Consider the following 72,089-nt stretch of genomic DNA (forward strand, 5'->3'; position numbering starts at 1 on the left):
ACTCATTGGCATAACTTCACAGACACATGTATTTTTTGAATGGGAGCTGAACAAAAAAAGTGTGGTATTGAAGTTAACTCCCACAGGAAAGCAGCTGCAAATGTGACACTGTGCTGGCTGATAGACTGCATGGGGACCTACTTACTACTGTAGCTGGGGTCTGCCTTCCTGCTTTCTTGTAGCTCCCATACTCAGTGGCATAACTTAACAGACAAAATGTATTTTTTCAATGGGAGCTGAGGGGAAAAAGTGTGGTATTGAAGATAGCTCCCACAGGAAAGCAGCTGCAAATGTGACACCGTGCTGGCTGATAGACTGCATGGGGACCTACTTACTACTGTAGCTGGGGTCTGCCTTCCTGCTTTCTTGTAGCTCCCATACTCAGTGGCATAACTTAACAGACACATGTATTTTTTCAATGGGAGATGAACAGAAAAAGTGTGGTATTGAAGATAGCTCCCACAGGAAAGCAGCTGCAAATGTGACACCGTGCTGGCTGATAGACTGCATGGGGACCTACTTACTACTGTAGCTGGGGTCTGCCTTCCTGCTTTCTTGTAGCTCCCATACTCTGCGGTATACCTTAACAGACACATGTATTTTTTCAATGGGAGCTGAGGAGAAAAACTGTGGTATTGAAGATAGCACCCACAGGAAAGGAGCTGCAAATGTGACACCGTGCTGGCTGATAGACTGCATGGGGACCTACTTACTACTGTAGCTGGGGTCTGCCTTCCTGCTTTCTTGTAGCTCCCATACTCAGTGGCATAATTTAATAGACACATGTATTTTTTCAAAGGGAGCTGAACAGAAAAAGTGTGGTATTGAAGATAGCTCCCACAGGAAAGCAGCTGCAAATGTGGCACCGTGCTGGCTGATAGACTGCATGGGGACCTACTTACTACTGTAACTGGGGTCTGCCTTCCTGCTTTCTTGTAGCTCCCATACTCACTGGCATAACTTCAGAGACACATGTATTTTTTGAATGGGAGCTGAACAAAAAAAGTGTGGTATTACAGATAACTCCCACAGGAAAGCAGCTGCAAATGTGACACCGTGCTGGCTGATAGACTGCATGGGGACCTACTTACTACTGTAGCTGGGGTCTACCTTCCTGCTTTCTTGTAGCTCCCATACTCAGTGGCATAACTTAACAGACACATGTATTTTTTCAATGGGAGATGAACAGAAAAACTGTGGTATTGAAGATAGCTCCCACAGGAAAGCAGCTGCAAATGTGACACCGTGCTGGCTGATAGACTGCATGGGGACCTACTGACTACTGTAGCTGGGGTCTGCCTTCCTGCTTTCTTGTAGCTCCCATACTCTGCGGTATACCTTAACAGACACATGTATATTTTCAATGGGAGCTGAACAGAAAAAGTGTGGTATTGAAGATAGCACCCACAGGAAAGGAGCTGCAAATGTGACACCGTGCTGGCTGATAGACTGCATGGGGACCTACTTACTACTGTAGCTGGGGTCTGCCTTCCTGCTTTCTTGTAGCTCCCATACTCAGTGGCATAATTTAACAGACACATGTATTTTTTCAAAGGGAGCTGAACAGAAAAAGTGTGGTATTGAAGATAGCTCCCACAGGAAAGCAGCTGCAAATGTGACACCGTGCTGGCTGATAGACTGCATGGGGACCTACTTACTACTGTAGCTGGGGTCTGCCTTCCTGCTTTCTTGTAGCTCCCATATTCAGTGGTATACCTTAAGAGACACATGTATTTTTTCAATGGGAGCTGAGGAGAAAAAGTGTGGTATTGAAGATAGCTCCCACAGGAAAGCAGCTGCAAATGTGACACCGTGCTGGCTGATAGACTGCATGGGGACCTAGTTAATACTGTAGCTGGGGTCTACCTTCCTGCTTTCTTGTACCTCCCATACTCAGTGGCATAACTTAACAGACACATGTATTTTTTCAATGGGAGATGAACAGAAAAAGTGTGGTATTGAAGATAGCTCCCACAGGAAAGCAGCTGCAAATGTGACACCGTGCTGGCTGCTAGACTGCATGGGGACCTACTTACTACTGTAGCTGGGGTCTGCCTTCCTGCTTTCTTGTAGCTCCCATACTCTGCGGTATACCTTAACAGACACATGTATTTTTTCAATGGGAGCTGAGGAGAAAAACTGTGGTATTGAAGATAGCACCCACAGGAAAGGAGCTGCAAATGTGACACCGTGCTGGCTGATAGACTGCATGGGGACCTACTTACTACTGTAGCTGGGGTCTGCCTTCCTGCTTTCTTGTAGCTCCCATACTCAGTGGTATACCTAAACAGACACATGTATTTTTTCAAAAGGAGCTGAACAGAAAAAGTGTGGTATTGAAGATAGCTCCCACAGGAAAGCAGCTGCAAATGTGACACCGTGCTGGCTGATAGACTGCATGGGGACCTACTTACTACTGTAGCTGGGGTCTGCCTTCCTGCTTTCTTGTAGCTCCCATACTCACTGGCATAACTTCACAGACACATGTATTTTTTGAACGGGAGCTGAACAAAAAAAGTGTGGTATTACAGATAACTCGCACAGGAAAGCAGCTGCAAATGTGACACCGTGCTGGCTGATAGACTGCATGGGGACCTACTTACTACTGTAGCTGGGGTCTGCCTTCCTGCTTTCTTGTAGCTCCCATACTCAGTGGCATAACTTCACAGACACATGTATTTTTTCAATGGGAGCTGAACAGAAAAAGTGTGGTATTGAAGATAGCTCCCACAGGAAAGCAGCTGCAAATGTGACACCGTGCTGGCTGATAGACTGCATGGGGACCTACTGACTACTGTAGCTGGGGTCTGCCTTCCTGCTTTCTTGTAGCTCCCATACTCTGCGGTATACCTTAACAGACACATGTATTTTTTCAATGGGAGCTGAGGAGAAAAACTGTGGTATTGAAGATAGCACCCACAGGAAAGGAGCTGCAAATGTGACACCGTGCTGGCTGATAGACTGCATGGGGACCTACTTACTACTGTAGCTGGGGTCTGCCTTCCTGCTTTCTTGTAGCTCCCATACTCAGTGGCATAATTTAACAGACACATGTATTTTTTCAAAAGGAGCTGAACAGAAAAAGTGTGGTATTGAAGATAGCTCCCACAGGAAAGCAGCTGCAAATGTGACACCGTGCTGGCTGATAGACTGCATGGGGACCTACTGACTACTGTAGCTGGGGTCTGCCTTCCTGCTTTCTTGTAGCTCCCATATTCAGTGGTATACCTTAACAGACACATGTATTTTTTCAATGGGAGCTGATGAGAAAAAGTGTGGTATTGAAGATAGCTCCCACAGGAAAGCAGCTGCAAATGTGACACCGTGCTGGCTGATAGACTGCATGGGGACCTACTTACTACTGTAGCTGGGGTCTGCCTTCCTGCTTTCTTGTAGCTCCCATACTCAGCGGTATACCTTAACAGACACATGTATTTTTTCAATGGGAGCTGAACAGAAAAAGTGTGGTATTGAAGATAGCTACCACATGAAAGGAGCTGCAAATGTGACACCGTGCTGGCTGATAGAGTGCATGGAGACCTACTTACTACTGTAGCTGGGGTCTGCCTTCCTGCTTTCTTGTAGCTCCCATACTCAGTGGCATAACTTAACAGACAAAATGTATTTTATTCAATGGGAGCTGAGGGGAAAAAGTGTGGTATTGAAGATAGCTCCCACAGGAAAGCAGCTGCAAATGTGACACCGTGCTGGCTGATAGACTGCATGGAGACCTACTTACTACTGTAGCTGGGGTCTGCCTTCCTGCTTTCTTGTAGCTCCCATACTCAGTGGCATAACTTAACAGACAAAATGTATTTTATTCAATGGGAGCTGAACAGAAAAAGTGTGGTATTGAAGATAGCTCCCACAGGAAAGCAGCTGCAAATGTGACACCGTGCTGGCTGATAGACTGCATGGGGACCTACTTACTACTGTAGCTGGGGTCTGCCTTCCTGCTTTCTTGTAGCTCCCATACTCAGTGGCATAACTTAACAGACACATGTATTTTTACATTGGGAGCTGAACAAAAAAAGTGTGGTATTGAAGATAACTCCCACAGGAAAGCAGCTGCAAATGTGACACCGTGCTGGCTGATAGACTGCATGGGGACCTACTTACTACTGTAGCTGGGGTCTGCATTCCTGCTTTCTTGTAGCTCCCATACTCAGTGGCATAACTTAACAGACAAAATGTATTTTTTTCAATGGGAGCTGAGGGGAAAAAGTGTGGTATTGAAGATAGCTCCCACAGGAAAGCAGCTGCAAATGTGACACCGTGCTGGCTGATAGACTGCATGGGGACCTACTTACTACTGTAGCTGGGGTCTGCCTTCCTGCTTTCTTGTAGCTCCCATACTCAGTGGCATAACTTAACAGACAAAATGTATTTTTTCAAAGGGAGCTGAACAGAAAAAGTGTGGTATTGAAGATAGCTCCCACAGGAAAGCAGCTGCAAATGTGACACCGTGCTGGCTGATAGACTGCATGGGGACCTACTTACTACTGTAGCTGGGGTCTGCCTTCCTGCTTTCTTGTAGCTCCCATACTCAGTGGTATACCTTAACAGACACATGTATTTTTTCAAAGGGAGCTGAACAGAAAAAGTGTGGTATTGAAGATAGCTCCCACAGGAAAGCAGCTGCAAATGTGACACCGTGCTGGCTGATAGACTGCATGGGGACCTACTTACTACTGTAGCTGGGGTCTGCCTTCCTGCTTTCTTGTAGCTCCCATATTCAGTGGTATACCTTAACAGACAAAATGTATTTTATTCAATGGGAGCTGAGGAGAAAAAGTGTGGTATTGAAGATAGCTCCCACAGGAAAGCAGCTGCAAATGTGACACCGTGCTTGCTGATAGACTGCATGGGGACCTACTTACTACTGTAGCTGGGCTCTGCCTTCCTGCTTTCTTGTAGCTCCCATACTCAGTGGCATAACTTCACAGACACATGTATTTTTTCAATGGGAGCTGAACAGAAAAAGTGTGGTATTGAAGACAACTCCCACAGGAAAGCAGCTGCAAATGTGACACCGTGCTGACTGATAGACTGCATGGGGACCTACTTACTACTGTAGCTGGGGTCTGCCGTCCTGTTTTCTTGTAGCTCGCATACTCAGTGGCATAACTTAACAGACAAAATATATTTTTTCAATGGGAGCTGAGGGGAAAAAGCGTGGTATTGAAGATAGCTCCCACAGGAAAGCAGCTGCAAATGTGACACTGTGCTGGCTGATAGACTGCATGGGGACCTACTTACTACTGTAGCTGGGGTCTGCCTTCCTGCTTTCTTGTAGCTCCCATACTCAGTGGCATAACTTAACAGACAAAATGTATTTTATTCAATGGGAGCTGAACAGAAAAAGTGTGGTATTGAAGATAGCTCCCACAGGAAAGCAGCTGCAAATGTGACACCGTGCTGGCTGATAGACTGCATGGAGACCTACTTACTACTGTAGCTGGGGTCTGCCTTCCTGCTTTCTTGTAGCTCCGATACTCAGCGGTATAACTTAAGAGACAAAATCTATTTTTTTCAATGGGAGCTGAGGAGAACAAGTGTGGTATTGAAGATAGCTCCCACAGGAAAGCAGCTGCAAATGTGACACCGTGCTGGCTGATAGACTGCATGGGGACCTAGTTAATACTGTAGCTGGGGTCTGCCTTCCTGCTTTCTTGTAGCTCCCATACTCAGTGGCATAACTTAACAGACAAAATGTATTTTTTTCAAAGGGAGCTGAGGAGAAAAAGTGTGGTACTGAAGATAGCTCCCACAGGAAAGCAGCTGCAAATGTGACACCGTGCTGGCTGATAGACTGCATGGGGACCTACTTACTACTGTAGCTGGGGTCTGCCTTCCTGCTTTCTTGTAGCTCCCATACTCAGTGGTATACCTTAACAGACATATGTATTTTTTCAATGGGAGCTGAACAGAAAAAGTGTGGTATTGAAGATAACTCCCACAGGAAAGCAGCTGCAAATGTGACACCGTGCTGGCTGATAGACTGCATGGGGACCTACTTACTACTGTAGCTGGGGTCTGCCTTCCTGCTTTCTTGTAGCTCCCATACTCAGTGGCATAACTTAATAGACAAAATGTATTTTATTCAATGGGAGCTGAACAGAAAAAGTGTGGTATTGAAGATAGCTCGCACAGGAAAGCAGCTCCAAATGTGACACCGTGCTGGCTGATAGACTGCATGGGGACCTACTTACTACTGTAGCTGGGGTCTGCCTTCCTGCTTTCTTGTAGCTCCCATACTCAGTGGTATACCTTAACAGACATATGTATTTTTTCAATGGGAGCTGAACAGAAAAAGTGTGGTATTGAAGATAACTCCCACAGGAAAGCAGCTGCAAATGTGACACCGTGCTGGCTGATAGACTGCATGGGGACCTACTTACTACTGTAGCTGGGGTCTGCCTTCCTGCTTTCTTGTAGCTCCCATACTCAGTGGCATAACTTAACAGACAAAATGTATTTTATTCAATGGGAGCTGAACAGAAAAAGTGTGGTATTGAAGATAGCTCCCACAGGAAAGCAGCTGCAAATGTGACACCGTGCTGGCTGATAGACTGCATGGGGACCTACTTACTACTGTAGCTGGGGTCTGCCTTCCTGCTTTCTTGTAGCTCCCATACTCAGTGGCATAACTTAACAGACACATGTATTTTTTCAATGGGAGCTGAGGAGAAAAACTGTGGTATTGAAGATAGCTCCCACAGGAAAGCAGCTGCAAATGTGACACCGTGCTGGCTGATAGACTGCATGGGGACCTACTTACTACTGTAGCTGGGGTCTGCCTTCCTGCTTTCTTGTAGCTCCCATACTCAGTGGCATAACTTAACAGACACATGTATTTTTTCAATGGGAGCTGAACAGAAAAAGTGTGGTATTGAAGATAGCTCCCACATGAAAGGAGCTGCAAATGTGACACCGTGCTGGCTGATAGACTGCATGGGGACCTACTTACTACTGTAGCTGGGGTCTGCCTTCCTGCTTTCTTGTAGCTCCCATACTCAGTGGCATAACTTAACAGACACATGTATTTTTACATTGGGAGGTGAACAAAAAAAGTGTGATATTGAAGATAACTCCCACAGGAAAGCAGCTGCAAATGTGACACCGTGCTGGCTGATAGACTGCATGGGGACCTACTTACTACTGTAGCTGGGTTCTGCCTTCCTGCTTTCTTGTAGCTCCCATACTCAGCGGTATACCTTAACAGACACATGTATGTTTTCAAAGGAAGCTGAACAGAAAAAGTGTGGTATTGAAGATAGCTCCCACAGGAAAGCAGCTGCAAATGTGACACCGTGCTGGCTGATAGACTGCATGGGGACCTACTTACTACTGTAGCTGGGGTCTGCCTTCCTGCTTTCTTGTAGCTCCCATACTCAGTGGCATAACTTAACAGACACATGTATTTTTTCAATGGGAGCTGAACAGAAAAAGTGTGGTATTGAAGACAACTCCCACAGGAAAGCAGCTGCAAATGTGACACCGTGCTGACTGATAGACTGCATGGGGACCTACTTACTACTGTAGCTGGGGTCTGCTGTCCTGTTTTCTTGTAGCTCCCATACTCAGTGGCATAACTTAACAGACAAAATATATTTTTTCAATGGGAGCTGAGGGGAAAAAGCGTGGTATTGAAGATAGCTCCCACAGGAAAGCAGCTGCAAATGTGACACTGTGCTGGCTGATAGACTGCATGGGGACCTACTTACTACTGTAGCTGGGGTCTGCCTTCCTGCTTTCTTGTAGCTCCCATACTCAGTGGCATAACTTAACAGACAAAATGTATTTTATTCAATGGGAGCTGAACAGAAAAAGTGTGGTATTGAAGATAGCTCCCACAGGAAAGCAGCTGCAAATGTGACACCGTGCTGGCTGATAGACTGCATGGAGACCTACTTACTACTGTAGCTGGGGTCTGCCTTCCTGCTTTCTTGTAGCTCCGATACTCAGCGGTATAACTTAAGAGACAAAATCTATTTTTTTCAATGGGAGCTGAGGAGAACAAGTGTGGTATTGAAGATAGCTCCCACAGGAAAGCAGCTGCAAATGTGACACCGTGCTGGCTGATAGACTGCATGGGGACCTAGTTAATACTGTAGCTGGGGTCTGCCTTCCTGCTTTCTTGTAGCTCCCATACTCAGTGGCATAACTTAACAGACAAAATGTATTTTTTTCAAAGGGAGCTGAGGAGAAAAAGTGTGGTACTGAAGATAGCTCCCACAGGAAAGCAGCTGCAAATGTGACACCGTGCTGGCTGATAGACTGCATGGGGACCTACTTACTACTGTAGCTGGGGTCTGCCTTCCTGCTTTCTTGTAGCTCCCATACTCAGTGGTATACCTTAACAGACATATGTATTTTTTCAATGGGAGCTGAACAGAAAAAGTGTGGTATTGAAGATAACTCCCACAGGAAAGCAGCTGCAAATGTGACACCGTGCTGGCTGATAGACTGCATGGGGACCTACTTACTACTGTAGCTGGGGTCTGCCTTCCTGCTTTCTTGTAGCTCCCATACTCAGTGGCATAACTTAATAGACAAAATGTATTTTATTCAATGGGAGCTGAACAGAAAAAGTGTGGTATTGAAGATAGCTCGCACAGGAAAGCAGCTCCAAATGTGACACCGTGCTGGCTGATAGACTGCATGGGGACCTACTTACTACTGTAGCTGGGGTCTGCCTTCCTGCTTTCTTGTAGCTCCCATACTCAGTGGTATACCTTAACAGACATATGTATTTTTTCAATGGGAGCTGAACAGAAAAAGTGTGGTATTGAAGATAACTCCCACAGGAAAGCAGCTGCAAATGTGACACCGTGCTGGCTGATAGACTGCATGGGGACCTACTTACTACTGTAGCTGGGGTCTGCCTTCCTGCTTTCTTGTAGCTCCCATACTCAGTGGCATAACTTAACAGACACATGTATTTTTACATTGGGAGGTGAACAAAAAAAGTGTGATATTGAAGATAACTCCCACAGGAAAGCAGCTGCAAATGTGACACCGTGCTGGCTGATAGACTGCATGGGGACCTAGTTAATACTGTAGCTGGGGTCTGCCTTCCTGCTTTCTTGTAGCTCCCATACTCAGTGGCATAACTTAACAGACAAAATGTATTTTTTCAATGGGAGCTGAGGGGAAAAAGTGTGGTATTGAAGATAGTTCACACAGGAAAGTAGCTGCAAATGTGACACCGTGCTGGTTGATAGTCTGCATGGGGACCTACTTACTACTGTAGCTGGGGTCTGCCTTCCTGCTTTCTTGTAGCTCCCATACTCAGTGGCATAACTTAACAGACAAAATGTATTTTTTTCAATGGTAGCTGAGAAGAACAAGGTGTGGTATTGAAGATAGCTCCCACAGGAAAGCAGCTGCAAATGTGACACCGTGCTGACTGATAGACTGCATGGGGACCTACTTACTACTGTAGCTGGGTTCTGCCTTCCTGCTTTCTTGTAGCTCCCATACTCAGCGGTATACCTTAACAGACACATGTATTTTTTCAATGGGAGCTGAGGAGAAAAAGTGTGGTATTGAAGATAGCTCCCACAGGAAAGCAGCTGCAAATGTGACACCGTGCTGGCTGATAGACTGCATGGGGACCTACTTACTACTGTAGCTGGGGTCTGCCTTCCTGCTTTCTTGTAGCTCCCATACTCAGTGGCATAACTTAACAGACAAAATGTATTTTTTCAATGGGAGCTGAGGGGAAAAAGTGTGGTATTGAAGATAGCTCCCACAGGAAAGGAGCTGCAAATGTAATACCGTGCTGGCTGATAGACTGCATGGGGACCTACTTACTACTGTAGCTGGGGTCTGCCTTCCTGCTTTCTTGTAGCTCCGATACTCAGCGGTATAACTTAAGAGACAAAATGTATTTTTTTCAAAGGGAGCTGAGGAGAACAAGTGTGGTATTGAAGATAGCTCCCACAGGAAAGCAGCTGCAAATGTGACACCGTGCTGGCTGATAGACTGCATGGGGACCTACTTACTACTGTAGCTGGGGTCTGCCTTCCTGCTTTCTTGTAGCTCCCATACTCAGTGGCATAACTTAACAGACAAAATGTATTTTTTCAATGGGAGCTGAGGGGAAAAAGTGTGGTATTGAAGATAGCTCCCACAGGAAAGGAGCTGCAAATGTAATACCGTGCTGGCTGATAGACTGCATGGGGACCTACTTACTACTGTAGCTGGGGTCTGCCTTCCTGCTTTCTTGTAGCTCCGATACTCAGCGGTATAACTTAAGAGACAAAATGTATTTTTTTCAAAGGGAGCTGAGGAGAACAAGTGTGGTATTGAAGATAGCTCCCACAGGAAAGCAGCTGCAAATGTGACACCGTGCTGGCTGATAGACTGCATGGGGACCTACTTACTACTGTAGCTGGGGTCTGCCTTCCTGCTTTCTTGTAGCTCCCATATTCAGTGGTATACCTTAACAGACAAAATGTATTTTATTCAATGGGAGCTGAACAGAAAAAGTGTGGTATTGAAGATAGCTCTCACAGGAAAGCAGCTGCAAATGTGACACCGTGCTGGCTGATAGACTGCATGGGGACCTACTTACTACTGTAGCTGGGGTCTGCCTTCCTGCTTTCTTGTAGCTCCCATACTCAGTGGCATAATTTAACAGACAAAATGTGTTTTTTCAATGGGAGCTGAGGGGAAAACGTGTGGTATTGAAGATAGCTCCCACAGGAAAGCAGCTGCAAATGTGACACCGTGCTGGCTGATAGACTGCATGGGGACCTACTTACTACTGTAGCTAGGGTCTGCCTTCCTGCTTTCTTGTAGCTCCCATACTCAGTGGTATAACTTAACAGACACATGTATTTTTTCAATGTGAGCTGAGGAGAAAAACTGTGGTATTGAAGATAGCTCCCACAGGAAAGCAGCTGCAAATGTGACACCGTGCTGGCTGATAGACTGCATGGAGACCTACTTACTACTGTAGCTGGGGTCTGCCTTCCTGCTTTCTTGTAGCTCCCATACTCAGTGGCATAACTTAACAGACAAAATGTATTTTATTCAATGGGAGCTGAACAGAAAAAGTGTGGTATTGAAGATAGCTCCCACAGGAAAGCAGCTGCAAATGTGACACCGTGCTGGCTGATAGACTGCATGGGGACCTACTTACTACTGTAGCTGGGGTCTGCCTTCCTGCTTTCTTGTAGCTCCCATACTCAGTGGCATAACTTAACAGACACATGTATTTTTACATTGGGAGCTGAACAAAAAAAGTGTGGTATTGAAGATAACTCCCACAGGAAAGCAGCTGCAAATGTGACACCGTGCTGGCTGATAGACTGCATGGGGACCTACTTACTACTGTAGCTGGGGTCTGCATTCCTGCTTTCTTGTAGCTCCCATACTCAGTGGCATAACTTAACAGACAAAATGTATTTTTTTCAATGGGAGCTGAGGGGAAAAAGTGTGCTATTGAAGATAGCTCCCACAGGAAAGCAGCTGCAAATGTGACACCGTGCTGGCTGATAGACTGCATGGGGACCTACTTACTACTGTAGCTGGGGTCTGCCTTCCTGCTTTCTTGTAGCTCCCATACTCAGTGGCATAACTTAACAGACAAAATGTATTTTTTAAAAGGGAGCTGAACAGAAAAAGTGTGGTATTGAAGATATCTCCCACAGGAAAGCAGCTGCAAATGTGACACCGTGCTGGCTGATAGACTGCATGGGGACCTACTTACTACTGTAGCTGGGGTCTGCCTTCCTGCTTTCTTGTAGCTCCCATACTCAGTGGTATACCTTAACAGACACATGTATTTTTTCAATGGGAGCTGAGGAGAAAAAGTGTGGTATTGAAGATAGCTCCCACAGGAAAGCAGCTGCAAATGTGACACCGTGCTGGCTGATAGACTGCATGGGGACCTACTTACTACTGTAGCTGGGGTCTGCCTTCCTGCTTTCTTGTAGCTCCCATATTCAGTGGTATACCTTAACAGACAAAATGTATTTTATTCAATGGGAGCTGAGGAGAAAAAGTGTGGTATTGAAGATAGCTCCCACAGGAAAGCAGCTGCAAATGTGACACCGTGCTGGCTGATAGACTGCATGGGGACCTACTTACTACTGTAGCTGGGCTCTGCCTTCCTGCTTTCTTGTAGCTCCCATACTCAGTGGCATAACTTCACAGACACATGTATTTTTTCAATGGGAGCTGAACAGAAAAAGTGTGGTATTGAAGACAACTCCCACAGGAAAGCAGCTGCGAATGTGACACCGTGCTGGCTGATAGACTGCATGGGGACCTACTTACTACTGTAGCTGGGGTCTGCCGTCCTGTTTTCTTGTAGCTCCCATACTCAGTGGCATAACTTAACAGACAAAATATATTTTTTCAATGGGAGCTGAGGGGAAAAAGCGTGGTATTGAAGATAGCTCCCACAGGAAAGCAGCTGCAAATGTGACACTGTGCTGGCTGATAGACTGCATGGGGACCTACTTACTACTGTAGCTGGGGTCTGCCTTCCTGCTTTCTTGTAGCTCCCATACTCAGTGGCATAACTTAACAGACAAAATGTATTTTATTCAATGGGAGCTGAACAGAAAAAGTGTGGTATTGAAGATAGCTCTCACAGGAAAGCAGCTGCAAATGTGACACCGTGCTGGCTGATAGACTGCATGGGGACCTACTTACTACTGTAGCTGGGGTCTGCCTTCCTGCTTTCTTGTAGCTCCCATACTCAGTGGCATAATTTAACAGACAAAATGTGTTTTTTCAATGGGAGCTGAGGGGAAAACGTGTGGTATTGAAGATAGCTCCCACAGGAAAGCAGCTGCAAATGTGACACCGTGCTGGCTGATAGACTGCATGGGGACCTACTTACTACTGTAGCTAGGGTCTGCCTTCCTGCTTTCTTGTAGCTCCCATACTCAGTGGTATAACTTAACAGACACATGTATTTTTTCAATGTGAGCTGAGGAGAAAAACTGTGGTATTGAAGATAGCTCCCACAGGAAAGCAGCTGCAAATGTGACACCGTGCTGGCTGATAGACTGCATGGAGACCTACTTACTACTGTAGCTGGGGTCTGCCTTCCTGCTTTCTTGTAGCTCCCATACTCAGTGGCATAACTTAACAGACAAAATGTATTTTATTCAATGGGAGCTGAACAGAAAAAGTGTGGTATTGAAGATAGCTCCCACAGGAAAGCAGCTGCAAATGTGACACCGTGCTGGCTGATAGACTGCATGGGGACCTACTTACTACTGTAGCTGGGGTCTGCCTTCCTGCTTTCTTGTAGCTCCCATACTCAGTGGCATAACTTAACAGACACATGTATTTTTACATTGGGAGCTGAACAAAAAAAGTGTGGTATTGAAGATAACTCCCACAGGAAAGCAGCTGCAAATGTGACACCGTGCTGGCTGATAGACTGCATGGGGACCTACTTACTACTGTAGCTGGGGTCTGCATTCCTGCTTTCTTGTAGCTCCCATACTCAGTGGCATAACTTAACAGACAAAATGTATTTTTTTCAATGGGAGCTGAGGGGAAAAAGTGTGCTATTGAAGATAGCTCCCACAGGAAAGCAGCTGCAAATGTGACACCGTGCTGGCTGATAGACTGCATGGGGACCTACTTACTACTGTAGCTGGGGTCTGCCTTCCTGCTTTCTTGTAGCTCCCATACTCAGTGGCATAACTTAACAGACAAAATGTATTTTTTAAAAGGGAGCTGAACAGAAAAAGTGTGGTATTGAAGATATCTCCCACAGGAAAGCAGCTGCAAATGTGACACCGTGCTGGCTGATAGACTGCATGGGGACCTACTTACTACTGTAGCTGGGGTCTGCCTTCCTGCTTTCTTGTAGCTCCCATACTCAGTGGTATACCTTAACAGACACATGTATTTTTTCAATGGGAGCTGAGGAGAAAAAGTGTGGTATTGAAGATAGCTCCCACAGGAAAGCAGCTGCAAATGTGACACCGTGCTGGCTGATAGACTGCATGGGGACCTACTTACTACTGTAGCTGGGGTCTGCCTTCCTGCTTTCTTGTAGCTCCCATATTCAGTGGTATACCTTAACAGACAAAATGTATTTTATTCAATGGGAGCTGAGGAGAAAAAGTGTGGTATTGAAGATAGCTCCCACAGGAAAGCAGCTGCAAATGTGACACCGTGCTGGCTGATAGACTGCATGGGGACCTACTTACTACTGTAGCTGGGCTCTGCCTTCCTGCTTTCTTGTAGCTCCCATACTCAGTGGCATAACTTCACAGACACATGTATTTTTTCAATGGGAGCTGAACAGAAAAAGTGTGGTATTGAAGACAACTCCCACAGGAAAGCAGCTGCGAATGTGACACCGTGCTGGCTGATAGACTGCATGGGGACCTACTTACTACTGTAGCTGGGGTCTGCCGTCCTGTTTTCTTGTAGCTCCCATACTCAGTGGCATAACTTAACAGACAAAATATATTTTTTCAATGGGAGCTGAGGGGAAAAAGCGTGGTATTGAAGATAGCTCCCACAGGAAAGCAGCTGCAAATGTGACACTGTGCTGGCTGATAGACTGCATGGGGACCTACTTACTACTGTAGCTGGGGTCTGCCTTCCTGCTTTCTTGTAGCTCCCATACTCAGTGGCATAACTTAACAGACAAAATGTATTTTATTCAATGGGAGCTGAACAGAAAAAGTGTGGTATTGAAGATAGCTCTCACAGGAAAGCAGCTGCAAATGTGACACCGTGCTGGCTGATAGACTGCATGGGGACCTACTTACTACTGTAGCTGGGGTCTGCCTTCCTGCTTTCTTGTAGCTCCCATACTCAGTGGCATAACTTAACAGACAAAATGTGTTTTTTCAATGGGAGCTGAGGGGAAAACGTGTGGTATTGAAGATAGCTCCCACAGGAAAGCAGCTGCCAATGTGACACCGTGCTGGCTGATAGACTGCATGGGGACCTACTTACTACTGTAGCTAGGGTCTGCCTTCCTGCTTTCTTGTAGCTCCCATACTCAGTGGCATAACTTAACAGACACATGTATTTTTTCAATGTGAGCTGAGGAGAAAAACTGTGGTATTGAAGATAGCTCCCACAGGAAAGCAGCTGCAAATGTGACACCGTGCTGGCTGATAGACTGCATGGAGACCTACTTACTACTGTAGCTGGGGTCTGCCTTCCTGCTTTCTTGTAGCTCCCATACTCAGTGGCATAACTTAACAGACAAAATGTATTTTATTCAATGGGAGCTGAACAGAAAAAGTGTGGTATTGAAGATAGCTCCCACAGGAAAGCAGCTGCAAATGTGACACCGTGCTGGCTGATAGACTGCATGGGGACCTACTTACTACTGTAGCTGGGGTCTGCCTTCCTGCTTTCTTGTAGCTCCCATACTCAGTGGCATAACTTAACAGACACATGTATTTTTACATTGGGAGCTGAACAAAAAAAGTGTGGTATTGAAGATAACTCCCACAGGAAAGCAGCTGCAAATGTGACACCGTGCTGGCTGATAGACTGCATGGGGACCTACTTACTACTGTAGCTGGGGTCTGCATTCCTGCTTTCTTGTAGCTCCCATACTCAGTGGCATAACTTAACAGACAAAATGTATTTTTTTCAATGGGAGCTGAGGGGAAAAAGTGTGGTATTGAAGATAGCTCCCACAGGAAAGCAGCTGCAAATGTGACACCGTGCTGGCTGATAGACTGCATGGGGACCTACTTACTACTGTAGCTGGGGTCTGCCTTCCTGCTTTCTTGTAGCTCCCATACTCAGTGGCATAACTTAACAGACAAAATGTATTTTTTCAAAGGGAGCTGAACAGAAAAAGTGTGGTATTGAAGATAGCTCCCACAGGAAAGCAGCTGCAAATGTGACACCGTGCTGGCTGATAGACTGCATGGGGACCTACTTACTACTGTAGCTGGGGTCTGCCTTCCTGCTTTCTTGTAGCTCCCATACTCAGTGGTATACCTTAACAGACACATGTATTTTTTCAAAGGGAGCTGAACAGAAAAAGTGTGGTATTGAAGATAGCTCCCACAGGAAAGCAGCTGCAAATGTGACACCGTGCTGGCTGATAGACTGCATGGGGACCTACTTACTACTGTAGCTGGGGTCTGCCTTCCTGCTTTCTTGTAGCTCCCATATTCAGTGGTATACCTTAACAGACAAAATGTATTTTATTCAATGGGAGCTGAGGAGAAAAAGTGTGGTATTGAAGATAGCTCCCACAGGAAAGCAGCTGCAAATGTGACACCGTGCTGGCTGATAGACTGCATGGGGACCTACTTACTACTGTAGCTGGGCTCTGCCTTCCTGCTTTCTTGTAGCTCCCATACTCAGTGGCATAACTTCACAGACACATGTATTTTTTCAATGGGAGCTGAACAGAAAAAGTGTGGTATTGAAGAGAACTCCCACAGGAAAGCAGCTGCAAATGTGACACCGTGCTGGCTGATAGACTGCATGGGGACCTACTTACTACTGTAGCTGGGGTCTGCCGTCCTGTTTTCTTGTAGCTCCCATACTCAGTGGCATAACTTAACAGACAAAATATATTTTTTCAATGGGAGCTGAGGGGAAAAAGCGTGGTATTGAAGATAGCTCCCACAGGAAAGCAGCTGCAAATGTGACACTGTGCTGACTGATAGACTGCATGGGGACCTACTTACTACTGTAGCTGGGGTCTGCCTTCCTGCTTTCTTGTAGCTCCCATACTCAGTGGCATAACTTAACAGACAAAATGTATTTTATTCAATGGGAGCTGAACAGAAAAAGTGTGGTATTGAAGATAGCTCCCACAGGAAAGCAGCTGCAAATGTGACACCGTGCTGGCTGATAGACTGCATGGAGACCTACTTACTACTGTAGCTGGGGTCTGCCTTCCTGCTTTCTTGTAGCTCCCATACTCAGTGGCATAACTTAACAGACAAAATGTATTTTTTTCAAAGGGAGCTGAGGAGAAAAAGTGTGGTACTGAAGATAGCTCCCACAGGAAAGCAGCTGCAAATGTGACACCGTGCTGGCTGATAGACTGCATGGGGACCTACTTACTACTGTGGCTGGGGTCTGCCTTCCTGCTTTCTTGTAGCTCTCATACTCAGTGGTATACCTTAACAGACATATGTATTTTTTCAATGGGAGCTGAACAGAAAAAGTGTGGTATTGAAGATAACTCCCACAGGAAAGCAGCTGCAAATGTGACACCGTGCTGGCTGATAGACTGCATGGGGACCTACTTACTACTGTAGCTGGGGTCTGCCTTCCTGCTTTCTTGTAGCTCCCATACTCAGTGGCATAACTTAATAGACAAAATGTATTTTATTCAATGGGAGCTGAACAGAAAAAGTGTGGTATTGAAGATAGCTCGCACAGGAAAGCAGCTCCAAATGTGACACCGTGCTGGCTGATAGACTGCATGGGGACCTACTTACTACTGTAGCTGGGGTCTGCCTTCCTGCTTTCTTGTAGCTCCCATACTCAGTGGTATACCTTAACAGACATATGTATTTTTTCAATGGGAGCTGAACAGAAAAAGTGTGGTATTGAAGATAGCTCCCACAGGAAAGCAGCTGCAAATGTGACACTGTGCTGGCTGATAGACTGCATGGGGACCTACTTACTACTGTAGCTGGGGTCTGCCTTCCTGCTTTCTTGTAGCTCCCATACTCAGTGGCATAACTTAACAGACAAAATGTATTTTATTCAATGGGAGCTGAACAGAAAAAGTGTGGTATTGAAGATAGCTCTCACAGGAAAGCAGCTGCAAATGTGACACCGTGCTGGCTGATAGACTGCATGGGGACCTACTTACTACTGTAGCTGGGGTCTGCCTTCCTGCTTTCTTGTAGCTCCCATACTCAGTGGCATAACTTAACAGACAAAATGTGTTTTTTCAATGGGAGCTGAGGGGAAAACGTGTGGTATTGAAGATAGCTCCCACAGGAAAGCAGCTGCCAATGTGACACCGTGCTGGCTGATAGACTGCATGGGGACCTACTTACTACTGTAGCTAGGGTCTGCCTTCCTGCTTTCTTGTAGCTCCCATACTCAGTGGCATAACTTAACAGACACATGTATTTTTTCAATGTGAGCTGAGGAGAAAAACTGTGGTATTGAAGATAGCTCCCACAGGAAAGCAGCTGCAAATGTGACACCGTGCTGGCTGATAGACTGCATGGAGACCTACTTACTACTGTAGCTGGGGTCTGCCTTCCTGCTTTCTTGTAGCTCCCATACTCAGTGGCATAACTTAACAGACAAAATGTATTTTATTCAATGGGAGCTGAACAGAAAAAGTGTGGTATTGAAGATAGCTCCCACAGGAAAGCAGCTGCAAATGTGACACCGTGCTGGCTGATAGACTGCATGGGGACCTACTTACTACTGTAGCTGGGGTCTGCCTTCCTGCTTTCTTGTAGCTCCCATACTCAGTGGCATAACTTAACAGACACATGTATTTTTACATTGGGAGCTGAACAAAAAAAGTGTGGTATTGAAGATAACTCCCACAGGAAAGCAGCTGCAAATGTGACACCGTGCTGGCTGATAGACTGCATGGGGACCTACTTACTACTGTAGCTGGGGTCTGCATTCCTGCTTTCTTGTAGCTCCCATACTCAGTGGCATAACTTAACAGACAAAATGTATTTTTTTCAATGGGAGCTGAGGGGAAAAAGTGTGGTATTGAAGATAGCTCCCACAGGAAAGCAGCTGCAAATGTGACACCGTGCTGGCTGATAGACTGCATGGGGACCTACTTACTACTGTAGCTGGGGTCTGCCTTCCTGCTTTCTTGTAGCTCCCATACTCAGTGGCATAACTTAACAGACAAAATGTATTTTTTCAAAGGGAGCTGAACAGAAAAAGTGTGGTATTGAAGATAGCTCCCACAGGAAAGCAGCTGCAAATGTGACACCGTGCTGGCTGATAGACTGCATGGGGACCTACTTACTACTGTAGCTGGGGTCTGCCTTCCTGCTTTCTTGTAGCTCCCATATTCAGTGGTATACCTTAACAGACAAAATGTATTTTATTCAATGGGAGCTGAGGAGAAAAAGTGTGGTATTGAAGATAGCTCCCACAGGAAAGCAGCTGCAAATGTGACACCGTGCTGGCTGATAGACTGCATGGGGACCTACTTACTACTGTAGCTGGGCTCTGCCTTCCTGCTTTCTTGTAGCTCCCATACTCAGTGGCATAACTTCACAGACACATGTATTTTTTCAATGGGAGCTGAACAGAAAAAGTGTGGTATTGAAGAGAACTCCCACAGGAAAGCAGCTGCAAATGTGACACCGTGCTGGCTGATAGACTGCATGGGGACCTACTTACTACTGTAGCTGGGGTCTGCCGTCCTGTTTTCTTGTAGCTCCCATACTCAGTGGCATAACTTAACAGACAAAATATATTTTTTCAATGGGAGCTGAGGGGAAAAAGCGTGGTATTGAAGATAGCTCCCACAGGAAAGCAGCTGCAAATGTGACACTGTGCTGACTGATAGACTGCATGGGGACCTACTTACTACTGTAGCTGGGGTCTGCCTTCCTGCTTTCTCGTAGCTCCCATACTCAGTGGCATAACTTAACAGACAAAATGTATTTTATTCAATGGGAGCTGAACAGAAAAAGTGTGGTATTGAAGATAGCTCCCACAGGAAAGCAGCTGCAAATGTGACACCGTGCTGGCTGATAGACTGCATGGAGACCTACTTACTACTGTAGCTGGGGTCTGCCTTCCTGCTTTCTTGTAGCTCCCATACTCAGTGGCATAACTTAACAGACAAAATGTATTTTTTTCAAAGGGAGCTGAGGAGAAAAAGTGTGGTACTGAAGATAGCTCCCACAGGAAAGCAGCTGCAAATGTGACACCGTGCTGGCTGATAGACTGCATGGGGACCTACTTACTACTGTGGCTGGGGTCTGCCTTCCTGCTTTCTTGTAGCTCTCATACTCAGTGGTATACCTTAACAGACATATGTATTTTTTCAATGGGAGCTGAACAGAAAAAGTGTGGTATTGAAGATAACTCCCACAGGAAAGCAGCTGCAAATGTGACACCGTGCTGGCTGATAGACTGCATGGGGACCTACTTACTACTGTAGCTGGGGTCTGCCTTCCTGCTTTCTTGTAGCTCCCATACTCAGTGGCATAACTTAATAGACAAAATGTATTTTATTCAATGGGAGCTGAACAGAAAAAGTGTGGTATTGAAGATAGCTCGCACAGGAAAGCAGCTCCAAATGTGACACCGTGCTGGCTGATAGACTGCATGGGGACCTACTTACTACTGTAGCTGGGGTCTGCCTTCCTGCTTTCTTGTAGCTCCCATACTCAGTGGTATACCTTAACAGACATATGTATTTTTTCAATGGGAGCTGAACAGAAAAAGTGTGGTATTGAAGATAGCTCCCACAGGAAAGCAGCTGCAAATGTGACACTGTGCTGGCTGATAGACTGCATGGGGACCTACTTACTACTGTAGCTGGGGTCTGCCTTCCTGCTTTCTTGTAGCTCCCATACTCAGTGGCATAACTTAACAGACAAAATGTATTTTATTCAATGGGAGCTGAACAGAAAAAGTGTGGTATTGAAGATAGCTCTCACAGGAAAGCAGCTGCAAATGTGACACCGTGCTGGCTGATAGACTGCATGGGGACCTACTTACTACTGTAGCTGGGGTCTGCCTTCCTGCTTTCTTGTAGCTCCCATACTCAGTGGCATAACTTAACAGACAAAATGTGTTTTTTCAATGGGAGCTGAGGGGAAAACGTGTGGTATTGAAGATAGCTCCCACAGGAAAGCAGCTGCCAATGTGACACCGTGCTGGCTGATAGACTGCATGGGGACCTACTTACTACTGTAGCTAGGGTCTGCCTTCCTGCTTTCTTGTAGCTCCCATACTCAGTGGCATAACTTAACAGACACATGTATTTTTTCAATGTGAGCTGAGGAGAAAAACTGTGGTATTGAAGATAGCTCCCACAGGAAAGCAGCTGCAAATGTGACACCGTGCTGGCTGATAGACTGCATGGAGACCTACTTACTACTGTAGCTGGGGTCTGCCTTCCTGCTTTCTTGTAGCTCCCATACTCAGTGGCATAACTTAACAGACAAAATGTATTTTATTCAATGGGAGCTGAACAGAAAAAGTGTGGTATTGAAGATAGCTCCCACAGGAAAGCAGCTGCAAATGTGACACCGTGCTGGCTGATAGACTGCATGGGGACCTACTTACTACTGTAGCTGGGGTCTGCCTTCCTGCTTTCTTGTAGCTCCCATACTCAGTGGCATAACTTAACAGACACATGTATTTTTACATTGGGAGCTGAACAAAAAAAGTGTGGTATTGAAGATAACTCCCACAGGAAAGCAGCTGCAAATGTGACACCGTGCTGGCTGATAGACTGCATGGGGACCTACTTACTACTGTAGCTGGGGTCTGCATTCCTGCTTTCTTGTAGCTCCCATACTCAGTGGCATAACTTAACAGACAAAATGTATTTTTTTCAATGGGAGCTGAGGGGAAAAAGTGTGGTATTGAAGATAGCTCCCACAGGAAAGCAGCTGCAAATGTGACACCGTGCTGGCTGATAGACTGCATGGGGACCTACTTACTACTGTAGCTGGGGTCTGCCTTCCTGCTTTCTTGTAGCTCCCATACTCAGTGGCATAACTTAACAGACAAAATGTATTTTTTCAAAGGGAGCTGAACAGAAAAAGTGTGGTATTGAAGATAGCTCCCACAGGAAAGCAGCTGCAAATGTGACACCGTGCTGGCTGATAGACTGCATGGGGACCTACTTACTACTGTAGCTGGGGTCTGCCTTCCTGCTTTCTTGTAGCTCCCATATTCAGTGGTATACCTTAACAGACAAAATGTATTTTATTCAATGGGAGCTGAGGAGAAAAAGTGTGGTATTGAAGATAGCTCCCACAGGAAAGCAGCTGCAAATGTGACACCGTGCTGGCTGATAGACTGCATGGGGACCTACTTACTACTGTAGCTGGGCTCTGCCTTCCTGCTTTCTTGTAGCTCCCATACTCAGTGGCATAACTTCACAGACACATGTATTTTTTCAATGGGAGCTGAACAGAAAAAGTGTGGTATTGAAGAGAACTCCCACAGGAAAGCAGCTGCAAATGTGACACCGTGCTGGCTGATAGACTGCATGGGGACCTACTTACTACTGTAGCTGGGGTCTGCCGTCCTGTTTTCTTGTAGCTCCCATACTCAGTGGCATAACTTAACAGACAAAATATATTTTTTCAATGGGAGCTGAGGGGAAAAAGCGTGGTATTGAAGATAGCTCCCACAGGAAAGCAGCTGCAAATGTGACACTGTGCTGACTGATAGACTGCATGGGGACCTACTTACTACTGTAGCTGGGGTCTGCCTTCCTGCTTTCTTGTAGCTCCCATACTCAGTGGCATAACTTAACAGACAAAATGTATTTTACTCAATGGGAGCTGAACAGAAAAAGTGTGGTATTGAAGATAGCTCCCACAGGAAAGCAGCTGCAAATGTGACACCGTGCTGGCTGATAGACTGCATGGAGACCTACTTACTACTGTAGCTGGGGTCTGCCTTCCTGCTTTCTTGTAGCTCCGATACTCAGCGGTATAACTTAAGAGACAAAATCTATTTTTTTCAATGGGAGCTGAGGAGAACAAGTGTGGTATTGAAGATAGCTCCCACAGGAAAGCAGCTGCAAATGTGACACCGTGCTGGCTGATAGACTGCATGGGGACCTAGTTAATACTGTAGCTGGGGTCTGCCTTCCTGCTTTCTTGTAGCTCCCATACTCAGTGGCATAACTTAACAGACAAAATGTATTTTTTTCAAAGGGAGCTGAGGAGAAAAAGTGTGGTACTGAAGATAGCTCCCACAGGAAAGCAGCTGCAAATGTGACACCGTGCTGGCTGATAGACTGCATGGGGACCTACTTACTACTGTGGCTGGGGTCTGCCTTCCTGCTTTCTTGTAGCTCTCATACTCAGTGGTATACCTTAACAGACATATGTATTTTTTCAATGGGAGCTGAACAGAAAAAGTGTGGTATTGAAGATAACTCCCACATGAAAGCAGCTGCAAATGTGACACCGTGCTGGCTGATAGACTGCATGGGGACCTACTTACTACTGTAGCTGGGGTCTGCCTTCCTGCTTTCTTGTAGCTCCCATACTCAGTGGCATAACTTAATAGACAAAATGTATTTTATTCAATGGGAGCTGAACAGAAAAAGTGTGGTATTGAAGATAGCTCGCACAGGAAAGCAGCTCCAAATGTGACACCGTGCTGGCTGATAGACTGCATGGGGACCTACTTACTACTGTAGCTGGGGTCTGCCTTCCTGCTTTCTTGTAGCTCCCATACTCAGTGGTATACCTTAACAGACATATGTATTTTTTCAATGGGAGCTGAACAGAAAAAGTGTGGTATTGAAGATAACTCCCACAGGAAAGCAGCTGCAAATGTGACACCGTGCTGGCTGATAGACTGCATGGGGACCTACTTACTACTGTAGCTGGGGTCTGCCTTCCTGCTTTCTTGTAGCTCCCATACTCAGTGGCATAACTTAACAGACAAAATGTATTTTATTCAATGGGAGCTGAACAGAAAAAGTGTGGTATTGAAGATAGCTCCCACAGGAAAGCAGCTGCAAATGTGACACCGTGCTGGCTGATAGACTGCATGGGGACCTACTTACTACTGTAGCTGGGGTCTGCCTTCCTGCTTTCTTGTAGCTCCCATACTCAGTGGCATAACTTAACAGACACATGTATTTTTTCAATGGGAGCTGAACAGAAAAAGTGTGGTATTTAAGATAGCTCCCACATGAAAGGAGCTGCAAATGTGACACCGTGCTGGCTGATAGACTGCATGGGGACCTACTTACTACTGTAGCTGGGGTCTGCCTTCCTGCTTTCTTGTAGCTCCCATACTCAGTGGCATAACTTAACAGACACATGTATTTTTTCAATGGGAGCTGAACAGAAAAAGTGTGGTATTGAAGATAGCTCCCACATGAAAGGAGCTGCAAATGTGACACCGTGCTGGCTGATAGACTGCATGGGGACCTACTTACTACTGTAGCTGGGGTCTGCCTTCCTGCTTTCTTGTAGCTCCCATACTCAGTGGCATAACTTAACAGACACATGTATTTTTACATTGGGAGGTGAACAAAAAAAGTGTGATATTGAAGATAACTCCCACAGGAAAGCAGCTGCAAATGTGACACCGTGCTGGCTGATAGACTGCATGGGGACCTAGTTAATACTGTAGCTGGGGTCTGCCTTCCTGCTTTCTTGTAGCTCCCATACTCAGTGGCATAACTTAACAGACAAAATGTATTTTTTCAATGGGAGCTGAGGGGAAAAAGTGTGGTATTGAAGATAGTTCACACAGGAAAGTAGCTGCAAATGTGACACCGTGCTGGTTGATAGTCTGCATGGGGACCTACTTACTACTGTAGCTGGGGTCTGCCTTCCTGCTTTCTTGTAGCTCCCATACTCAGTGGCATAACTTAACAGACAAAATGTATTTTTTTCAATGGTAGCTGAGGAGAACAAGGTGTGGTATTGAAGATAGCTCCCACAGGAAAGCAGCTGCAAATGTGACACCGTGCTGACTGATAGACTGCATGGGGACCTACTTACTACTGTAGCTGGGGTCTGCCTTCCTGCTTTCTTGTAGCTCCCATACTCAGTGGCATAACTTAACAGACAAAATGTATTTTTTTCAATGGGAGCTGAGGAGAAAAAGTGTGGTATTGCAGATAGCTCCCACAGGAAAGCAGCTGCAAATGTGACACCGTGCTGGCTGATAGACTGCATGGAGACCTACTTACTACTGTAGCTGGGGTCTGTCTTCCTGCTTTCTTGTAGCTCCCATACTCAGTGGTATACCTTAACAGACACATGTATTTTTTCAAAGGAAGCTGAACAGAAAAAGTGTGGTATTGAAGATAGCTCCCACAGGAAAGCAGCTGCAAATGTGACACCGTGCTGGCTGATAGACTGCATGGGGACCTACTTACTACTGTAGCTGGGGTCTGCCTTCCTGCTTTCTTGTAGCTCCCATACTCAGTGGCATAACTTAACAGACACATGTATTTTTTCAATGGGAGCTGAACAGAAAAAGTGTGGTATTGAAGATAGCTCCCACATGCAAGGAGCTGCAAATGTGACACCGTGCTGGCTGATAGACTGCATGGGGACCTACTTACTACTGTAGCTGGGGTCTGCCTTCCTGCTTTCTTGTAGCTCCCATACTCAGTGGCATAACTTAACAGACAAAATGTATTTTATTCAATGGGAGCTGAACAGAAAAGGTGTGGTATTGAAGATAGCTCCCACAGGAAAGCAGCTGCAAATGTGACACCGTGCTGGCTGATAGACTGCATGGGGACCTACTTACTACTGTAGCTGGGGTCTGGCTTCCTGCTTTCTTGTAGCTCCCATTCTCAGCGGTATACCTTAACAGACACATGTATTTTTTGAATGGGAGCTGAACAGAAAAAGTGTGGTATTGAAGATAGCTCCCACATGAAAGGAGCTGCAAATGTGACACCGTGCTGGCTGATAGACTGCATGGAGACCTACTTACTACTGTAGCTGGGGTCTGCCTTCCTGCTTTCTTGTAGCTCCCATACTCAGTGGCATAACTTAACAGACAAAATGTATTTTTTTCAATGTGAGCTGAACAGAAAAAGTGTGGTATTGAAGATAGCTCCCACAGGAAAGCAGCTGCAAATGTGACACCGTGCTGGCTGATAGACTGCATGGAGACCTACTTACTACTGTAGCTGGGGTCTGCCTTCCTGCTTTCTTGTAGCTCCCATACTCAGTGGCATAACTTAACAGACACATGTATTTTTACATTGGGAGCTGAACAAAAAAAGTGTGGTATTGAAGATAACTCCCACAGGAAAGCAGCTGCAAATGTGACACCGTGCTGGCTGATAGACTGCATGGGGACCTAGTTAATACTGTAGCTGGGGTCTGCCTTCCTGCTTTCTTGTAGCTCCCATACTCAGTGGCATAACTTAACAGACACATGTATTTTTTCAAAGGGAGCTGAACAGAAAAAGTGTGGTATTGAAGATAGCTCCCACAGGAAAGCAGCTGCAAATGTGACACCGTGCTGGCTGATAGACTGCATGGGGACCTACTTACTACTGTAGCTGGGGTCTGCCTTCCTGCTTTCTTGTAGCTCCCATATTCAGTGGTATACCTTAACAGACAAAATGTATTTTATTCAATGGGAGCTGAGGAGAAAAAGTGTGGTATTGAAGATAGCTCCCACAGGAAAGCAGCTGCAAATGTGACACCGTGCTGGCTGATAGACTGCATGGGGACCTACTTACTACTGTAGCTGGGGTCTGCCTTCCTGCTTTCTTGTAGCTCCCATACTCAGTGGCATAACTTCACAGACACATGTATTTTTTCAATGGGAGCTGAACAGAAAAAGTGTGGTATTGAAGACAACTCCCACAGGAAAGCAGCTGCAAATGTGACACCGTGCTGGCTGTTAGACTGCATGGGGACCTACTTACTACTGTAGCTGGGGTCTGCCGTCCTGTTTTCTTGTAGCTCCAATACTCAGTGGCATAACTTAACAGACAAAATATATTTTTTCAATGGGAGCTGAGGGGAAAAAGCGTGGTATTGAAGATAGCTCCCACAGGAAAGCAGCTGCAAATGTGACACCGTGCTGGCTGATAGACTGCATGGAGACCTACTTACTACTGTAGCTGGGGTCTGCCTTCCTGCTTTCTTGTAGCTCCGATACTCAGCGGTATAACTTAAGAGACAAAATCCATTTTTTTCAATGGGAGCTGAGGAGAACAAGTGTGGTATTGAAGATAGCTCCCAAAGGAAAGCAGCTGCAAATGTGACACCGTGCTGGCTGATAGACTGCATGGGGACCTACTTACTACTGTAGCTGGGGTCTGCCTTCCTGCTTTCTTGTAGCTCCCATACTCAGTGGCATAACTTAACAGACAAAATGTATTTTTTTCAAAGGGAGCTGAGGAGAAAAAGTGTGGTACTGAAGATAGCTCCCACAGGAAAGCAGCTGCAAATGTGACACCGTGCTGGCTGATAGACTGCATGGGGACCTACTTACTACTGTAGCTGGGGTCTGCCTTCCTGCTTTCTTGTAGCTCCCATACTCAGTGGTATACCTTAACAGACATATGTATTTTTTCAATGGGAACTGAACAGAAAAAGTGTGGTATTGAAGATAACTCCCACAGGAAAGCAGCTGCAAATGTGACACCGTGCTGGCTGATAGACTGCATGGGGACCTACTTACTACTGTAGCTGGGGTCTGCCTTCCTGCTTTCTTGTAGCTCCCATACTCAGTGGCATAACTTAATAGACAAAATGTATTTTATTCAATGGGAGCTGAACAGAAAAAGTGTGGTATTGAAGATAGCTCCCACAGGAAAGCAGCTCCAAATGTGACACCGTGCTGGCTGATAGACTGCATGGGGACCTACTTACTACTGTAGCTGGAGTCTGCCTTCCTGCTTTCTTGTAGCTCCCATACTCAGTGGTATACCTTAACAGACATATGTATTTTTTCAATGGGAGCTGAACAGAAAAAGTGTGGTATTGAAGATAACTCCCACAGGAAAGCAGCTGCAAATGTGACACCGTGCTGGCTGATAGACTGCATGGGGACCTACTTACTACTGTAGCTGGGGTCTGCCTTCCTGCTTTCTTGTAGCTCCCATACTCAGTGGCATAACTTAACAGACAAAATGTATTTTATTCAATGGGAGCTGAACAGAAAAAGTGTGGTATTGAAGATAGCTCCCACAGGAAAGCAGCTGCAAATGTGACACCGTGCTGGCTGATAGACTGCATGGGGACCTACTTATTATTGTAGCTGGGGTCTGCCTTCCTGCTTTCTTGTAGCTCCCATACTCAGTGGCATAACTTAACAGACACATGTATTTTTTCAATGGGAGCTGAACAGAAAAAGTGTGGTATTGAAGATAGCTCCCACATGAAAGGAGCTGCAAATGTGACACCGTGCTGGCTGATAGACTGCATGGAGACCTACTTACTACTGTAGCTGGGGTCTGCCTTCCTGCTTTCTTGTAGCTCCCATACTCAGTGGCATAACTTAACAGACAAAATGTATTTTTTTCAATGTGAGCTGAAAAGAAAAAGTGTGGTATTGAAGATAGCTCCCACAGGAAAGCAGCTGCAAATGTGACACCGTGCTGGCTGATAGACTGCATGGAGACCTACTTACTACTGTAGCTGGGGTCTGCCTTCCTGCTTTCTTGTAGCTCCCATACTCAGTGGCATAACTTAACAGACAAAATGTATTTTTTCAATGTGAGCTGAGGGGAAAAAGTGTGGTATTGAAGATAGCTCCCACAGGAAAGTAGCTGCAAATGTGACACCGTGCTGGCTGATAGACTGCATGGGGACCTACTTACTACTGTAGCTGGGGTCTGCCTTCCTGCTTTCTTGTAGCTCCCATACTCAGTGGCATAACTTAACAGACAAAATGTATTTTTTTCAATGGGAGCTGAGGGGAAAAAGTGTGGTATTGAAGATAGCTCCCACAGGAAAGCAGCTGCAAATGTGACACCGTGCTGGCTGATAGACTGCATGGGGACCTACTTACTACTGTAGCTGGGGTCTGCCTTCCTGCTTTCTTGTAGCTCCCATACTCAGTGGCATAACTTAACAGACAAAATGTATTTTTTCAAAGGGAGCTGAACAGAAAAAGTGTGGTATTGAAGATAGCTCCCACAGGAAAGCAGCTGCAAATGTGACACCGTGCTGGCTGATAGACTGCATGGGGACCTACTTACTACTGTAGCTGGGGTCTGCCTTCCTGCTTTCTTGTAGCTCCCATACTCAGTGGTATACCTTAACAGACACATGTATTTTTTCAAAGGGAGCTGAACAGAAAAAGTGTGGTATTGAAGATAGCTCCCACAGGAAAGCAGCTGCAAATGTGACACCGTGCTGGCTGATAGACTGCATGGGGACCTACTTACTACTGTAGCTGGGGTCTGCCTTCCTGCTTTCTTGTAGCTCCCATATTCAGTGGTATACCTTAACAGACAAAATGTATTTTATTCAATGGGAGCTGAGGAGAAAAAGTGTGGTATTGAAGATAGCTCCCACAGGAAAGCAGCTGCAAATGTGACACCGTGCTGGCTGATAGACTGCATGGGGACCTACTTACTACTGTAGCTGGGCTCTGCCTTCCTGCTTTCTTGTAGCTCCCATACTCAGTGGCATAACTTCACAGACACATGTATTTTTTCAATGGGAGCTGAACAGAAAAAGTGTGGTATTGAAGACAACTCCCACAGGAAAGCAGCTGCAAATGTGACACCGTGCTGGCTGATAGACTGCATGGGGACCTACTTACTACTGTAGCTGGGGTCTGCCGTCCTGTTTTCTTGTAGCTCCCATACTCAGTGGCATAACTTAACAGACAAAATATATTTTTTCAATGGGAGCTGAGGGGAAAAAGCGTGGTATTGAAGATAGCTCCCACAGGAAAGCAGCTGCAAATGTGACACCGTGCTGGCTGATAGACTGCATGGGGACCTACTTACTACTGTAGCTGGGGTCTGCCTTCCTGCTTTCTTGTAGCTCCCATACTCAGTGGTATACCTTAACAGACATATGTATTTTTTCAATGGGAGCTGAACAGAAAAAGTGTGGTATTGAAGATAACTCCCACAGGAAAGCAGCTGCAAATGTGACACCGTGCTGGCTGATAGACTGCATGGGGACCTACTTACTACTGTAGCTGGGGTCTGCCTTCCTGCTTTCTTGTAGCTCCCATACTCAGTGGCATAACTTAATAGACAAAATGTATTTTATTCAATGGGAGCTGAACAGAAAAAGTGTGGTATTGAAGATAGCTCCCACAGGAAAGCAGCTCCAAATGTGACACCGTGCTGGCTGATAGACTGCATGGGGACCTACTTACTACTGTAGCTGGGGTCTGCCTTCCTGCTTTCTTGTAGCTCCCATACTCAGTGGTATACCTTAACAGACATATGTATTTTTTCAATGGGAGCTGAACAGAAAAAGTGTGGTATTGAAGATAACTCCCACAGGAAAGCAGCTGCAAATGTGACACCGTGCTGGCTGATAGACTGCATGGGGACCTACTTACTACTGTAGCTGGGGTCTGCCTTCCTGCTTTCTTGTAGCTCCCATACTCAGTGGCATAACTTAACAGACAAAATGTATTTTATTCAATGGGAGCTGAACAGAAAAAGTGTGGTATTGAAGATAGCTCCCACAGGAAAGCAGCTGCAAATGTGACACCGTGCTGGCTGATAGACTGCATGGGGACCTACTTACTACTGTAGCTGGGGTCTGCCTTCCTGCTTTCTTGTAGCTCCCATACTCAGTGGCATAACTTAACAGACACAGGTATTTTTTCAATGGGAGCTGAACAGAAAAAGTGTGGTATTTAAGATAGCTCCCACATGAAAGGAGCTGCAAATGTGAAACCGTGCTGGCTGATAGACTGCAGGGGAACCTACTTACTACTGTAGCTGGGGTCTGCCTTCCTGCTTTCTTGTAGCTCCCATACTCAGTGGCATAACTTAACAGACACATGTATTTTTTCAATGGGAGCTGAACAGAAAAAGTGTGGTATTGAAGATAGCTCCCACAGGAAAGCAGCTGCAAATGTGACACCGTGCTGGCTGATAGACTGCATGGGGACCTACTTACTACTGTAGCTGGGGTCTGCCTTCCTGCTTTCTTGTAGCTCCCATACTCAGTGGCATAACTTAACAGACACATGTATTTTTACATCGGGAGCTGAACAAAAAAAGTGTGGTATTGAAGATAACTCCCACAGGAAAGCAGCTGCAAATGTGACACCGTGCTGGCTGATAGACTGCATGGGGACCTACTTACTACTGTAGCTGGGGTCTGCATTCCTGCTTTCTTGTAGCTCCCATACTCAGTGGCATAACTTAACAGACAAAATGTATTTTTTCAATGGGAGCTGAGGGGAAAAAGTGTGGTATTGAAGATAGCTCCCACAGAAAAGCAGCTGCAAATGTGACACCGTGCTGGCTGATAGACTGCATGGGGACCTACTTACTACTGTAGCTGGGGTCTGCCTTCCTGCTTTCTTGTAGCTCCCATACTCAGTGGTATACCTTAACAGACACATGTATTTTTTCAAAGGAAGCTGAACAGAAAAAGTGTGGTATTGAAGATAGCTCCCACAGGAAAGCAGCTGCAAATGTGACACCGTGCTGGCTGATAGACTGCATGGGGACCTAGTTAATACTATAGCTGGGATCTGCCTTCCTGCTTTCTTGTAGCTCCCATACTCAGTGGCATAACTTAACAGACAAAATGTATTTTTTTCAATGTGAGCTGAACAGAAAAAGTGTGGTATTGAAGATAGCTCCCACAGGAAAGCAGCTGCAAATGTGACACCGTGCTGGCTGATAGACTGCATGGAGACCTACTTACTACTGTAGCTGGGGTCTGCCTTCCTGCTTTCTTGTAGCTCCCATACTCAGTGACATAACTTAACAGACAAAATGTATTTTTTCAATGGGAGCTGAGGGGAAAAAGTGTGGTATTGAAGATAGCTCCCACAGGAAAGTAGCTGCAAATGTGACACCGTGCTGGCTGATAGACTGCATGGGGACCTACTTACTACTGTAGCTGGGGTCTGCCTTCCTGCTTTCTTGTAGCTCCCATACTCAGTGGCATAACTTAACAGACAAAATGTATTTTATTCAATGGGAGCTGAACAGAAAAAGTGTGGTATTGAAGATAGCTCCCACAGGAAAGCAGCTGCAAATGTGACACCGTGCTGGCTGATAGACTGCATGGGGACCTACTTACTACTGTAGCTGGGGTCTGCCTTCCTGCTTTCTTGTAGCTCCCATACTCAGTGGCATAACTTAACAGACAAAATGTATTTTTTCAATGGGAGCTGAGGGGAAAAAGTGTGGTATTGAAGATAGCTCCCACAGGAAAGCAGCTGCAAATGTGACACCGTGCTGGCTGATAGACTGCATGGGGACCTACTTACTACTGTAGCTGGGATCTGCCTTCCTGCTTTCTTGTAGCTCCGATACTCAACGGTATAACTTAAGAGACAAAATATATTTTATTCAATGGGAGCTGAACAGAAAAAGTGTGGTATTGAAGATAGCTCCCACAGGAAAGCAGCTGCAAATGTGACACCGTGCTGGCTGATAGACTGCATGGAGACCTACTTACTACTGTAGCTGGGGTCTGCCTTCCTGCTTTCTTGTAGCTCCCATACTCAGTGGCATAACTTAACAGACAAAATGTATTTTATTCAATGGGAGCTGAGGAGAAAAAGTGTGGTATTGAAGATAGCTCCCACAGGAAAGCAGCTGCAAATGTGACACCGTGCTGGCTGATAGACTGCATGGGGACCTACTTACTACTGTAGCTGGGGTCTGCCTTCCTGCTTTCTTGTAGCTCCCATATTCAGTGGTATACCTTAACAGACACATGTATTTTTTCAATGGGAGCTGAACAGAAAAAGTGTGGTATTGAAGATAGCTCCCACATGAAAGGAGCTGCAAATGTGACACCGTGCTGGCTGATAGACTGCATGGGGACCTACTTACTACTGTAGCTGGGGTCTGCCTTCTTGCTTTCTTGTAGCTCCCATACTCAGTGGCATAACTTAACAGACACATGTATTTTTACATTGGGAGCTGAACAAAAACAGTGTGGTATTGAAGATAACTCCCACAGGAAAGCAGCTGCAAATGTGACACCGTGCTGGCTGATAGACTGCATGGGGACCTAGTTACTACTGTAGCTGGGGTCTGCCTTCCTGCTTTCTTGTAGCTCCCATACTCAGTGGCATAACTTAACAGACAAAATGTATGTTTTCAATGGGAGCTGAGGGGAAAAAGTGTGATATTTAAGATAGTTCCCACAGGAAAGTAGCTGCAAATGTGACACCGTTCTGGTTGATAGACTGCATGGGGACCTACTTACTACTGTAGCTGGGGTCTGCCTTCCTGCTTTCTTGTAGCTCCCATACTCAGTGGCATAACTTAACAGACAAAATGTATTTTTTCAATGGGAGCTGAGGGGGAAAAGTGTGGTATTGAAGATAGCTCCCACAGGAAAGTAGCTGCAAATGTGACACCGTGCTGGCTGATAGACTGCATGGGGACCTACTTACTACTGTAGCTGGGATCTGCCTTCCTGCTTTCTTGTAGCTCCCATACTCAGTGGCATAACTTAACAGACAAAATGTATTTTATTCAATGGGAGCTGAACAGAAAAAGTGTGGTATTGAAGATAGCTCCCACAGGAAAGCAGCTGCAAATGTGACACCGTGCTGGCTGATAGACTGCATGGGGACCTACTTACTACTGTAGCTGGGGTCTGCCTTCCTGCTTTCTTGTAGCTCCCATACTCAGTGGCATAACTTAACAGACACATGTATTTTTACATTGGGAGCTGAACAAAAAAAGTGTGGTATTGAAGATAGCTCCCACAGGAAAGCAGCTGCAAATGTGACACCGTGCTGGCTGATAGACTGCATGGGGACCTAGTTAATACTGTAGCTGGGGTCTGCCTTCCTGCTTTCTTGTAGCTCCGATACTCAGTGGTATACCTTAACAGACATATGTATTTTTTCAATGGGAGCTGAACAGAAAAAGTGTGGTATTGAAGATAGCTCCCACAGGAAAGCAGCTGCAAATGTGACACCGTGCTGACTGATAGACTGCATGGGGACCTAGTTAATACTGTAGATGGGGTCTGCCTTCCTGCTTTCTTGTAGCTCCCATACTCAGTGGTATACCTTAACAGACATATGTATTTTTTCAATGGGAGCTGAACAGAAAAAGTGTGGTATTGAAGATAACTCCCACAGGAAAGCAGCTGCAAATGTGACACCGTGCTGGCTGATAGACTGCATGGGGACCTACTTACTACTGTAGCTGGGGTCTGCCTTCCTGCTTTCTTGTAGCTCCCATACTCAGTGGCATAACTTAACAGACAAAATGTATTTTTTTCAATGTGAGCTGAACAGAAAAAGTGTGGTATTGAAGATAGCTCCCACAGGAAAGCAGCTGCAAATGTGACACCGTGCTGGCTGATAGACTGCATGGGGACCTACTTACTACTGTAGCTGGGGTCTGCCTTCCTGCTTTCTTGTAGCTCCGATACTCAACGGTATAACTTAAGAGACAAAATGTATTTTTTTCAATGGGAGCTGAGGAGAACAAGTGTGGTATTGAAGATAGCTCCCACAGGAAAGCAGCTGCAAATGTGACACCGTGCTGGCTGATAGACTGCATGGAGACCTATTTACTACTGTAGCTGGGGTCTGCCTTCCTGCTTTCTTGTAGCTCCCATACTCAGTGGCATAACTTCACAGACAAAATGTATTTTATTCAATGGGAGCTGAACAGAAAAAGTGTGGTATTGAAGATAGCTCCCACAGGAAAGCAGCTGCAAATGTGACACCGTGCTGGCTGATAGACTGCATGGGGACCTACTTACTACTGTAGCTGGGGTCTGCCTTCCTGCTTTCTTGTAGCTCCCATACTCAGTGGCATAACTTAACAGACATATGTATTTTTTCAATGGGAGCTGAACAGAAAAAGTGTGGTATTGAAGATAGCTCCCACAGGAAAGCAGCTGCAAATGTGACACCGTGCTGGCTGATAGACTGCATGGGGACCTACTTACTACTGTAGCTGCGGTCTACCTTCCTGCTTTCTTGTAGCTCCCATACTCAGTGGTATAACTTAACAGACAAAATGTATTTTTTCAATGGGAGCTGAGGGGAAAAAGTGTGCTATTGAAGATAGCTCCCACAGGAAAGTAGCTGCAAATGTGACACCGTGCTGGCTGATAGACTGCATGGGGACCTACTTACTACTGTAGCTGGGGTCTGCCTTCCTGCTTTCTTGTAGCTCCCATACTCAGTGGCATAACTTAACAGACAAAATGTATTTTATTCAATGGGAGCTGAACAGAAAAAGTGTGGTATTGAAGATAGCTCCCACAGGAAAGCAGCTGCAAATGTGACACCGTGCTGGCTGATAGACTGCATGGAGACCTACTTACTACTGTAGCTGGGGTCTGCCTTCCTGCTTTCTTGTAGCTCCCATACTCAGTGGCATAACTTAACAGACAAAATGTATTTTATTCAATGGGAGCTGAGGAGAAAAAGTGTGGTATTGAAGATAGCTCCCACAGGAAAGCAGCTGCAAATGTGACACCGTGCTGGCTGATAGACTGCATGGGGACCTACTTACTACTGTAGCTGGGGTCTGCCTTCCTGCTTTCTTGTAGCTCCCATATTCAGTGGTATACCTTAACAGACACATGTATTTTTTCAATGGGAGCTGAACAGAAAAAGTGTGGTATTGAAGATAGCTCCCACATGAAAGGAGCTGCAAATGTGACACCGTGCTGGCTGATAGACTGCATGGGGACCTACTTACTACTGTAGCTGGGGTCTGCCTTCTTGCTTTCTTGTAGCTCCCATACTCAGTGGCATAACTTAACAGACACATGTATTTTTACATTGGGAGCTGAACAAAAACAGTGTGGTATTGAAGATAACTCCCACAGGAAAGCAGCTGCAAATGTGACACCGTGCTGGCTGATAGACTGCATGGGGACCTAGTTACTACTGTAGCTGGGGTCTGCCTTCCTGCTTTCTTGTAGCTCCCATACTCAGTGGCATAACTTAACAGACAAAATGTATTTTTTCAATGGGAGCTGAGGGGAAAAAGTGTGATATTTAAGATAGTTCCCACAGGAAAGTAGCTGCAAATGTGACACCGTTCTGGTTGATAGACTGCATGGGGACCTACTTACTACTGTAGCTGGGGTCTGCCTTCCTGCTTTCTTGTAGCTCCCATACTCAGTGGCATAACTTAACAGACAAAATGTATTTTTTCAATGGGAGCTGAGGGGGAAAAGTGTGGTATTGAAGATAGCTCCCACAGGAAAGTAGCTGCAAATGTGACACCGTGCTGGCTGATAGACTGCATGGGGACCTACTTACTACTGTAGCTGGGATCTGCCTTCCTGCTTTCTTGTAGCTCCCATACTCAGTGGCATAACTTAACAGACAAAATGTATTTTATTCAATGGGAGCTGAACAGAAAAAGTGTGGTATTGAAGATAGCTCCCACAGGAAAGCAGCTGCAAATGTGACACCGTGCTGGCTGATAGACTGCATGGGGACCTACTTACTACTGTAGCTGGGGTCTGCCTTCCTGCTTTCTTGTAGCTCCCATACTCAGTGGCATAACTTAACAGACACATGTATTTTTACATTGGGAGCTGAACAAAAAAAGTGTGGTATTGAAGATAGCTCCCACAGGAAAGCAGCTGCAAATGTGACACCGTGCTGGCTGATAGACTGCATGGGGACCTAGTTAATACTGTAGCTGGGGTCTGCCTTCCTGCTTTCTTGTAGCTCCGATACTCAGTGGTATACCTTAACAGACATATGTATTTTTTCAATGGGAGCTGAACAGAAAAAGTGTGGTATTGAAGATAGCTCCCACAGGAAAGCAGCTGCAAATGTGACACCGTGCTGACTGATAGACTGCATGGGGACCTAGTTAATACTGTAGATGGGGTCTGCCTTCCTGCTTTCTTGTAGCTCCCATACTCAGTGGTATACCTTAACAGACATATGTATTTTTTCAATGGGAGCTGAACAGAAAAAGTGTGGTATTGAAGATAACTCCCACAGGAAAGCAGCTGCAAATGTGACACCGTGCTGGCTGATAGACTGCATGGGGACCTACTTACTACTGTAGCTGGGGTCTGCCTTCCTGCTTTCTTGTAGCTCCCATACTCAGTGGCATAACTTAACAGACAAAATGTATTTTTTTCAATGTGAGCTGAACAGAAAAAGTGTGGTATTGAAGATAGCTCCCACAGGAAAGCAGCTGCAAATGTGACACCGTGCTGGCTGATAGACTGCATGGGGACCTACTTACTACTGTAGCTGGGGTCTGCCTTCCTGCTTTCTTGTAGCTCCGATACTCAACGGTATAACTTAAGAGACAAAATGTATTTTTTTCAATGGGAGCTGAGGAGAACAAGTGTGGTATTGAAGATAGCTCCCACATGAAAGGAGCTGCAAATGTGACACCGTGCTGGCTGATAGACTGCATGGAGACCTATTTACTACTGTAGCTGGGGTCTGCCTTCCTGCTTTCTTGTAGCTCCCATACTCAGTGGCATAACTTCACAGACAAAATGTATTTTATTCAATGGGAGCTGAACAGAAAAAGTGTGGTATTGAAGATAGCTCCCACAGGAAAGCAGCTGCAAATGTGACACCGTGCTGGCTGATAGACTGCATGGGGACCTACTTACTACTGTAGCTGGGGTCTGCCTTCCTGCTTTCTTGTAGCTCCCATACTCAGTGGCATAACTTAACAGACATATGTATTTTTTCAATGGGAGCTGAACAGAAAAAGTGTGGTATTGAAGATAGCTCCCACAGGAAAGCAGCTGCAAATGTGACACCGTGCTGGCTGATAGACTGCATGGGGACCTACTTACTACTGTAGCTGCGGTCTACCTTCCTGCTTTCTTGTAGCTCCCATACTCAGTGGCATAACTTCACAGACACATGTATTTTTTCAATGAGAGCTGAACAGAAAAACTGTGGTATTGAAGATAACTCCCACAGGAAAGGAGCTGCAAATGTGACACCGTGCTGGCTGATAGACTGCATGGGGACCTACATACTACTGCAGCTGCGGTCTGCCTTCCTGCTTTCTTGTAGCTCCCATACTCAGTGGTATAACTTAACAGACAAAATGTATTTTTTCAATGGGAGCTGAGGGGAAAAAGTGTGCTATTGAAGATAGCTCCCACAGGAAAGTAGCTGCAAATGTGACACCGTGCTGGCTGATAGACTGCATGGGGACCTACTTACTACTGTAGCTGGGGTCTGCCTTCCTGCTTTCTTGTAGCTCCCATACTCAGTGGCATAACTTAACAGACAAAATGTATTTTATTCAATGGGAGCTGAACAGAAAAAGTGTGGTATTGAAGATAGCTCCCACAGGAAAGCAGCTGCAAATGTGACACCGTGCTGGCTGATAGACTGCATGGGGACCTACTTACTACTGTAGCTGGGGTCTGCCTTCCTGCTTTCTTGTAGCTCCCATATTCAGTGGTATACCTTAACAGACACAGGTATTTTTTCAATGGGAGCTGAACAGAAAAAGTGTGGTATTGAAGATAGCTCCCACATGAAAGGAGCTGCAAATGTGACACCGTGCTGGCTGATAGACTGCATGGGGACCTACTTACTACTGTAGCTGGGGTCTGCCTTCCTGCTTTCTTGTAGCTCCCATACTCAGTGGCATAACTTAACAGACACATGTATTTTTACATTGGGAGCTGAACAAAAAAAGTGTGGTATTGAAGATAACTCCCCCAGGAAAGCAGCTGCAAATGTGACACCGTGCTGGCTGATAGACTGCATGGGGACCTAGTTACTACTGTAGCTGGGGTCTGCCTTCCTGCTTTCTTGTAGCTCCCATACTCAGTGGCATAACTTAACACACAAAATGTATTTTATTCAATGGGAGCTGAACAGAAAAAGTGTGGTATTGAAGATAGCTCCCACAGGAAAGCAGCTGCAAATGTGACACCGTGCTGGCTGATAGACTGCATGGGGACCTACTTACTACTGTAGCTGGGGTCTGCCTTCCTGCTTTCTTGTAGCTCCCATACTCAGTGGTATACCTTAACGGACATATGTATTTTTTCAACGGGAGCTGAGCAGAAAAAGTGTGGTATTGAAGATAACTCCCACATGAAAGGAGCTGCAAATGTAACACCGTGCTGGCTGATAGACTGCATGGGGACCTACTTACTACTGTAGCTGGGGTCTGCCTTCCTGCTTTCTTGTAGCTCCGATACTCAACGGTATAACTTAAGAGACAAAATGTATTTTTTTCAATGGGAGCTGAGGAGAACAAGTGTGGTATTGAAGATAGCTCCCACATGAAAGGAGCTGCAAATGTGACACCGTGCTGTCTGATAGACTGCATGGAGACCTATTTACTACTGTAGCTGGGGTCTGCCTTCCTGCTTTCTTGTAGCTCCCATACTCAGTGGCATAACTTCACAGACAAAATGTATTTTATTCAATGGGAGCTGAACAGAAAAAGTGTGGTATTGAAGATAGCTCCCACGGGAAAGCAGCTGCAAATGTGACACCGTGCTGGCTGATAGACTGCATGGGGACCTACTTACTACTGTAGCTGGGGTCTGCCTTCCTGCTTTCTTGTAGCTCCCATACTCAGTGGCATAACTTAACAGACATATGTATTTTTTCAATGGGAGCTGAACAGAAAAAGTGTGGTATTGAAGATAGCTCCCACAGGAAAGCAGCTGCAAATGTGACACCGTGCTGGCTGATAGACTGCATGGGGACCTACTTACTACTGTAGCTGCGGTCTGCCTTCCTGCTTTCTTGTAGCTCCCATACTCAGTGGCATAACTTCACAGACACATGTATTTTTTCAATGAGAGCTGAACAGAAAAACTGTGGTATTGAAGATAACTCCCACAGGAAAGGAGCTGCAAATGTGACACCGTGCTGGCTGATAGACTGCATGGGGACCTACATACTACTGCAGCTGCGATCTGCCTTCCTGCTTTCTTGTAGCTCCCATACTCAGTGGTATAACTTAACAGACAAAATGTATTTTTTCAATGGGAGCTGAGGGGAAAAAGTGTGCTATTGAAGATAGCTCCCACAGGAAAGTAGCTGCAAATGTGACACCGTGCTGGCTGATAGACTGCATGGGGACCTACTTACTACTGTAGCTGGGGTCTGCCTTCCTGCTTTCTTGTAGCTCCCATACTCAGTGGCATAACTTAACAGACAAAATGTATTTTATTCAATGGGAGCTGAACAGAAAAAGTGTGGTATTGAAGATAGCTCCCACAGGAAAGCAGCTGCAAATGTGACACCGTGCTGGCTGATAGACTGCATGGGGACCTACTTACTACTGTAGCTGGGGTCTGCCTTCCTGCTTTCTTGTAGCTCCCATAGTCAGTGGCATAACTTAACTGACACATGTATTTTTACATTGGGAGCTGAACAAAAAAAGTGTGGTATTGAAGATAACTCCCACAGGAAAGCAGCTGCAAATGTGACACCGTGCTGGCTGATAGACTGCATGGGGACCTACTTACTACTGTAGCTGGGGTCTGCCTTCCTGCTTTCTTGTAGCTCCCATACTCAGTGGCATAACTTAACACACAAAATGTATTTTATTCAATGGGAGCTGAACAGAAAAAGTGTGGTATTGAAGATAACTCCCACAGGAAAGCAGCTGCAAATGTGACACCGTGCTGGCTGATAGACTGCATGGGGACCTACTTACTACTGTAGCTGGGGTCTGCCTTCCTGCTTTCTTGTAGCTCCCATACTCAGTGGTATACCTTAACAGACACATGTATTTTTTCAAAGGAAGCTGAACAGAAAAAGTGTGGTATTGAAGATAGCTCCCACAGGAAAGCAGCTGCAAATGTGACACCGTGCTGGCTGATAGACTGCATGGGGACCTAGTTAATACTGTAGCTGGGGTCTGCCTTCCTGCTTTCTTGTAGCTCCCATACTCAGTGGTATACCTTAACAGACATATGTATTTTTTCAATGGGAGCTGAACAGAAAAAGTGTGGTATTGAAGATAACTCCCACAGGAAAGCAGCTGCAAATGTGACACCGTGCTGGCTGATAGACTGCATGGGGACCTACTTACTACTGTAGCTGGGGTCTGCCTTCCTGCTTTCTTGTAGCTCCCATACTCAGTGGCATAACTTAACAGACAAAATGTATTTTATGCAATGGGAGCTGAACAGAAAAAGTGTGGTATTGAAGATAGCTCCCACAGGAAAGCAGCTGCAAATGTGACACCGTGCTGGCTGATAGACTGCATGGGGACCTACTTACTACTGTAGCTGGGGTCTGCCTTCCTGCTTTCTTGTAGCTCCGATACTCAACGGTATAACTTAAGAGACAAAATGTATTTTTTTCAATGGGAGCTGAGGAGAACAAGTGTGGTATTGAAGATAGCTCCAACATGAAAGGAGCTGCAAATGTGACACCATGCTGGCTGATAGACTGCATGGAGACCTACTTACTACTGTAGCTGGGGTCTGCCTTCCTGCTTTCTTGTAGCTCCCATACTCAGTGGCATAACTTAACAGACAAAATGTATTTTATTCAATGGGAGCTGAACAGAAAAATGTGGTATTGAAGATAGCTCCCACAGGAAAGCAGCTGCAAATGTGACACCGTGCTGGCTGATACACTGCATGGGGACCTACTTACTACTGTAGCTGGGGTCTGCCTTCCTGCTTTCTTGTAGCTCCCATACTCAGTGGCATAACTTAACAGACAAAATGTATTTTTTTCAATGGGAGCTGAGGATAACAAGGTGTGGTATTGAAGATAGCTCCCACAGGAAATTAGCTGCAAATGTGACACCGTGCTGGCTGATAGACTGCATGGGGACCTACTTACTACTGTAGCTGGGGTCTGCCTTCCTGCTTTCTTGTAGCTCCCATACTCAGTGGCATAACTTAACAGACATATGTATTTTTTCAATGGGAGCTGAACAGAAAAACTGTGGGGTTGAAGATAGCTCCCACAGGAAAGCAGCTGCAAATGTGACACCGTGCTGGCTGATAGACTGCATGGGGACCTACTTACTACTGTAGCTGCGGTCTGCCTTCCTGCTTTCTTGTAGCTCCCATACTCAGTGGCATAACTTCACAGACACATGTATTTTTTCAATGAGAGCTGAACAGAAAAACTGTGGTATTGAAGATAACTCCCACAGGAAAGGAGCTGCAAATGTGACACCGTGCTGGCTGATAGACTGCATGGGGACCTACTTACTACTGTAGCTGGGGTCTGCCTTCCTGCTTTCTTGTACCTCCCATACTCAGTGGCATAACTTAACAGACAAAATGTATTTTTTCAATGGGAGCTGAACAGAAAAAGTGTGGTATTGAAGATAGCTCCCACAGGAAAGCAGCTGCAAATGTGACACCGTGCTGGCTGATAGACTGCATGGGGACCTACTTACTACTGTAGCTGCGGTCTGCCTTCCTGCTTTCTTGTAGCTCCCATACTCAGTGGCATAACTTCACAGACACATGTATTTTTTCAATGAGAGCTGAACAGAAAAACTGTGGTATTGAAGATAACTCCCACAGGAAAGGAGCTGCAAATGTGACACCGTGCTGGCTGATAGACTGCATGGGGACCTACATACTACTGCAGCTGCGGTCTGCCTTCCTGCTTTCTTGTAGCTCCCATACTCAGTGGTATAACTTAACAGACAAAATGTATTTTTTCAATGGGAGCTGAGGGGAAAAAGTGTGCTATTGAAGATAGCTCCCACAGGAAAGTAGCTGCAAATGTGACACCGTGCTGGCTGATAGACTGCATGGGGACCTACTTACTACTGTAGCTGGGGTCTGCATTCCTGCTTTCTTGTAGCTCCCATACTCAGTGGCATAACTTAACAGACAAAATGTATTTTATTCAATGGGAGCTGAACAGAAAAAGTGTGGTATTGAAGATAGCTCCCACAGGAAAGCAGCTGCAAATGTGACACCGTGCTGGCTGATAGACTGCATGGGGACCTACTTACTACTGTAGCTGGGGTCTGCCTTCCTGCTTTCTTGTAGCTCCCATACTCAGTGGCATAATTTAACAGACACATGTATTTTTACATTGGGAGCTGAACAAAAAAAGTGTGGTATTGAAGATAGCTCCCACAGGAAAGCAGCTGCAAATGTGACACTGTGCTGGCTGATAGACTGCATGGGGACCTAGTTAATACTGTAGCTGGGGTCTGCCTTCCTGCTTTCTTGTAGCTCCCATACTCAGTGGTATACCTTAACAGACATATGTATTTTTTCAATGGGAGCTGAACAGAAAAAGTGTGGTATTGAAGATAACTCCCACAGGAAAGCAGCTGCAAATGTGACACCGTGCTGGCTGATAGACTGCATGGGGACCTACTTACTACTGTAGCTGGGGTCTGCCTTCCTGCTTTCTTGTAGCTCCCATACTCAGTGGCATAACTTAACAGACAAAATGTATTTTATTCAGTGGGAGCTGAACAGAAAAAGTGTGGTATTGAAGATAGCTCCCACAGGAAAGCAGCTGCAAATGTGACACCGTGCTGGCTGATAGACTGCATGGGGACCTACTTACTACTGTAGCTGGGGTCTGCCTTCCTGCTTTCTTGTAGCTCCCATACTCAGTGGTATACCTTAACAGACACATGTATTTTTTCAAAGGAAGCTGAACAGAAAAAGTGTGGTATTGAAGATAGCTCCCACAGGAAAGCAGCTGCAAATGTGACACCGTGCTGGCTGATAGACTGCATGGGGACCTAGTTAATACTGTAGCTGGGGTCTGCCTTCCTGCTTTCTTGTAGCTCCCATACTTAGTGGTATACCTTAACAGACATATGTATTTTTTTAATGGGAGCTGAACAAAAAAAGTGTGGTATTGAAGATAACTCCCACAGGAAAGCAGCTGCAAATGTGACACTGTGCTGGCTGATAGACTGCATGGGGACCTACTTACTACTGTAGCTGGGGTCTGCCTTCCTGCTTTCTTGTAGCTCCCATACTCAGTGGTATACCTTAACAGACATATGTATTTTTTCAATGGGAGCTGAACAGAAAAAGTGTGGTATTGAAGATAACTCCCACAGGAAAGCAGCTGCAAATGTGACACCGTGCTGGCTGATAGACTGCATGGGGACCTACTTACTACTGTAGCTGGGGTCTGCCTTCCTGCTTTCTTGTAGCTCCCATACTCAGTGGCATAACTTAACAGACAAAATGTATTTTTTTCAATGGGAGCTGAGGAGAACAAGGTGTGGTATTGAAGATAGCTCCCACAGGAAAGCAGCTGCAAATGTGACACCGTGCTGGCTGATAGACTGCATGGGGACCTACTTACTACTGTAGCTGGGGTCTGCCTTCCTGCTTTCTTGTAGCTCCGATACTCAACGATATAACTTAAGAGACAAAATGTATTTTTTTCAATGGGAGCTGAGGATAACAAGGTGTGGTATTGAAGATAGCTCCCACAGGAAATTAGCTGCAAATGTGACACCGTGCTGGCTGATAGACTGCATGGGGACCTACTTACTACTGTAGCTGGGGTCTGCCTTCCTGCTTTCTTGTAGCTCCCATACTCAGTGGCATAACTTAACAGACATATGTATTTTTTCAATGAGAGCTGAACAGAAAAACTGTGGGGTTGAAGATAGCTCCCACAGGAAAGCAGCTGCAAATGTGACACCGTGCTGGCTGATAGACTGCATGGGGACCTACTTACTACTGTAGCTGCGGTCTGCCTTCCTGCTTTCTTGTAGCTCCCATACTCAGTGGCATAACTTCACAGACACATGTATTTTTTCAATGAGAGCTGAACAGAAAAACTGTGGTATTGAAGATAACTCCCACAGGAAAGGAGCTGCAAATGTGACACCGTGCTGGCTGCTAGACTGCATGGGGACCTACTTACTACTGTAGCTGGGGTCTGCCTTCCTGCTTTCTTGTAGCTCCCATACTCAGTGGCATAACTTAACAGACAAAATGTATTTTTTCAATGGGAGCTGAGGAGAAAAACTGTGGTATTGAAGATAGCTCCCACAGGAAAGCAGCTGCAAATGTGACACCGTGCTGGCTGATAGACTGCATGGGGACCTACTTACTACTGTAGCTGGGGTCTGCCTTCCTGCTTTCTTGTAGCTCCCATACTCAGTGGTATACCTTAACAGACATATGTATTTTTTCAATGGGAGCTGAGCAGAAAAAGTGTGGTATTGAAGATAACTCCCACAGGAAAGCAGCTGCAAATGTGACACCGTGCTGGCTGATAAACTGCATGGGGACCTATTTACTACTGTAGCTGGGGTCTGCCTTCCTGCTTTCTTGTAGCTCCCATACTCAGTGGCATAACTTAACAGACAAAATGTGTTTTTTCAATGGGAGCTGAGGGGAAAACGTGTGGTATTGAAGATAGCTCCCACAGGAAAGAAGCTGCAAATGTGACACCGTGCTGGCTGATAGACTGCATGGGGACCTACTTACTACTGTAGCTGGGGTCTGCCTTCCTGCTTTCTTGTAGCTCCCATACTCAGTGGCATAACTTAACAGACACATGTATTTTTACATTGGGAGTTGAACAAAAAAAGTGTGGTATTGAAGATAGCTCCCACAGGAAAGCAGCTGCAAATGTGACACCGTGCTGGCTGATAGACTGCATGGGGACCTAGTTAATACTGTAGCTAGGGTCTGCCTTCCTGCTTTCTTGTAGCTCCCATACTCAGTGGCATAACTTAACAGACAAAATGTATTTTTTCAATGGGAGCTGAGGGGAAAAAGTGTGATATTGAAATTAGTTCCCACAGGAAAGTAGCTGCAAATGTGACACCGTGTTGGTTGATAGACTGCATGGGGACCTACTTACTACTGTAGCTGGGGTCTGCCTTCCTGCTTTCTTGTAGCTCCCATACTCAGTGGCATAACTTAACAGACACATGTATTTTTACATTGGGAGCTGAAGAAAAAAAGTGTGGTATTGAAGATAGCTCCCACAGGAAAGCAGCTGCAAATGTGACACCGTGCTGGCTGATAGACTGCATGGGGACCTAGTTAATACTGTAGCTAGGGTCTGCCTTCCTGCTTTCTTGTAGCTCCCATACTCAGTGGCATAACTTCACAGACACATGTATTTTTTCAATGAGAGCTGAACAGAAAAAGTGTGGTATTGAAGATAAGTCCCACAGGAAAGGAGCTGCAAATGTGACACCGTGCTGGCTGATAGACTGCATGGGGACCTACTTACTACTGTAGCTGCGGTCTGCCTTCCTGCTTTCTTGTAGCTCCCATACTCAGTGGTATAACTAAACAGACAAAATGTATTTTTTCAATGGGAGCTGAGGGGAAAAAGTGTGGTATTGAAGATAGCTCCCACAGGAAAGCAGCTGCAAATGTGACACCGTGCTGGCTGCTAGACTGCATGGGGACCTACTTACTACTGTAGCTGGGGTCTGCCTTCCTGCTTTCTTGTAGCTCCCATACTCAGTGGCATAACTTAACAGACAAATGTATTTTTTCAATGGGAGCTGAACAGAAAAAGTGTGGTATTGAAGATAGCTCCCACATGAAAGGAGCTGCAAATGTGACACCGTGCTGGCTGCTAGACTGCATGGGGACCTACTTACTACTGTAGCTGGGGTCTGCCTTCCTGCTTTCTTGTAGCTCCCATACTCAGTGGCATAACTTAACAGACAAATGTATTTTTTCAATGGGAGCTGAACAGAAAAAGTGTGGTATTGAAGATAGCTCCCACAGGAAAGCAGCTGCAAATGTGACACCGTGCTGGCTGATAGACTGCATGGGGACCTACTTACTACTGTAGCTGGGGTCTGCCTTCCTGCTTTCTTGTAGCTCCCATACTCAGTGGCATAACTTCACAGACACACGTATTTTTTCAATGAGAGCTGAACAGAAAAAGTGTGGTATTAAAGATAACTCCCACAGGAAAGGAGCTGCAAATGTGACACCGTGTTGGCTGATAGACTGCATGGGGACGTACTTACTACTGTAGCTGCGGTCTGCCTTCCTGCTTTCTTGTAGCTCCCATACTCAGTGGTATAACTAAACAGACAAAATGTATTTTTTCAATGGGAGCTGAGGGAAAAAAGTGTGGTATTGAAGATAGCTCCCACAGGAAAGCAGCTGCAAATGTGACACCGTGCTGGCTGATAGACTGCATGGGGACCTACTTACTACTGTAGCTGGGGTCTGCCTTCCTGCTTTCTTGTAGCTCCCATACTCAGTGGTATACCTTAACAGACACATGTATTTTTTCACAGGAAGCTGAACAGAAAAAGTGTGGTATTGAAGATAGCTCCCACAGGAAAGCAGCTGCAAATGTGACACCGTGCTGGCTGATAGACTGCATGGGGACCTACTTACTACTGTAGCTGGGGTCTGCCTTCCTGCTTTCTTGTAGCTCCCATACTCAGTGGTATAACTAAACAGACAAAATGTATTTTTTCAATGGGAGCTGAGGGGAAAAAGTGTGGTATTGAAGATAGCTCCCACAGGAAAGCAGCTGCAAATGTGACACCGTGCTGGCTAAAAGACTGCATGGGGACCTACTTACTACTGTAGCTGGGGTCTGCCTTCCTGCTTTCTTGTAGCTCCCATACTCAGTGGCATAACTTAACAGACAAATGTATTTTTTCAATGGGAGCTGAACAGAAAAAGTGTGGTATTGAAGATAGCTCCCACATGAAAGGAGCTGCAAATGTGACACCGTGCTGGCTGATAGACTGCATGGGGACCTACTTACTACTGTAGCTGGGGTCTGCCTTCCTGCTTTCTTGTAGCTCCCATACTCAGTGGCATAACTTAACAGACAAATGTATTTTTTCAATGGGAGCTGAACAGAAAAAGTGTGGTATTGAAGATAGCTCCCACAGGAAAGCAGCTGCAAATGTGACACCGTGCTGGCTGATAGACTGCATGGGGACCTACTTACTACTGTAGCTGGGGTCTGCCTTCCTGCTTTCTTGTAGCTCCCATACTCAGTGGCATAACTTCACAGACACATGTATTTTTTCAATGAGAGCTGAACAGAAAAAGTGTGGTATTGAAGATAGCTCCCACAGGAAAGCAGCTGCAAATGTGACACAGTGCTGGCTGATAGACTGCATGGGGACGTACTTACTACTGTAGCTGCGGTCTGCCTTCCTGCTTTCTTGTAGCTCCCATACTCAGTGGTATAACTAAACAGACAAAATGTATTTTTTCAATGGGAGCTGAGGGGAAAAAGTGTGGTATTGAAGATAGCTCCCACAGGAAAGCAGCTGCAAATGTGACACCGTGCTGGCTGATAGACTGCATGGGGACCTACTTACTACTGTAGCTGGGGTCTGCCTTCCTGCTTTCTTGTAGCTCCCATACTCAGTGGTATACCTTAACAGACACATGTATTTTTTCACAGGAAGCTGAACAGAAAAAGTGTGGTATTGAAGATAGCTCCCACAGGAAAGCAGCTGCAAATGTGACACCGTGCTGGCTGATAGACTGCATGGGGACCTACTTACTACTGTAGCTGGGGTCTGCCTTCCTGCTTTCTTGTAGCTCCCATACTCAGTGGTATAACTAAACAGACAAAATGTATTATTTCAATGGGAGCTGAGGGGAAAAAGTGTGGTATTGAAGATAGCTCCCACAGGAAAGCAGCTGCAAATGTGAAACCGTGGAGGCTGATAGACTGCATGGGGACCTACTTACTACTGTAGCTGGGGTCTGCCTTCCTGCTTTCTTGTAGCTCCCATACTCAGTGGTATACCTTAACAGACACATGTATTTTTTCAAAGGAAGCTGAACAGAAAAAGTGTGGTATTGAAGATAGCTCCCACAGGAAAGCAGCTGCAAATGTGACACCGTGCTGGCTGATAGACTGCATGGGGACCTACTTACTACTGTAGCTGGGGTCTGCCTTCCTGCTTTCTTGTAGCTCCCATACTCAGTGGTATACCTTAACAGACACATGTATTTTTTCAATGAGAGCTGAACAGAAAAAGTGTGGTATTGAAGATAACTCCCACAGGAAAGCAGCTGCAAATGTGACACCGTGCTGGCTGATAGACTGCATGGGGACCTACTTACTACTGTAGCTGGGGTCTGCCTTCCTGCTTTCTTGTAGCTCCCATACTCAGTGGCATAACTTAACAGACACATGTATGTTTACATTGGGAGCTGAACAAAAAAAGTGTGGTATTGAAGATAGCTCCCACAGGAAAGCAGCTGCAAATGTGACACCGTGCTGGCTGATAGACTGCATGGGGACCTACTTACTACTGTAGCTGGGGTCTGCCTTCCTGCTTTCTTGTAGCTCCCATACTCAGTGGCATAACTTAACAGACAAATGTATTTTTTCAATGGGAGCTGAACAGAAAAAGTGTGGTATTGAAGATAGCTCCCACATGAAAGGAGCTGCAAATGTGACACCGTGCTGGCTGATAGACTGCATGGGGACCTACTTACTACTGTAGCTGGGGTCTGCCTTCCTGCTTTCTTGTAGCTCCCATACTCAGTGGCATAACTTAACAGACAAATGTATTTTTTCAATGGGAGCTGAACAGAAATAGTGTGGTATTGAAGATAGCTCCCACAGGAAAGCAGCTGCAAATGTGACACCGTGCTGGCTGATAGACTGCATGGGGACCTACTTACTACTGTAGCTGGGGTCTGCCTTCCTGCTTTCTTGTAGCTCCCATACTCAGTGGCATAACTTCACAGACACACGTATTTTTTCAATGAGAGCTGAACAGAAAAAGTGTGGTATTAAAGATAACTCCCACAGGAAAGGAGCTGCAAATGTGACACCGTGCTGGCTGATAGACTGCATGGGGACGTACTTACTACTGTAGCTGCGGTCTGCCTTCCTGCTTTCTTGTAGCTCCCATACTCAGTGGTATAACTAAACAGACAAAATGTATTTTTTCAATGGGAGCTGAGGGAAAAAAGTGTGGTATTGAAGATAGCTCCCACAGGAAAGCAGCTGCAAATGTGACACCGTGCTGGCTGATAGACTGCATGGGGACCTACTTACTACTGTAGCTGGGGTCTGCCTTCCTGCTTTCTTGTAGCTCCCATACTCAGTGGTATACCTTAACAGACACATGTATTTTTTCACAGGAAGCTGAACAGAAAAAGTGTGGTATTGAAGATAGCTCCCACAGGAAAGCAGCTGCAAATGTGACACCGTGCTGGCTGATAGACTGCATGGGGACCTACTTACTACTGTAGCTGGGGTCTGCCTTCCTGCTTTCTTGTAGCTCCCATACTCAGTGGTATAACTAAACAGACAAAATGTATTTTTTCAATGGGAGCTGAGGGGAAAAAGTGTGGTATTGAAGATAGCTCCCACAGGAAAGCAGCTGCAAATGTGACACCGTGCTGGCTGATAGACTGCATGGGGACCTACTTACTACTGTAGCTGGGGTCTGCCTTCCTGCTTTCTTGTAGCTCCCATACTCAGTGGCATAACTTAACAGACAAATGTATTTTTTCAATGGGAGCTGAACAGAAAAAGTGTGGTATTGAAGATAGCTCCCACATGAAAGGAGCTGCAAATGTGACACCGTGCTGGCTGATAGACTGCATGGGGACCTACTTACTACTGTAGCTGGGGTCTGCCTTCCTGCTTTCTTGTAGCTCCCATACTCAGTGGCATAACTTAACAGACAAATGTATTTTTTCAATGGGAGCTGAACAGAAAAAGTGTGGTATTGAAGATAGCTCCCACAGGAAAGCAGCTGCAAATGTGACACCGTGCTGGCTGATAGACTGCATGGGGACCTACTTACTACTGTAGCTGGGGTCTGCCTTCCTGCTTTCTTGTAGCTCCCATACTCAGTGGCATAACTTCACAGACACATGTATTTTTTCAATGAGAGCTGAACAGAAAAAGTGTGGTATTGAAGATAACTCCCACAGGAAAGGAGCTGCAAATGTGACACAGTGCTGGCTGATAGACTGCATGGGGACGTACTTACTACTGTAGCTGCGGTCTGCCTTCCTGCTTTCTTGTAGCTCCCATACTCAGTGGTATAACTAAACAGACAAAATGTATTTTTTCAATGGGAGCTGAGGGGAAAAAGTGTGGTATTGAAGATAGCTCCCACAGGAAAGCAGCTGCAAATGTGACACCGTGCTGGCTGATAGACTGCATGGGGACCTACTTACTACTGTAGCTGGGGTCTGCCTTCCTGCTTTCTTGTAGCTCCCATACTCAGTGGTATACCTTAACAGACACATGTATTTTTTCACAGGAAGCTGAACAGAAAAAGTGTGGTATTGAAGATAGCTCCCACAGGAAAGCAGCTGCAAATGTGACACCGTGCTGGCTGATAGACTGCATGGGGACCTACTTACTACTGTAGCTGGGGTCTGCCTTCCTGCTTTCTTGTAGCTCCCATACTCAGTGGCATAACTTAACAGACAAATGTATTTTTTCAATGGGAGCTGAACAGAAAAAGTGTGGTATTGAAGATAGCTCCCACAGGAAAGCAGCTGCAAATGTGACACCGTGCTGGCTGATAGACTGCATGGGGACCTACTTACTACTGTAGCTGGGGTCTGCCTTCCTGCTTTCTTGTAGCTCCCATACTCAGTGGCATAACTTCACAGACACATGTATTTTTTCAATGAGAGCTGAACAGAAAAAGTGTGGTATTGAAGATAACTCCCACAGGAAAGGAGCTGCAAATGTGACACAGTGCTGGCTGATAGACTGCATGGGGACGTACTTACTACTGTAGCTGCGGTCTGCCTTCCTGCTTTCTTGTAGCTCCCATACTCAGTGGTATAACTAAACAGACAAAATGTATTTTTTCAATGGGAGCTGAGGGGAAAAAGTGTGGTATTGAAGATAGCTCCCACAGGAAAGCAGCTGCAAATGTGACACCGTGCTGGCTGATAGACTGCATGGGGACCTACTTACTACTGTAGCTGGGGTCTGCCTTCCTGCTTTCTTGTAGCTCCCATACTCAGTGGTATACCTTAACAGACACATGTATTTTTTCACAGGAAGCTGAACAGAAAAAGTGTGGTATTGAAGATAGCTCCCACAGGAAAGCAGCTGCAAATGTGACACCGTGCTGGCTGATAGACTGCATGGGGACCTACTTACTACTGTAGCTGGGGTCTGCCTTCCTGCTTTCTTGTAGCTCCCATACTCAGTGGTATAACTAAACAGACAAAATGTATTTTTTCAATGGGAGCTGAGGGGAAAAAGTGTGGTATTGAAGATAGCTCCCACAGGAAAGCAGCTGCAAATGTGAAACCGTGGAGGCTGATAGACTGCATGGGGACCTACTTACTACTGTAGCTGGGGTCTGCCTTCCTGCTTTCTTGTAGCTCCCATACTCAGTGGTATACCTTAACAGACACATGTATTTTTTCAAAGGAAGCTGAACAGAAAAAGTGTGGTATTGAAGATAGCTCCCACAGGAAAGCAGCTGCAAATGTGACACCGTGCTGGCTGATAGACTGCATGGGGACCTACTTACTACTGTAGCTGGGGTCTGCCTTCCTGCTTTCTTGTAGCTCCCATACTCAGTGGTATACCTTAACAGACATATGTATTTTTTCAATGGGAGCTGAGGGGAAAAAGTGTGGTATTGAAGATAACTCCCACAGGAAAGCAGCTGCAAATGTGACACCGTGCTGGCTGATAGACTGCATGGGGACCTACTTACTACTGTAGCTGGGGTCTGCCTTCCTGCTTTCTTGTAGCTCCCATACTCAGTGGCATAACTTAACAGACACATGTATGTTTACATTGGGAGCTGAACAAAAAAAGTGTGGTATTGAAGATAGCTCCCACAGGAAAGCAGCTGCAAATGTGACACCGTGCTGGCTGATAGACTGCATGGGGACCTACTTACTACTGTAGCTGGGGTCTGCCTTCCTGCTTTCTTGTAGCTCCCATACTCAGTGGCATAACTTAACAGACACATGTATTTTTTCAATGGGAGCTGAACAGAAAAAGTGTGGTATTGAAGATAGCTCCCACAGGAAAGCAGCTGCAAATGTGACACCGTGCTGGCTGATAGACTGCATGGGGACCTACTTACTACTGTAGCTGGGGTCTGCCTTCCTGCTTTCTTGTAGCTCCCATACTCAGTGGCATAACTTAACAGACACATGTATTTTTTCAATGGGAGCTGAGGAGAAAAACTGTGGTATTGAAGATAGCTCCCACAGGAAAGCAGCTGCAAATGTGACACCGTGCTGGCTGATAGACTGCATGGGGACCTACTTACTACTGTAGCTGGGGTCTGCCTTCCTGCTTTCTTGTAGCTCCCATACTCAGCGGTATACCTTAACAGACACATGTATTTTTTCAATGGGAGCTGAACAGAAAAAGTGTGGTATTGAAGATAGCTCCCACATGAAAGGAGCTGCAAATGTGACACCGTGCTGGCTGATAGACTGCATGGAGACCTACTTACTACTGTAGCTGGGGTCTGCCTTCCTGCTTTCTTGTAGCTCCCATACTCAGTGGCATAACTTAACAGACAAAATGTATTTTATTCAATGGGAGCTGAACCGAAAAAGTGTGGTATTGAAGATAGCTCCCACAGGAAAGCAGCTGCAAATGTGACACCGTGCTGGCTGATAGACTGCATGGGGACCTACTTACTACTGTAGCTGGGGTCTGCCTTCCTGCTTTCTTGTAGCTCCCATTATCAGCGGTATACCTTAACAGACACATGTATTTTTTCAATGGGAGCTGAACAGAAAAAGTGTGGTATTGAAGATAGCTCCCACATGAAAGGAGCTGCAAATGTGGCACCGTGCTGGCTGATAGACTGCATGGAGATCTACTTACTACTGTAGCTGGGGTCTGCCTTCCTGCTTTCTTGTAGCTCCCATACTCAGTGGCATAACTTAACAGACAAAATGTATTTTATTCAATGGGAGCTGAACCGAAAACGTGTGGTATTGAAGATAGCTCCCACAGGAAAGCAGCTGCAAATGTGACACCGTGCTGGCTCATAGACTGCATGGGGACCTACTTACTACTGTAGCTGGGGTCTGCCTTCCTGCTTTCTTGTAGCTCCCATTATCAGCGGTATACCTTAACAGACACATGTATTTTTTCAATGGGAGCTGAACAGAAAAAGTGTGGTATTGAAGATAGCTCCCACATGAAAGGAGCTGCAAATGTGACACCGTGCTGGCTGATAGACTGCATGGGGACCTACTTACTACTGTAGCTGGGGTCTGCCTTCCTGCTTTCTTGTAGCTCCCATACTCAGTGGCATAACTTAACAGACAAATGTATTTTTTCAATGGGAGCTGAACAGAAAAAGTGTGGTATTGAAGATAGCTCCCACAGGAAAGCAGCTGCAAATGTGACACCGTGCTGGCTGATAGACTGCATGGGGACCTACTTACTACTGTAGCTGGGGTCTGCCTTCCTGCTTTCTTGTAGCTCCCATACTCAGTGGCATAACTTAACAGACAAATGTATTTTTTCAATGGGAGCTGAACAGAAAAAGTGTGGTATTGAAGATAGCTCCCACATGAAAGGAGCTGCAAATGTGACACCGTGCTGGCTGATAGACTGCATGGGGACCTACTTACTACTGTAGCTGGGGTCTGCCTTCCTGCTTTCTTGTAGCTCCCATACTCAGTGGCATAACTTAACAGACAAATGTATTTTTTCAATGGGAGCTGAACAGAAAAAGTGTGGTATTGAAGATAGCTCCCACAGGAAAGCAGCTGCAAATGTGACACCGTGCTGGCTGATAGACTGCATGGGGACCTACTTACTACTGTAGCTGGGGTCTGCCTTCCTGCTTTCTTGTAGCTCCCATACTCAGTGGCATAACTTCACAGACACATGTATTTTTTCAATGAGAGCTGAACAGAAAAAGTGTGGTATTGAAGATAACTCCCACAGGAAAGGAGCTGCAAATGTGACACAGTGCTGGCTGATAGACTGCATGGGGACGTACTTACTACTGTAGCTGCGGTCTGCCTTCCTGCTTTCTTGTAGCTCCCATACTCAGTGGTATAACTAAACAGACAAAATGTATTTTTTCAATGGGAGCTGAGGGGAAAAAGTGTGGTATTGAAGATAGCTCCCACAGGAAAGCAGCTGCAAATGTGACACCGTGCTGGCTGATAGACTGCATGGGGACCTACTTACTACTGTAGCTGGGGTCTGCCTTCCTGCTTTCTTGTAGCTCCCATACTCAGTGGTATACCTTAACAGACACATGTATTTTTTCACAGGAAGCTGAACAGAAAAAGTGTGGTATTGAAGATAGCTCCCACAGGAAAGCAGCTGCAAATGTGACACCGTGCTGGCTGATAGACTGCATGGGGACCTACTTACTACTGTAGCTGGGGTCTGCCTTCCTGCTTTCTTGTAGCTCCCATACTCAGTGGTATAACTAAACAGACAAAATGTATTTTTTCAATGGGAGCTGAGGGGAAAAAGTGTGGTATTGAAGATAGCTCCCACAGGAAAGCAGCTGCAAATGTGACACCGTGCTGGCTGATAGACTGCATGGGGACCTACTTACTACTGTAGCTGGGGTCTGCCTTCCTGCTTTCTTGTAGCTCCCATACTCAGTGGCATAACTTAACAGACAAATGCATTTTTTCAATGGGAGCTGAACAGAAAAAGTGTGGTATTGAAGATAGCTCCCACAGGAAAGGAGCTGCAAATGTGACACCGTGCTGGCTGATAGACTGCATGGGGACCTACTTACTACTGTAGCTGGGGTCTGCCTTCCTGCTTTCTTGTAGCTCCCATACTCAGTGGCATAACTTAACAGACAAATGTATTTTTTCAATGGGAGCTGAACAGAAAAAGTGTGGTATTGAAGATAGTTCCCACAGGAAAGCAGCTGCAAATGTGACACCGTGCTGGCTGATAGACTGCATGGGGACCTACTTACTACTGTAGCTGGGGTCTGCCTTCCTGCTTTCTTGTAGCTCCCATACTCAGTGGCATAACTTCACAGACACATGTATTTTTTCAATGAGAGCTGAACAGAAAAAGTGTGGTATTGAAGATAACTCCCACAGGAAAGGAGCTGCAAATGTGACACAGTGCTGGCTGATAGACTGCATGGGGACGTACTTACTACTGTAGCTGCGGTCTGCCTTCCTGCTTTCTTGTAGCTCCCATACTCAGTGGTATACCTTAACAGACACATGTATTTTTTCACAGGAAGCTGAACAGAAAAAGTGTGGTATTGAAGATAGCTCCCACAGGAAAGCAGCTGCAAATGTGACACCGTGCTGGCTGATAGACTGCATGGAGATCTACTTACTACTGTAGCTGGGGTCTGCCTTCCTGCTTTCTTGTAGCTCCCATACTCAGTGGTATAACTAAACAGACAAAATATATTTTTTCAATGGGAGCTGAGGGGAAAAAGTGTGGTATTGAAGATAGCTCCCACAGGAAAGCAGCTGCAAATGTGAAACCGTGGAGGCTGATAGACTGCATGGGGACCTACTTACTACTGTAGCTGGGGTCTGCCTTCCTGCTTTCTTGTAGCTCCCATACTCAGTGGTATACCTTAACAGACACATGTATTTTTTCAAAGGAAGCTGAACAGAAAAAGTGTGGTATTGAAGATAGCTCCCACAGGAAAGCAGCTGCAAATGTGACACCGTGCTGGCTGATAGACTGCATGGGGACCTACTTACTACTGTAGCTGGGGTCTGCCTTCCTGCTTTCTTGTAGCTCCCATACTCAGTGGTATACCTTAACAGACATATGTATTTTTTCAATGGGAGCTGAGGGGAAAAAGTGTGGTATTGAAGATAACTCCCACAGGAAAGCAGCTGCAAATGTGACACCGTGCTGGCTGATAGACTGCATGGGGACCTACTTACTACTGTAGCTGGGGTCTGCCTTCCTGCTTTCTTGTAGCTCCCATACTCAGTGGCATAACTTAACAGACACATGTATGTTTACATTGGGAGCTGAACAAAAAAAGTGTGGTATTGAAGATAGCTCCCACAGGAAAGCAGCTGCAAATGTGACACCGTGCTGGCTGCTAGACTGCATGGGGACCTACTTACTACTGTAGCTGGGGTCTGCCTTCCTGCTTTCTTGTAGCTCCCATACTCAGTGGCATAACTTAACAGACACATGTATTTTTTCAATGGGAGCTGAACAGAAAAAGTGTGGTATTGAAGATAGCTCCCACAGGAAAGCAGCTGCAAATGTGACACCGTGCTGGCTGATAGACTGCATGGGGACCTACTTACTACTGTAGCTGGGGTCTGCCTTCCTGCTTTCTTGTAGCTCCCATACTCAGTGGCATAACTTAACAGACACATGTATTTTTTCAATGGGAGCTGAGGAGAAAAACTGTGGTATTGAAGATAGCTCCCACAGGAAAGCAGCTGCAAATGTGACACCGTGCTGGCTGATAGACTGCATGGGGACCTACTTACTACTGTAGCTGGGGTCTGCCTTCCTGCTTTCTTGTAGCTCCCATACTCAGCGGTATACCTTAACAGACACATGTATTTTTTCAATGGGAGCTGAACAGAAAAAGTGTGGTATTGAAGATAGCTCCCACATGAAAGGAGCTGCAAATGTGACACCGTGCTGGCTGATAGACTGCATGGGGACCTACTTACTACTGTAGCTGGGGTCTGCCTTCCTGCTTTCTTGTAGCTCCCATACTCAGTGGCATAACTTAACAGACAAATGTATTTTTTCAATGGGAGCTGAACAGAAAAAGTGTGGTATTGAAGATAGCTCCCACAGGAAAGCAGCTGCAAATGTGACACCGTGCTGGCTGATAGACTGCATGGGGACCTACTTACTACTGTAGCTGGGGTCTGCCTTCCTGCTTTCTTGTAGCTCCCATACTCAGTGGCATAACTTAACAGACAAATGTATTTTTTCAATGGGAGCTGAACAGAAAAAGCGTGGTATTGAAGATAGCTCCCACATGAAAGGAGCTGCAAATGTGACACCGTGCTGGCTGATAGACTGCATGGGGACCTACTTACTACTGTAGCTGGGGTCTGCCTTCCTGCTTTCTTGTAGCTCCCATACTCAGTGGCATAACTTAACAGACAAATGTATTTTTTCAATGGGAGCTGAACAGAAAAAGTGTGGTATTGAAGATAGCTCCCACAGGAAAGCAGCTGCAAATGTGACACCGTGCTGGCTGATAGACTGCATGGGGACCTACTTACTACTGTAGCTGGGGTCTGCCTTCCTGCTTTCTTGTAGCTCCCATACTCAGTGGCATAACTTCACAGACACATGTATTTTTTCAATGAGAGCTGAACAGAAAAAGTGTGGTATTGAAGATAACTCCCACAGGAAAGGAGCTGCAAATGTGACACAGTGCTGGCTGATAGACTGCATGGGGACGTACTTACTACTGTAGCTGCGGTCTGCCTTCCTGCTTTCTTGTAGCTCCCATACTCAGTGGTATAACTAAACAGACAAAATGTATTTTTTCAATGGGAGCTGAGGGGAAAAAGTGTGGTATTGAAGATAGCTCCCACAGGAAAGCAGCTGCAAATGTGACACCGTGCTGGCTGATAGACTGCATGGGGACCTACTTACTACTGTAGCTGGGGTCTGCCTTCCTGCTTTCTTGTAGCTCCCATACTCAGTGGTATACCTTAACAGACACATGTATTTTTTCACAGGAAGCTGAACAGAAAAAGTGTGGTATTGAAGATAGCTCCCACAGGAAAGCAGCTGCAAATGTGACACCGTGCTGGCTGATAGACTGCATGGGGACCTACTTACTACTGTAGCTGGGGTCTGCCTTCCTGCTTTCTTGTAGCTCCCATACTCAGTGGTATAACTAAACAGACAAAATGTATTTTTTCAATGGGAGCTGAGGGGAAAAAGTGTGGTATTGAAGATAGCTCCCACAGGAAAGCAGCTGCAAATGTGACACCGTGCTGGCTGATAGACTGCATGGGGACCTACTTACTACTGTAGCTGGGGTCTGCCTTCCTGCTTTCTTGTAGCTCCCATACTCAGTGGCATAACTTAACAGACAAATGCATTTTTTCAATGGGAGCTGAACAGAAAAACTGTGGTATTGAAGATAGCTCCCACAGGAAAGCAGCTGCAAATGTGACACCGTGCTGGCTGATAGACTGCATGGGGACCTACTTACTACTGTAGCTGGGGTCTGCCTTCCTGCTTTCTTGTAGCTCCCATACTCAGTGGCATAACTTAACAGACAAATGTATTTTTTCAATGGGAGCTGAACAGAAAAAGTGTGGTATTGAAGATAGTTCCCACAGGAAAGCAGCTGCAAATGTGACACCGTGCTGGCTGATAGACTGCATGGGGACCTACTTACTACTGTAGCTGGGGTCTGCCTTCCTGCTTTCTTGTAGCTCCCATACTCAGTGGCATAACTTCACAGACACATGTATTTTTTCAATGAGAGCTGAACAGAAAATGTGTGGTATTGAAGATAACTCCCACAGGAAAGGAGCTGCAAATGTGACACAGTGCTGGCTGATAGACTGCATGGGGACGTACTTACTACTGTAGCTGCGGTCTGCCTTCCTGCTTTCTTGTAGCTCCCATACTCAGTGGTATAACTAAACAGACAAAATGTATTTTTTCAATGGGAGCTGAGGGGAAAAAGTGTGGTATTGAAGATAGCTCCCACAGGAAAGCAGCTGCAAATGTGACACCGTGCTGGCTGATAGACTGCATGGGGACCTACTTACTACTGTAGCTGGGGTCTGCCTTCCTGCTTTCTTGTAGCTCCCATACTCAGTGGTATACCTTAACAGACACATGTATTTTTTCACAGGAAGCTGAACAGAAAAAGTGTGGTATTGAAGATAGCTCCCACAGGAAAGCAGCTGCAAATGTGACACCGTGCTGGCTGATAGACTGCATGGGGACCTACTTACTACTGTAGCTGGGGTCTGCCTTCCTGCTTTCTTGTAGCTCCCATACTCAGTGGTATAACTAAACAGACAAAATGTATTTTTTCAATGCGAGCTGAGGGGAAAAAGTGTGGTATTGAAGATAGCTCCCACAGGAAAGCAGCTGCAAATGTGAAACCGTGGAGGCTGATAGACTGCATGGGGACCTACTTACTACTGTAGCTGGGGTCTGCCTTCCTGCTTTCTTGTAGCTCCCATACTCAGTGGTATAACTAAACAGACAAAATGTATTTTTTCAATGGGAGCTGAGGGGAAAAAGTGTGGTATTGAAGATAGCTCCCACAGGAAAGCAGCTGCAAATGTGAAACCGTGGAGGCTGATAGACTGCATGGGGACCTACTTACTACTGTAGCTGGGGTCTGCCTTCCTGCTTTCTTGTAGCTCCCATACTCAGTGGTATACCTTAACAGACACATGTATTTTTTCAAAGGAAGCTGAACAGAAAAAGTGTGGTATTGAAGATAGCTCCCACAGGAAAGCAGCTGCAAATGTGACACCGTGCTGGCTGATAGACTGCATGGGGACCTACTTACTACTGTAGCTGGGGTCTGCCTTCCTGCTTTCTTGTAGCTCCCATACTCAGTGGTATACCTTAACAGACATATGTATTTTTTCAATGGGAGCTGAGGGGAAAAAGTGTGGTATTGAAGATAACTCCCACAGGAAAGCAGCTGCAAATGTGACACCGTGCTGGCTGATAGACTGCATGGGGACCTACTTACTACTGTAGCTGGGGTCTGCCTTCCTGCTTTCTTGTAGCTCCCATACTCAGTGGCATAACTTAACAGACACATGTATGTTTACATTGGGAGCTGAACAAAAAAAGTGTGGTATTGAAGATAGCTCCCACAGGAAAGCAGCTGCAAATGTGACACCGTGCTGGCTGCTAGACTGCATGGGGACCTACTTACTACTGTAGCTGGGGTCTGCCTTCCTGCTTTCTTGTAGCTCCCATACTCAGTGGCATAACTTAACAGACACATGTATTTTTTCAATGGGAGCTGAACAGAAAAAGTGTGGTATTGAAGATAGCTCCCACAGGAAAGCAGCTGCAAATGTGACACCGTGCTGGCTGATAGACTGCATGGGGACCTACTTACTACTGTAGCTGGGGTCTGCCTTCCTGCTTTCTTGTAGCTCCCATACTCAGTGGCATAACTTAACAGACACATGTATTTTTTCAATGGGAGCTGAGGAGAAAAACTGTGGTATTGAAGATAGCTCCCACAGGAAAGCAGCTGCAAATGTGACACCGTGCTGGCTGCTAGACTGCATGGGGACCTACTTACTACTGTAGCTGGGGTCTGCCTTCCTGCTTTCTTGTAGCTCCCATACTCAGCGGTATACCTTAACAGACACATGTATTTTTTCAATGGGAGCTGAACAGAAAAAGTGTGGTATTGAAGATAGCTCCCACATGAAAGGAGCTGCAAATGTGACACCGTGCTGGCTGATAGACTGCATGGGGACCTACTTACTACTGTAGCTGGGGTCTGCCTTCCTGCTTTCTTGTAGCTCCCATACTCAGTGGCATAACTTAACAGACAAAATGTATTTTATTCAATGGGAGCTGAACCGAAAAAGTGTGGTATTGAAGATAGCTCCCACAGGAAAGCAGCTGCAAATGTGACACCGTGCTGGCTGATAGACTGCATGGGGACCTACTTACTACTGTAGCTGGGGTCTGCCTTCCTGCTTTCTTGTAGCTCCCATTATCAGCGGTATACCTTAACAGACACATGTATTTTTTCAATGGGAGCTGAACAGAAAAAGTGTGGTATTGAAGATACCTCCCACAGGAAAGGAGCTGCAAATGTGAAACCGTGGAGGCTGATAGACTGCATGGGGACCTACTTACTACTGTAGCTGGGGTCTGCCTTCCTGCTTTCTTGTAGCTCCCATACTCAGTGGTATACCTTAACAGACACATGTATTTTTTCAAAGGAAGCTGAACAGAAAAAGTGTGGTATTGAAGATAGCTCCCACAGGAAAGCAGCTGCAAATGTGACACCGTGCTGGCTGATAGACTGCATGGGGACCTACTTACTACTGTAGCTGGGGTCTGCCTTCCTGCTTTCTTGTAGCTCCCATACTCAGTGGTATACCTTAACAGACATATGTATTTTTTCAATGGGAGCTGAGGGGAAAAAGTGTGGTATTGAAGATAACTCCCACAGGAAAGCAGCTGCAAATGTGACACCGTGCTGGCTGATAGACTGCATGGGGACCTACTTACTACTGTAGCTGGGGTCTGCCTTCCTGCTTTCTTGTAGCTCCCATACTCAGTGGCATAACTTAACAGACACATGTATGTTTACATTGGGAGATGAACAAAAAAAGTGTGGTATTGAAGATAGCTCCCACAGGAAAGCAGCTGCAAATGTGACACCGTGCTGGCTGCTAGACTGCATGGGGACCTACTTACTACTGTAGCTGGGGTCTGCCTTCCTGCTTTCTTGTAGCTCCCATACTCAGTGGCATAACTTAACAGACAAAATGTATTTTTTCAATGGGAGCTGAGGAGAAAAACTGTGGTATTGAAGATAGCTCCCACAGGAAAGCAGCTGCAAATGTGACACCGTGCTGGCTGATAGACTGCATGGGGACCTACTTACTACTGTAGCTGGGGTCTGCCTTCCTGCTTTCTTGTAGCTCCCATACTCAGTGGCATAACTTAACAGACAAAATGTATTTTATTCAATGGGAGCTGAACAGAAAAAGTGTGGTATTGAAGATAGCTCCCACAGGAAAGCAGCTGCAAATGTGACACCGTGCTGGCTGATAGACTGCATGGGGACCTACTTACTACTGTAGCTGGGGTCTGCCTTCCTGCTTTCTTGTAGCTCCCATACTCAGTGGCATAACTTAACAGACAAATGTATTTTTTCAATGGGAGCTGAACAGAAAAAGTCTGGTATTGAAGATAGCTCCCACAGGAAAGCAGCTGCAAATGTGACACCGTGCTGGCTGATAGACTGCATGGGGACCTACTTACTACTGTAGCTGGGGTCTGCCTTCCTGCTTTCTTGTAGCTCCCATACTCAGTGGCATAACTTAACAGACAAAATGTATTTTATTCAATGGGAGCTGAGGAGAAAAAGTGTGGTATTGAAGATAGCTCCCACAGGAAAGCAGCTGCAAATGTGACACCGTGCTGGCTGATAGACTGCATGGGGACCTACTTACTACTGTAGCTGGGGTCTGCCTTCCTGCTTTCTTGTAGCTCCCATTATCAGCGGTATACCTTAACAGACACATGTATTTTTTCAATGGGAGCTGAACAGAAAAAGTGTGGTATTGAAGATAGCTCCCACATGAAAGGAGCTGCAAATGTGACACCGTGCTGGCTGATAGACTGCATGGGGACCTACTTACTACTGTAGCTGGGGTCTGCCTTCCTGCTTTCTTGTAGCTCCCATACTCAGTGGCATAACTTAACAGACACATGTATTTTTACATTGGGAGCTGAACAAAAAAAGTGTGGTATTGAAGATAGCTCCCACAGGAAAGCAGCTGCAAATGTGACACCGTGCTGGCTGCTAGACTGCATGGGGACCTACTTACTACTGTAGCTGGGGTCTGCCTTCCTGCTTTCTTGTAGCTCCCATACTCAGTGGCATAACTTAACAGACACATGTATTTTTTCAATGGGAGCTGAACAGAAAAAGTGTGTTATTGAAGATAGCTCCCACAGGAAAGCAGCTGCAAATGTGACACCATGCTGGCTGATAGACTGCATGGGGACCTACTTACTACTGTAGCTGGGGTCTGCCTTCCTGCTTTCTTGTAGCTCCCATACTCAGTGGCATAACTTAACAGACACATGTATTTTTTCAATGGGAGCTGAGGAGAAAAACTGTGGTATTGAAGATAGCTCCCACAGGAAAGCAGCTGCAAATGTGACACCGTGCTGGCTGCTAGACTGCATGGGGACCTACTTACTACTGTAGCTGGGGTCTGCCTTCCTGCTTTCTTGTAGCTCCAATACTCAGCGGTATACCTTAACAGACACATGTATTTTTTCAATGGGAGCTGAACAGAAAAAGTGTGGTATTGAAGATAGCTCCCACATGAAAAGAGATGCAAATGTGACACCGTGCTGGCTGATAGACTGCATGGAGACCTACTTACTACTGTAGCTGGGTTCTGCCTTCCTGCTTTCTTGTAGCTCCCATACTCAGTGGCATAACTTAACAGACAAAATGTATTTTATTCAATGGGAGCTGAACCGAAAACGTGTGGTATTGAAGATAGCTCCCACAGGAAAGCAGCTGCAAATGTGACACCGTGCTGGCTGATAGACTGCATGGGGACCTACTTACTACTGTAGCTGGGGTCTGCCTTCCTGCTTTCTTGTAGCTCCCATAATCAGCGGTATACCTTAACAGACACATGTATTTTTTCAATGGGAACTGAACAGAAAAAGTGTGGTATTGAAGATAGCTCCCACATGAAAGGAGCTGCAAATGTGACACCGTGCTGGCTGATAGACTGCATGGGGACCTACTTACTACTGTAGCTGGGGTCTGCCTTCCTGCTTTCTTGTAGCTCCCATACTCAGTGGCATAACTTAACAGACACATGTATTTTTTCAATGGGAGCTGAACAGAAAAAGTGTGGTATTGAAGATAGCTCCCACAGGAAAGCAGCTGCAAATGTGACACCGTGCTGGCTGATAGACTGCATGGGGACCTACTTACTACTGTAGCTGGGGTCTGCCTTCCTGCTTTCTTGTAGCTCCCATACTCAGTGGCATAACTTAACAGACACATGTATTTTTTCAATGGGAGCTGAACAGAAAAACTGTGGTATTGAAGATAGCTCCCACAGGAAAGCAGCTGCAAATGTGACACCGTGCTGGCTGCTAGACTCCATGGGGACCTACTTACTACTGTAGCTGGGGTCTGCCTTCCTGCTTTCTTGTAGCTCCCATACTCAGTGGCATAACTTAACAGACACATGTATTTTTTCAATGGGAGCTGAACAGAAAAAGTGTGGTATTGAAGATAGCTCCCACAGGAAAGCAGCTGCAAATGTGACACCGTGCTGGCTGATAGACTGCATGGGGACCTACTTACTACTGTAGCTGGGGTCTGCCTTCCTGCTTTCTTGTAGCTCCCATACTCAGTGGCATAACTTAACAGACACATGTATTTTTTCAATGGGAGCTGAGGAGAAAAACTGTGGTATTGAAGATAGCTCCCACAGGAAAGCAGCTGCAAATGTGACACCGTGCTGGCTGATAGACTGCATGGGGACCTACTTACTACTGTAGCTGGGGTCTGCCTTCCTGCTTTCTTGTAGCTCCCATACTCAGTGGCATAACTTAACAGACAAAATGTATTTTATTCAATGGGAGCTGAACAGAAAAAGTGTGGTATTGAAGATAGCTCCCACATGAAAGGAGCTGCAAATGTGACACCGTGCTGGCTGCTAGACTGCATGGGGACCTACTTACTACTGTAGCTGGGGTCTGCCTTCCTGCTTTCTTGTAGCTCCCATACTCAGTGGCATAACTTAACAGACACATGTATTTTTTCAATGGGAGCTGAACAGAAAAACTGTGGTATTGAAGATAGCTCCCACAGGAAAGCAGCTGCAAATGTGACACCGTGCTGGCTGATAGACTGCATGGGGACCTACTTACTACTGTAGCTGGGGTCTGCCTTACTGCTTTCTTGTAGCTCCCATACTCAGTGGCATAACTTCACAGACACATGTATTTTTTCAATGAGAGCTGAACAGAAAAAGTGTGGTATTGAAGATAACTCCCACAGGAAAGGAGCTGCAAATGTGACACCGTGCTGGCTGATAGACTGCATGGGGACCTACTTACTACTGTAGCTGCGGTCTGCCTTCCTGCTTTCTTGTAGCTCCCATACTCAGTGGTATAACTAAACAGACAAAATGTATTTTTTCAATGGGAGCTGAGGGGAAAAAGTGTGGTATTGAAGATAGCTCCCACAGGAAAGCAGCTGCAAATGTGACACCGTGCTGGCTGATAGACTGCATGGGGACCTACTTACTACTGTAGCTGGGGTCTGCCTTCCTGCTTTCTTGTAGCTCCCATACTCAGTGGTATACCTTAACAGACACATGTATTTTTTCAAAGGAAGCTGAACAGAAAAAGTGTGGTATTGAAGATAGCTCCCACAGGAAAGCAGCTGCAAATGTGACACCGTGCTGGCTGATAGACTGCATGGGGACCTACTTACTACTGTAGCTGGGCTCTGCCTTCCTGCTTTCTTGTAGCTCCCATACTCAGTGGTATACCTTAACAGACATATGTATTTTTTCAATGGGAACTGAGCAGAAAAAGTGTGGTATTGAAGATAACTCCAACAGGAAAGCAGCTGCAAATGTGACACCGTGCTGGCTGCTAGACTGCATGGGGACCTACTTACTACTGTAGCTGGGGTCTGCCTTCCTGCTTTCTTGTAGCTCCCATACTCAGTGGCATAACTTAACAGACACATGTATTTTTTCAATGGGAGCTGAACAGAAAAAGTGTGGTATTGAAGATAGCTCCCACAGGAAAGCAGCTGCAAATGTGACACCGTGCTGGCTGATAGACTGCATGGGGACCTACTTACTACTGTAGCTGGGGTCTGCCTTCCTGCTTTCTTGTAGCTCCCATACTCAGTGGCATAACTTAACAGACACATGTATTTTTTCAATGGGAGCTGAGGAGAAAAACTGTGGTATTGAAGATAGCTCCCACAGGAAAGCAGCTGCAAATGTGACACCGTGCTGGCTGATAGACTGCATGGGGACCTACTTACTACTGTAGCTGGGGTCTGCCTTCCTGCTTTCTTGTAGCTCCCATACTCAGCGGTATACCTTAACAGACACATGTATTTTTTCAATGGGAGCTGAACAGAAAAAGTGTGGTATTGAAGATAGCTCCCACATGAAAGGAGCTGCAAATGTGACACCGTGCTGGCTGATAGACTGCATGGAGACCTACTTACTACTGTAGCTGGGGTCTGCCTTCCTGCTTTCTTGTAGCTCCCATACTCAGTGGCATAACTTAACAGACAAAATGTATTTTATTCAATGGGAGCTGAACCGAAAAAGTATGGTGTTGAAGATAGCTCCCACAGGAAAGCAGCTGCAAATGTGACACCGTGCTGGCTGATAGACTGCATGGGGACCTACTTACTACTGTAGCTGGGGTCTGCCTTCCTGCTTTCTTGTAGCTCCCATACTCAGCGGTATACCTTAACAGACACATGTATTTTTTCAATGGGAGCTGAACAGAAAAAGTGTGGTATTGAAGATAGCTCCCACATGAAAGGAGCTGCAAATGTGACACCGTGCTGGCTGATAGACTGCATGGGGACCTACTTACTACTGTAGCTGGGGTCTGCCTTCCTGCTTTCTTGTAGCTCCCATACTCAGTGGCATAACTTAACAGACACATGTATTTTTTCAATGGGAGCTGAGGAGAAAAACTGTGGTATTGAAGATAGCTCCCACAGGAAAGCAGCTGCAAATGTGACACCGTGCTGGCTGATAGACTGCATGGGGACCTACTTACTACTGTAGCTGGGGTCTGCCTTCCTGCTTTCTTGTAGCTCCCATACTCAGTGGCATAACTTAACAGACAAAATGTATTTTATTCAATGGGAGCTGAACAGAAAAAGTGTGGTATTGAAGATAGCTCCCACATGAAAGGAGCTGCAAATGTGACACCGTGCTGGCTGATAGACTGCATGGGGACCTACTTACTACTGTAGCTGGGGTCTGCCTTCCTGCTTTCTTGTAGCTCCCATACTCAGTGGCATAACTTAACAGACAAATGTATTTTTTCAATGGGAGCTGAACAGAAAAAGTGTGGTATTGAAGATAACTCCCACAGGAAAGCAGCTGCAAATGTGACACCGTGCTGGCTGCTAGACTGCATGGGGACCTACTTACTACTGTAGCTGGGGTCTGCCTTCCTGCTTTCTTGTAGCTCCCATACTCAGTGGCATAACTTAACAGACACATGTATTTTTTCAATGGGAGCTGAACAGAAAAACTGTGGTATTGAAGATAGCTCCCACAGGAAAGCAGCTGCAAATGTGACACCGTGCTGGCTGATAGACTGCATGGGGACCTACTTACTACTGTAGCTGGGGTCTGCCTTCCTGCGTTCTTGTAGCTCCCATACTCAGTGGCATAACTTCACAGACACATGTATTTTTTCAATGAGAGCTGAACAGAAAAAGTGTGGTATTGAAGATAACTCCCACAGGAAAGGAGCTGCAAATGTGACACCGTGCTGGCTGATAGACTGCATGGGGACCTACTTACTACTGTAGCTGGGGTCTGCCTTCCTGCTTTCTTGTAGCTCCCATACTCAGTGGTATAACTAAACAGACAAAATGTATTTTTTCAATGGGAGCTGAGGGGAAAAAGTGTGGTATTGAAGATAACTCCCACAGGAAAGCAGCTGCAAATGTGACACCGTGCTGGCTGCTAGACTGCATGGGGACCTACTTACTACTGTAGCTGGGGTCTGCCTTCCTGCTTTCTTGTAGCTCCCATACTCAGTGGTATAACTTAACAGACACATGTATTTTTTCAACGGGAGCTGAACAGAAAAACTGTGGTATTGAAGATAGCTCCCACAGGAAAGCAGCTGCAAATGTGACACCGTGCTGGCTGATAGACTGCATGGGGACCTACTTACTACTGTAGCTGGGGTCTGCCTTCCTGCTTTCTTGTAGCTCCAATACTCAGTGGCATAACTTAACAGACACATGTATTTTTTCAATGGGAGCTGAGGAGAAAAACTGTGGTATTGAAGATAGCTCCCACAGGAAAGCAGCTGCAAATGTGACACCGTGCTGGCTGATAGACTGCATGGGGACCTACTTACTACTGTAGCTGGGGTCTGCCTTCCTGCTTTCTTGTAGCTCCCATACTCAGCGGTATACCTTAACAGACACATGTATTTTTTCAATGGGAGCTGAACAGAAAAAGTGTGGTATTGAAGATAGCTCCCACATGAAAGGAGCTGCAAATGTGACACCGTGCTGGCTGATAGACTGCATGGAGACCTACTTACTACTGTAGCTGGGGTCTGCCTTCCTGCTTTCTTGTAGCTCCCATACTCAGTGGCATAACTTAACAGACAAAATGTATTTTATTCAATGGGAGCTGAACCGAAAAAGTGTGGTGTTGAAGATAGCTCCCACAGGAAAGCAGCTGCAAATGTGACACCGTGCTGGCTGATAGACTGCATGGGGACCTACTTACTACTGTAGCTGGGGTCTGCCTTCCTGCTTTCTTGTAGCTCCCATAATCAGCGGTATACCTTAACAGACACATGTATTTTTTCAATGGGAGCTGAACAGAAAAAGTGTGGTATTGAAGATAGCTCCCACATGAAAGGAGCTGCAAATGTGACACCGTGCTGGCTGATAGACTGCATGGGGACCTACTTACTACTGTAGCTGGGGTCTGCCTTCCTGCTTTCTTGTAGCTCCCATACTCAGTGGCATAACTTAACAGACAAATGTATTTTTTCAATGGGAGCTGAACAGAAAAAGTGTGGTATTGAAGATAGCTCCCACAGGAAAGCAGCTGCAAATGTGACACCGTGCTGGCTGCTAGACTGCATGGGGACCTACTTACTACTGTAGCTGGGGTCTGCCTTCCTGCTTTCTTGTAGCTCCCATACTCAGTGGCATAACTTAACAGACACATATATTTTTTCAATGGGAGCTGAACAGAAAAACTGTGGTATTGAAGATAGCTCCCACAGGAAAGCAGCTGCAAATGTGACACCGTGCTGGCTGATAGACTGCATGGGGACCTACTTACTACTGTAGCTGGGGTCTGCCTTCCTGCTTTCTTGTAGCTCCCATACTCAGTGGCATAACTTCACAGACACATGTATTTTTTCAATGAGAGCTGAACAGAAAAAGTGTGGTATTGAAGATAACTCCCACAGGAAAGCAGCTGCAAATGTGACACCGTGCTGGCTGATAGACTGCATGGGGACCTACTTACTACTGTAGCTGGGGTCTGCCTTCCTGCTTTCTTGTAGCTCCCATACTCAGTGGTATAACTAAACAGACAAAATGTATTTTTTCAATGGGAGCTGAACAGAAAAAGTGTGGTATTGAAGATAGCTCCCACTGGAAAGCAGCTGCAAATGTGACACCGTGCTGGCTGATAGACTGCATGGGGACCTACTTACTACTGTAGCTGGGGTCTGCCTTCCTGCTTTCTTGTAGCTCCCATACTCAGTGGTATACCTTAACAGACACATGTATTTTTTCAAAGGTAGCTGAACAGAAAAAGTGTGGTATTGAAGATAACTCCCACAGGAAAGCAGCTGCAAATGTGACACCGTGCTGGCTGATAGACTGCATGGGGACGTACTTACTACTGTAGCTGGGGTCTGCCTTCCTGCTTTCTTGTAGCTCCCATACTCAGTGGCATAACTTAACAGACACATGTATTTTTACATTGGGAGCTGAACAAAAAAAGTGTGGTATTGAAGATAGCTCCCACAGGAAAGCAGCTGCAAATGTGACACCGTGCTGGCTGATAGACTGCATGGGGACCTACTTACTACTGTAGCTGGGGTCTGCCTTCCTGCTTTCTTGTAGCTCCCATACTCAGTGGCATAACTTCACAGACACATGTATTTTTTCAATGAGAGCTGAACAGAAAAAGTGTGGTATTGAAGATAACTCCCACAGGAAAGGAGCTGCATATGTGACATCGTGCTGGCTGATAGACTGCATGGGGACCTACTTACTACTGTAGCTGCGGTCTGCCTTCCTACTTTCTTGTAGCTCTCATACTCAGTGGTATAACTAAACAGACAAAATGTATTTTTTCAATGGGAGCTGAGGGGAAAAAGTGTGGTATTGAAGATAGCTCCCACAGGAAAGCAGCTGCAAATGTGACACCGTACTGGCCGATAGACTGCATGGGGACCTACTTACTACTGTAGCTGGGGTCTGCCTTCCTGCTTTCTTGTAGCTCCCATACTCAGTGGCATAACTTAACAGACAAAATGTATTTTATTCAATGGGAGCTGAACCGAAAAAGTGTGGTGTTGAAGATAGCTCCCACAGGAAAGCAGCTGCAAATGTGACACCGTGCTGGCTGATAGACTGCATGGGGACCTACTTACTACTGTAGCTGGGGTCTGCCTTCCTGCTTTCTTGTAGCTCCCATACTCAGCGGTATACCTTAACAGACACATGTATTTTTTCAATGGGAGCTGAACAGAAAAAGTGTGGTATTGAAGATAGCTCCCACATGAAAGGAGCTGCAAATGTGACACCGTGCTGGCTGATAGACTGCATGGAGACCTACTTACTACTGTAGCTGGGGTCTGCCTTCCTGCTTTCTTGTAGCTCCCATACTCAGTGGCATAACTTAACAGACAAAATGTATTTTATTCAATGGGAGCTGAACCGAAAAAGTGTGGTGTTGAAGATAGCTCCCACAGGAAAGCAGCTGCAAATGTTACACCGTGCTGGCTGATAGACTGCATGGGGACCTACTTACTACTGTAGCTGGGGTCTGCCTTCCTGCTTTCTTGTAGCTCCCATAATCAGCGGTATACCTTAACAGACACATGTATTTTTTCAATGGGAGCTGAACAGAAAAAGTGTGGTATTGAAGATAGCTCCCACATGAAAGGAGCTGCAAATGTGACACCGTGCTGGCTGATAGACTGCATGGGGACCTACTTACTACTGTAGCTGGGGTCTGCCTTCCTGCTTTCTTGTAGCTCCCATACTCAGTGGCATAACTTAACAGACACATGTATTTTTTCAATGGGAGCTGAACAGAAAAAGTGTGGTATTGAAGATAGCTCCCACAGGAAAGCAGCTGCAAATGTGACACCGTGCTGGCTGATAGACTGCATGGGGACCTACTTACTACTGTAGCTGGGGTCTGCCTTCCTGCTTTCTTGTAGCTCCCATACTCAGTGGTATAACTAAACAGACAAAATGTATTTTTTCAATGGGAGCTGAGGGGAAAAAGTGTGGTATTGAAGATAACTCCCACAGGAAAGCAGCTGCAAATGTGACACCGTGCTGGCTGCTAGACTGCATGGGGACCTACTTACTACTGTAGCTGGGGTCTGCCTTCCTGCTTTCTTGTAGCTCCCATACTCAGTGGCATAACTTAACAGACACATGTATTTTTTCAATGGGAGCTGAACAGAAAAACTGTGGTATTGAAGATAGCTCCCACAGGAAAGCAGCTGCAAATGTGACACCGTGCTGGCTGATAGACTGCATGGGGACCTACTTACTACTGTAGCTGGGGTCTGCCTTCCTGCTTTCTTGTAGCTCCCATACTCAGTGGCATAACTTAACAGACACATGTATTTTTTCAATGGGAGCTGAACAGAAAAACTGTGGTATTGAAGATAGCTCCCACAGGAAAGCAGCTTCAAATGTGACACCGTGCTGGCTGATAGACTGCATGGGGACCTACTTACTACTGTAGCTGGGGTCTGCCTTCCTGCTTTCTTGTAGCTCC

This window comes from Colius striatus, unplaced genomic scaffold, assembly GCF_028858725.1.
Source record: "Colius striatus isolate bColStr4 unplaced genomic scaffold, bColStr4.1.hap1 scaffold_47, whole genome shotgun sequence".
Lineage (NCBI taxonomy): Eukaryota > Metazoa > Chordata > Aves > Coliiformes > Coliidae > Colius > Colius striatus.